The 72,089-nt window shown below is 42.6% G+C and overlaps 2 protein-coding genes across 2 annotated transcripts; both read left to right on the top strand.

The window, feature by feature from the left end:
* The first annotated feature begins 49,077 nt into the window (after positions 1-49,077).
* Positions 49,078-53,144, top strand: kbtbd8 (kelch repeat and BTB (POZ) domain containing 8). Its single transcript, XM_070903451.1, is given in 6 exon segments — positions 49,078-49,161; positions 49,163-49,205; positions 50,833-51,040; positions 51,269-51,575; positions 51,773-52,592; positions 52,681-53,144. Coding segments are annotated over 6 exon segments (1,926 nt in total).
* A 3,894-nt stretch (positions 53,145-57,038) lies between these two features.
* LOC139282772 (monocarboxylate transporter 2-like) lies at positions 57,039-71,790 on the top strand. The gene is made up of 4 exons (XM_070902645.1): positions 57,039-57,255; positions 62,752-62,895; positions 65,244-66,059; positions 71,495-71,790. Exons 1-4 carry the CDS (start codon positions 57,039-57,041, stop codon positions 71,788-71,790), a joined length of 1,473 nt encoding a protein of 490 aa, XP_070758746.1.
* Positions 71,791-72,089: the final 299 nt, after the last annotated feature.

Below are 72,089 nucleotides of genomic sequence, written 5' to 3'. Positions count from 1 at the left end.
TTGCAGCTGGTAAAGGTGGAGCTATTTTTTAATTATGCTGCTCTATCTTAATCTACAAAAATACATCATCATTTATTAGTTGCTTATATTTTGCATTGATAATTTCAATGTGGAAAGTAACTAGAAACAGCAGCTGTCAAATAAAGGCAGAATACTTCTTTCAGTACTGTCTGTGAGTACATAAACATGGATGCTTTTGCGCAGGTGTGTCGGAGCATCTGTGTACATGATTGTGTGCTAACCAGGTGTGTATACTTGTGTGTGCAGGCACACCCATGCATGCATGTGTGTGTGTTTTGTGCATCCAGGCTGATCTTTTCACGATTTGAGTGTGCCCTATAATGGCCACATGATAGCACAAAATTCTTCCCAAATGTTGAAGTCACGTTCGCCCGTTTGTCTCAAAAATGCACATCTGTGATAAATCAGTGGTCCTGTCAGCCTCCTGGCCCCATGGACACTTTTTTTCTCATCATATTTTTTTCCTGGCACTGACAGATCGTATTGATTGACTTTGACAGAGCTATTGTGATCGCTTTGTGTTGGGAGAAGTCCCAGATTTCATTGCTATTAATCACAGTAGTGAGGACTCAGATATTCACACCTGCAGCACTGCAGGCAGTTTAGTGGCACAGTTCCTCATTCCTTTTTCCAGTGAATAGGCGAAGGTTTCACATTGCATCATGCGTGTGTGAGTGAGCACAGTAGCCTACAGGTGAGGCCGCTAGCTCTTAGAAGCAAGGAAAATATCTGAGAAATGAGACCCTGTTAAAACATGACTTCATTGGTGATGGAAAACTGAGTAATCGAGGACAAGCAATTTCTATAGCTTGTCCTGAACTCCTATTACTTTGAGGCTTGAGAATTGTTTGGAGCTGTAAAATGTCTTTAAAATACCATCTTAAAGGTTCTGGGTAAAAAACATTGACAATAGCAAACTATACCTCCTGTAGAAATTTGAATATGTTTGAAAAACATTTAAAAAAATCTTGATTTGATTGGATGTTTAATGGGATATAACGATGAAGTGATTACATTTTTTACCCAAAATGTCAAAGGTCAACTTTACTGTGACCGCAATGTCCTGGAAAACCACTTTTTTGGCCTTTAACTCAGGATCAGAAGGGGAGATTGTGAGCATATCTCACAGTTGATTGGACACTGAATAGGTGACACTTTTGACTCCAAGATCAAAGGTCACAAAATAGGTTTTTAGGAATGAATTTTGGCGATTCCAGATTTCACACACATGTTGACTGGGACGGCACAATGAGTAAACAATAACTAGCACAGCACGGGCTTTCCTACGTCTCGACTATTCTGCCTTTCACTTCCGGCCTCATTCTGAATTTCGAGTGTCATCGGAATCACGTGACTGCAAACAACGTATTGGAGCATGAATCATGATTCTGTGAGTGAGTGAGTTTCACCTACAGCTCATAGAGAGGCTTCACATCTAGAAATGCCAGGAGAAAACAAAAGCACCACATTTTGTGTAGCTATACTCTATGGGAATCCATCTTTGCATAGTAATCAAGTATATGTGTACCTGTTTAGCCAATACATCTATGATAATCCTTCATTAATCAGTTCAACAATGTATATTCACTGGAATCATAGAGATAACCTCCATTTAGCCAAAATAAAAATACACTGTATACCTTTTATTCAATTCCTTCCAAGTATTCATATGCAGAGTCTGGCAGACATGAGTGTAAACTGCAACTTGACTGGTTGGCGGAGGCACACGACCACAGGGCGGTAATTCTAGTTTAAGCGCTGAGATAAATAATTCATGCTTGCTTTGATATAAAGATTTGGCAAGATTTCATACAATATAAATATCTGGTAAGTTAAGCTGCAGTTTATCTAACAAGCATATTTCTCTGCTATATGCGGTATGATGCAGTATTAAATCACTTTTCATATTTTTTTATGTCTCTTTCAGCATACATAGAATTAAGATTACCATCTACCCAATTTACATCTTTAAAGAAATAGAAATTTTCAATTCCCAAGTTGTGTGCGTAGCACTGGATCCCTCTCCTGATGATCAGACTGAATTGCCATTTCATTTTCATTTCATTATTTCAGCTCTGTTATTTCAGGCCTTCTTTGTCCTGTGCATATCATCAGTACAAGTTACAAGTGACAGGAGGTCTGCAATCGCAGCAATCCTGAGTATGTTCAACCCTGCATTTTGAAGTTCCTTCAACAGATATGTAGGTACTTTGGGGGTCTATTTTGAGAGGACTGTTGACACGTCTTTTAATGTGATTTATTTGGTGGATGCCCCGCTCCTGATGACTTGGCACACAAATAACTTTACTAATGCAGCAGGCAAATACCAGGTTCAAATGTTCACCAATACACTAAGCTCTGTTTAAAGGGTCTTTCACAAGAAACGTGTGCGTATTGTGGTGGAAGTTTGTAGATTCACATAAACCAGTTTCCTCTAGGAACATTTGATGAATACAATGTTTTTATATATATATATATATATATATATATATATATATATATATATATATATATATAGTAATATAATCTACATTTTATTTTGTTCCCACTATTAGCAAATGTTGTAGTGCAGTTTATCCGCCAGTGTCGTACAGATGTTATAGAAAATAGCAAAGAGGTTCTTTTTCAAATAACACACAATAATAGCTTTTAGCAATTTCCATGTGTTTTCACAGCAAACAATTTTTTACATAATAAGTGACTTCATTAAAAAAAAGGTATGGCACCGAGCAGCGCAAAGTGTGCAAAGTGTATAGACACTGGTTTCCTTCCTCGAGGGCTAAGACATTTCACATGTCACCATCGTGAGGGATATTTCTCCCTGGGTATGGGTTGATTTATAATCTGAGAAACCGAGAGCCCTACAAAGAATTCACATTGTAAGGAAAGCATTAACAGCTTTTGCTACCATAACTGCTCTGCTCTTCATGCTCACCCCGCACCCACTCTCCTGTGAGCTGCTGTGTGAAGTTGTGACTGATGAGAAGAGTGGACGTGAGTCTGTCATGAGAGTGCATTGTAAAGAGGATAATGACTGCACCAGATGAGCCCGTGTCTTTTTTTTGTGTAGATGTTTTTAACACCGGCCATATTGGTGTTTACACAGCTGGAACAGAATGAAAGTGTCTAAAATGACATGTCTAAAGATTTTTGGGGCTCGTATGAGAAAAGTGAAAGCAGTAGCTTCATAGGTGTACTTGATGAGTCAACTGCATATTGTTCCCATTTCACTTTTTTTTCTCTCAGTGCTGAAGGGGTAACGTGATGGCGGTGGGGATGGATGTGTAAGGCCTGGAGCGATTCATCACGCTCGTCTTACTGGAATCTTCAAAGATAAGAAACCATCTGCTGCAGCGATTCATCAACTATAAAATGGAGAAGCGTGAAACCCGGCCAACTCATCATACTGGGGCTGGATGGCTAACGGGTGTTGCAGGAGCGTGGAGATGCTTTTGCTAATAGGAAGCAGGAACAGTTTGGGCATTTCTGTCAATACCAGGCTGCCTGCTAAGTGGAGTGATGTGTGGCCTACGAGGCGGAGAGCATGAGTGAAGTGGTGTGTGTGTGTGGGGGGGGGGGGGGGGGCATAGCGAGGCAGATGTAGAGAAAGAGAAAATATACGAGGACAACACGCAGCATGACAGTCCTCATGGGCAAGAGGCCACGTTTTACATATATACAAATCCCCCTGTCTAACACACTCTGCTTTAAAGGCTCTGTCCTCCTCTCCCTGTTTGGCTTCATGGTGTATTCATGATTTTCATGGGATCAGAGGACTCTTTTAGGGTTTGATCAGAATAGATATGAAGAACGACACTGGCCACACATGAGTAGTGTTGGGAGTAAATAACGTTTCAGTAATCAGTGGCATAAGGGATTGTAATTACTAATTCCTGTAACCATTTGGGGGTTGGCTTGTTTGCTGTCTTAGGAGTTAGGTGGATGGTTGACATCAGTTCGGTAAATCTGCATCCATTGGACAGAAGCTACATGTTAGCTTATTGCAGGAACTGGAGGTGGGGGGAGCCGACTAGCCTCCACCAAAAGAGAAATAAAGCAACTCCTGGTGTCACTGCACAGGTAGTAGGTCTAGGGGATTTAACTTCCACTAAGCCTTGTGGATGCACCAGCTACTAACAGGCCACAACACAACTTGAATGCCTTTGGTTGCCACCAACAATAAAAGGATGCAGGCAGCCCTTACCTGAACCCTGCAGTCGCTCCGCTCCCTTGGGGCCAAGTCCTCTTCTTGTGTCGCCAACCGTGCACTGAGCTTGCCGCTGGTTTCAATTCATTTAGGTTAGCAAATTGACGCAGCCAGGAACTAAACCAAAATATTTCAGGGAGGGGGTTCAATGAGCAATTGTAATGAGTAGTTGATTACATTTTTATGGTAACTTGGATCAGATGAGGATCAGATATTTCACCCAGGTCATGAACCAAAGAGCTGTTAATGGAGGAGGTGAAAACAAAAATGATGTCTGACTAAAGAAGGCTCAGTGGTGGTCTGGCTGTTTAGTGTCAACACAACCACATGATCTACAGGTGTCCAAACACCACAGCGCTGGCTTTTCTTCTCCCTGTATTATAATTTTTTTAATCTATATTGATAGTGTGTGCTAACATTTACATTTCTCATCAGTGTTTGTCTAATGAGGAGAGTGAATCGGGCTGTGCTTGTGCCAAGATCCTGTCAGTGGGTAAGGCTTGCAGCTTGGCAGCCCAACGGCAAGCGATTAGAGACGAACCGCACCAGCTCCCTAACCTGTTCCATCACGAGGTAGGCGTGGTCAGAGGCACTCACCCTGTCTGTTATGCTTACACCTCAAGTCACGGTGTCAGCCGCAATGAAGGTATGCATTGTTGAAAGAAGGGCTAAAATGGCAGTTAGTTTCCACGTCCTTTCAACAGGTGTTTACTTGTGTCTACATTGCTCACATCCTCACCCTGCGAAGACAAAGTTGAAGCCTTGGCTTGTTGGTTTACAGCTCCTTTGACAGGCAGGGTGGGGAAGGGTGACTCTCTTGTGTATTTGGCCATGGTTGTTTTAATAGGCCTCGTCAATAGAATATTTCATAAAAGGAGCGATGGCCTGGAACAGTTTTTGTTCTGTGCGAGGAGAGGAATGTGCTTGTTTCACTCTTTGAAAGGTGACTTCTGTGTTGCACGGCTGCGGCGGCCAAGCAGCTTTTTGTCTGCCAGCACTCTTTGTTTCTGTGTTTTTAGTGTGAATGCATTTGTACCGAGAAGGCATCTCGTCCTCTCTTTTGTCTTTGTCGCTCTCTCTCTTCAGTGTCTGAAGGTTTAAACACTGCTTTTGTTGCTGTGTAGAATATAAATATGGCTGTTAGAATTATTGAACCCAGTGCCTTTTCTATACTTGTTTTACTCTAAAAGCTTAACTTAAAAAAAAATCAATTTTCTACCAAAGTGTTTTACATTAAACTCTTAAAATGTCTTTATTTAAACCCATGAAATATAAAATCCCTACACCTACGTTTGACCTGTCACATTTCATGGTTGGTTACACATTGGCCCAGCGTTTAGACGTCCACTCAGTGGTTTAATTAGCCGGCTAAATCAGAATGGTCCGCCCGTCTAAATTCAATTAGGTCTTCAAACGCACTCAGTGGCACCATGGGCCAGAGGTGGAAAATTCAATTTATTTGAAGTAACTGGATACCCATTTACTGCATGGTGGCCCATATGGACGCTCCCTTGGTGTGCGTTGTATATGTTTACAAGCAATTCATTCAGCATCATTACATTATCTTTAGTGTGTTATTAACTGTGGAGAAACGGCAGTTAGGTGTGTGTGTGTGTGTCTACCAGTCACTGGGAAAAGAGGAAAGCTTCAGAGAAGCGCAGTTTTTTCGAGAACTGCTTGCACACAAAGGTTTTCCCTCTGAATCACACAAATTGCTGTGATTCAATAAAACAGTTCACTGCATTTGCACTTTACATTTAATAAAAAACTTTAATTGGTGAACTCTCCCTACAAATATTCTAAAGCAGGCAACACACAACGCAAAACGTACTTAAAAAGCAAAACCACACAGTAGGCTAATGAACACAAGACTGACGTTCCATCAGCGGGGAGAATGAACCCGTATTAATCAAACCTTTTCCTCTTTCACAAACCTGCTTCTCTCTCCACTCACGACGCTGCAGAGGCCAACTCATTAGCGGAGGCTTTGGGAGCGCTTGTATAGCTATGTGGAGTACAAAGGAAGAAAAAGGGTGATCCCTCCTTTTTCTCCGTGCTCCCTTGCTCCTGACAAAGTAGGGCCTTGGTGAATAGCGGAGGCAAAAGCAGAGCTGAATGGAGCTGGAGGAGTGGGGCTCGCTCATGCAGAGAGCTCCCAGCCCCTCTATACCTGCCCTGGAGAAAAGAGTGGCCAGCTGCTGCCGCTGAGCCTTTTTCCCCTGGCTTCAATAGAGACCTTGTGAAAGGAGCCCGGACAGGGTAGCTGAATACGGAGAGAGAAAGTGAGGAATGGAAGTTAGGGAGGGAAGGAAGGAAGGAAGAGGGAGGGAGGGGAGGGGGAAGTTATTGCGAGGAGAGAGGGTACAGAGTTTGCATTAAAGCCCATCGTTATGCCCGCACCGTGCACGGAGCTCTGGGGGTTGGCCAGTGACAGAGAAGAAGAGCAGCTTGGTTTAATCAATCATAATGGAAATTAGCATGTTATAATGAAGCTGTGGGAGAAGTCAATTATTTGGGCAGTTCAAAGCGGAGATTGACTTTGGAGCTGGGATCTGCGGACGCTGGCCAAATCAAGCTTGGCAGGGCCTTGGCCAAAGCTCCAACCGAAAATAAGTACTTTAAAGAGCTTTCAGATGCATGCCTGTTACAGTAGTAATGATATTCACACAGCAGGTCTGTCAGCAGGTCTCTCAGTGCTTTTAGTGCAAGTGGCTACTTGGATATTTTTGTGGGCATCTCCTGGTTGTGGTGCTATTTTTGGGTCTCCATCCCTTATTAACCTTGTCTTGGTCCTTCTAGTTTCCACAGTTCTAATGGTATTGTTGCGCTGCTGTAGTCACAGCTGCTAAGCTTATGTCGGCTTGTTTTCCTCCCTTGTTGCTCTTCTCGTTCCTTCCCTCCCTGCCCCCCTCACTAATATCTGCCTCCCTCCTTTTAGCGTTGGACTGTTGCTTCCCCTCCTTCCGTTGACTATACCTCCTGTTTTATGCCAGTTTCTTCACTCCTTTCTTCGCTCCTTCCCCCTCCCTGCCTGCCCCCAGGCCTCTGCTGCTGCTAATAGGATAATGGCTGCCATGTTATGCACACTTAAGACCCACAGAGCAGCGCTGAGGGCTGTGTGCATGTGTGTGTGTGTGTGTGTGTGTGTTAAAAGTATGTGAAATTCTTTGCAGGGATCGCACAGGGAGTGAATTTCTGCATCACCTCCAAAGTAAAAATTAAGAAAATTACACACACTTAGCTTTTACATGCGGGATTCCACGGGGCATTAAACAGTTTAAAGGCAGCAGAGACAAAGCTTTCACCATTTTCTACACAGGCTTTATTAGAAGCCCAGTTAAGGGCGCTTAAGTCCTCATCCACAGACATTGAAGTACCCACCACTCACCATGGCCACTCAGCCCTGGGGCTGGGGCCTATAACTCATACTAATTGGGAAGTTTCTAATCTCTTGGCAACTGTATAAACTGACTGAATAGAGTTTCTTTAAACTTTTTCAAACACGGAAGAAGCAGGATTTTATCAAAGCATATCCAGAATACATCCTGAGTAGTGTTTTCCAGTTGTTTTTCTTTTTCTCATTTATCCCCAATCTAAAAACTTCTAGGAATCTTTAAAGGTAGGTAAGATGTTGGATGACACTTTTACAGACTGGATTCTTGAGATAGAGAATGATTTATAGTGTATTGAAAATGTACTCCATTTATCTGCATTTGTTTATTGGAAAATGAGTGGACAGTAACAAAAGGCCTTTTGAGCTTTCCTGAGTTTTGGCCAGATTTTGAAGGTGCTGTTTAAACCACCTAGCAGATGTTCGCTTTCTGATGTACGTCCAGTTCCTTTACAGCGCAGGGGACTTCTCGCCACACAACTGAGCTTTGAGGCCCGCGAGCCCAGCGTCTTCCTCCCTGAAACGCTGTCAAAGTTATGCAGCCAGGCACAGGTATGAGGGACTCCGGGAAAGAGTGAAAGAGAACGGCAAAGTGAGATTTCCCTCTGCTAATGTTTTCTTCCCTGTAAAAGAGCAAGCACTGGAGATAAAGTGGAGCGAAAGCAGAGCCAGAAACTGTCAGGGTTCTGCATCCAGCTGGAAAAGTTCTCGATAGACACTCATAACATTTTAGCGTGCACCTCAACTGTAGTCTTTTGGAGCTGCATGGCGCTGGAAGAATGCTGGAGTTCAAGAAATCAAACGCAATGTACTGAACTCATCACTTCACATGTGGAGCCAAAATACACACGAACGCTCACATAGACGCATACAATGCATGAGCATGTGCATGGACGAGCATACTCTCTCTCACAATCACACTCACATACAAACATAGATAAGCAGCGTACGCACGTTGTTCACTCATTAGAGTGAATCATAAAACTATCATCCAAAAATAAGAATCAGTCATGCGGTGCAAATTAACATTCCTCAGCACCCTGACAAATTTTAAATGCTACGCAAAACAAGTTTGCAAAATCCAATTTGCCATGCCATCAAATGTGATAATTCAACATCTAGCATTACACAAGATCTTGACAATGTCTTCCATATGCTAGACTCCAAAAAGAGAGTCCTCTACTGGCTGGTAGCATTTGGCATGATGCAAAAAGCCACAAAACACCCACGAATCAGAGGTTTCTTGGTGGTTTCAGGTTGCTCAACATGTACCGTAACTATGAACACACAGCAGATGTCTGGATTTGTGGAGGAGGAGAGGCATTAAAATCCAATTAATAATGAGATATGGACATCTGAGACCCATGTTATAAACATCACTTTATTTCGCGGCTGAAGTCATTCAACAGGTTGCATTTATTCCTCATTAGCTCATTACAGCCGCTGACAGCAACGAATTGTCATTCACAGGCGTCTGGATCTTTTCCATCTTGACTCAACTCCTGCAGATCAATTTAACCTTTTTACACTCCATGACATAACGAGGTGATTAGTTTTGCTGGTAAGGTGCTGCTACGTGTCAAACTTGCCTGACGCTCCCCATTCCTGTTCACACACACACACACACACACCCCCTCCTGTGCTGAATTTGTTGTGCTTATTTAGCGTGGGCACTCCAGGCGGTTTGAGGCCAGGAGCGTGACGAGGCAGATGCACCACAGTTCCGCATGTCTAACTCCAACCAGACACTCATAATTTCCCTGTCAGTCTCTTGCTTTATATCCTGCTCCTTTGTATGTTCAGACTGATAGCAAAGGTAAACTAGGTCTAAAATGCACTATAATGTAACACCAGTCCAGTGAAATGATGTGTCAGCCTCCGCTGGATAGTCCAGCTCATGCTGAGAGAAGTCATACTGTGTCCTCGCAATAATCCATTTCTTGACACCTGCGAGGAGCCTCCAAGTCAAACACACCGAGGTTGATTAAAACATGACCATAACAGGAAATTTGCAGTGGAAATCAAACTTGGGGCTGAGGTGTGATGCAGAGCGCTGAAGTCTGGCAGTCATTGAGAGGAGAGGATTGATTGTCTTGGATTAAACACACTCATCTCAGATTTCATTTTGGGCCTGTTTGGAATAGGGCCTCCCCTACTTGCAATGTCATTAGCTTGAATTACATACAATTAAAGTGAATTAAAATAGACATTTATTTGTGGCTTATATAATATTGTTTAAAAGTATGATTCCAAAGTGAGTGTGCAGTATGTTTACATTTGCTGTCTTTCAGGTTTCTATGGACATGCATGCTTGCCAGATTGTGTTTCTTGCACATGTCCTGGCCGTCACATGTGTATATGTCAACATGCATGAATGCATACATGCAGGCATGTGAATGAACACTTGGCCTGGGGGTTACTGAGCCATTTGCAGGTGTGAATATGCATGTGCGTGCCGGCAGACACGGACAGTCCAGTCCGTTTCCTGTAGGTGTTCTCCACCCTCTCTCCATCTTCCCCTTCTCTCTCGTTCCTCTCTTTATGACAGTAGGTCAGACAGGAAATGCCTGGCTGATTGGAGAGATTAGCGAAGTCTGAAGAAGTGCCAACTGTTGAAGAAACGTGTGAAGATGTAAGAAGGTGAGGAGATACACTCTCCTGCTGCGTGTATTCTTTTAGATGTGCTTTTCATTGCGAGCACTGGGAGTTTTCAGCATGGACTACTTGACAACTGGGGATGATGCATCGCAAAATATACGTATATTTAACTATACATATATACAACTCCAACCCCTGCTTAAATGAAAATAACAAAGTGCTGTGTGGCTGACTGGCCCAGGCGAGTGGGCTGCCAACCCTCTGCGGTTGTGTAGTCAGTCAGCCTTTCTCTCCCAGCCAGTTACTTTTGGTCCAGTCCATTCTAACTTTACCTGGGCCCCGCCCCTTTAAGTGGTGACATTTGTATAGAGGACCAGGTCTGAGTCAAAAAGTCCCAGGCCATTTTTCATTCCCAGTTTGGGAACCATGAATGTCTGTACAAAGGTTTGTGCTAATTCATCCAGTAGCTGAAGAGATCCTGCACTGCATAAGTGAACATTTTGACCTGCTGGTGGCTCTAAAAGCAAGGTCTTTGATGAATCCTAATGAAAAGTCACTAGGATTCATCCTCTGGGAACTATGAATGTCTGAACAATTTCAGAGTAATCCACCCTATACTTGTTAAGATATTTCAGTCTGGACGAACGTGTTGGACTGACAGACAGAGATAGGCCCTTTTCACAGCAGCCATTTTAACATGTAATCATATACAGGTGTAATAAAATAAAAAATAAAAATACAGCCCTGTTCCATTTACAGTAGGTGGGCCAGGGCCCTGGTATTGTGCATGTTGACTCACAGGAATGACTGTGACACGCTAAATAGAATGGTACCATAATTAATTTGATCAATTACACCCTGCTTTGATATGTCAAAATTGCCGCTATGAAAAGGGCCTATTGCTGATAGAGCAACACCGCTAGTGTGGCTGAAAACAAATGTTCTTACATACCTGTAGTGCTATCTAACCATGCAGATAGCTTTGGTTTTGAGATATGCATCTGAGATTTCTGTCACTGACCCTTTAATTCTGAATGCAAAGTGTTTGTGACAGGAAGTGAGTCCATTAAGCCGCAAAAAAGTTTGCTTCATCTGTGATTTTATGAAAAATAATGCCTTTTACTGTTCCTTGTTAAACTATAAGAGAGTTATTCCTCATAGTGCCAGTTTGTCATCGTAACTCCACAGGGTCTAATGAAAACTGTGACAGTTATATGGGCTCATGAGGAAGACGCTGTCAGATGGGAGTCTGTGTGTCTATGCCAAGCTTACCTCTTCGATCTGATTCATCTGTAGAAGATTATCAATCACACTGTGCTCTGCTCCTCTAAAGACAGGTCAGGCTCAGCAGACAGAAAAAAGCTGCCTGTCATGCTCTGTGCAACAGTTTAAGCACATATTTTACCCAATGCTAATTTTGCCTGCTGTCAAATTGCATGCCCAGTGCACTACAAGGTTTTGATTCGATTGTAGCCTCCGCCAAAAAACAGAGGGCGTGAACAGGCTTCACTTGAACTTAACTGACCTGAAAAAAGTAAGTAACTGTTTTTGATTCTTTTTCCAAACAGATTTTACAGCCAGCTTAACCTTGTCAAGAAATCTTTGAAGCCTCTGTATCATATGACATAAACAACAGGCGTATCAAATGTTCAAATCTGCCTTTTCAGTGCCTGACTCTTCCAACTACTCGAATGAAACAGAAGGTTAATAATGCATTGGAATGTGGAAATGCAATGCAGCAGTTTGCCATAGCAGAAACATTTGATCTGCACCTGGTATAAGTTGCTTACACAACCTTCACACCTGCATGCGTGTGTGTGTGTGTTTGTGTGCATGAGAAGAAGAGAGAGAGGGGAAGAGAAAAGGAGCCACAGAAAATGAAAAGGAGAAGGAGGGGAAAGGGTTAGAGGAAACAGGCGGTAAAAGAGATGAAACCAAGACCAACAAAAAGAGAAAAACGCATCCACGCAGGTGGCTGAGGCTCCAGGCAGCCATTTTCTCCCAAGCTCTTTCAGGGAGAAACTGTAAGGTTTCTGTTAAGAGAGCGTGCAGGATGTTTTTCAGGGCCTCCTCTGCACAGTTGCTTTTTCAATCACCCAACAACACTCTCCTGCATGTCAATGGCCTGGTTTCAATCAACCTGCAAAGCATTAAGTCCTCCTTAAACACTCTTCTCTCACTATCTGGTTTACAGGCCCGTGAGTCAGAACCAGCAAGACTGTTGTGGTAACAAAAATCAACAAGTCCATCCTTTCTGTTTTTCATCCATGTTTGTTCCACATTCTTAGCGTGACATAATTATCTTTCTCTTTCCAGGTGAGACTTTTTTTCTGATAGTAGTTGGGGTGGTTTTGTGCCTCTGAACTTCTTGATATTACATGCTGGTAATAAGTGAGATAAATTAAGTAGTTCAGTGCATTCCGAACACTGATGTTCATTCACAACGCTTAGCTGCTGAGCGATCTGTGCACAGACAGATGGGAAATAAGCCATCATTACTTACTCTTGCTCATTTATCTTTAAATGGCTGCATTTAAACATAATTATCTCTATTGCAGAGCCCATCAAGACGGGACGGCATAGGACATCTGTGTGTGCCTGTGTGTGTGTGTGTGTGTTCGCTTGCATTTGTTGAGGGACTGCTAGAAAATTGAGATGATGATGTTCCATGTATTTTTCTTGGTCTGAAATTGCTATATATTTTTCACTCTCTCTCACTCAGACACACACACACACACACACACACGACAGATGTTTTCATGTGTACCGCCTTGTTTTTACAGCTTTGAAATTGTCACGGCCCCCTCTGATAATTCATCTAATGCGCTGTCATGTTCAGCTTCGGCCCATAACTTCATGCTTGTTAGACTGACTCCTCTCCGAAAGAACAGGCCACATTGAGTAAACCATTAGGCATCCTATATGGCCGGTAGTCAGGGGTGGAACAAATATTCAGATTATTGATACTCCATCACAAATAGAAGTCTGGCGTTTACATTTTTACTTAAGTAAAAGTGCAGAAGAGCTTGAAAGTTCATTCTTTACCTTGAAAACAAGGACGGTCCACTTCCTCACTTGTTCTGGAGCTTTCGAAAGTATCACACAATCTTCATCGGCAGATGTTTGCTCAGTTGTCGTGGAACTGTAGATGAACTTTCCATTATTCTGAACACTTTTAGGATTTCCCTTCCATGTTGAAGACCACTTAATACAGTCGAAAGCCCCCGAACAAACCAGTATGTGGACCAACCTTGGTTGCTTTTCATCATTGTTGAATACAAGAAATTATGTGTTGACTGCTGAACCAGTGCCTTCACAATGCACATTTTATATCGTCTATTTGTTAAAGACTTTTTAAAGACACATTTTATATACATTAAATTGGACTGCAACCATTCACACAAAATCATTTGCCCGTAAATGCAGGACATAATTTAGAAATTAGCTTTAAAAGACTTGTGGCCAACAAGCAATCAGGCCTCATTGTGAAGACATGGACGTCACCCAAAAGCTGTATAAATGAGCTGTGCAGCTTCTATAGAAAATGCTTCACTGGCCACACAGTTGGTACAATAGACTGAACGGAGGAGGAATGTGTGCAGCAACATGTTCAATGTGATGATTAGGCTGAATCCTATACAAAACAACCCAGCTAAAGGGTAGCTACCAGTCCGGAGGCACTTGAAGCACAGGTGCAGCTCTGGTGTCTCCCTCAACTAATAAGAAGAAGGGAAAAAAACTCGACCCTGTGACATTCAAACAAAAACAAGCACTGAGCTGTGCACTGATGGTGGCCATGGTTGTTCTTTCCATTTTTTTCTCCTCCTCTCTGCTTCAGCATTTTTTTTTTCCGGGGCAGCCTTCGTTCACAAAGCTACAAAGCAAACAGAGCAGTGTGAACGCGGGGTGGAATACGGGTAAACACGGGTTGTTGTGACGTGTGTGGTGAGTGAGTGACCGTGTGTGGTGGACATTCCTCATATTGAGCCTGTGGTGCTATTTTTTTTTCTTGCTGGGTGAGATGTTTTGAGAAGCCTGGTCCCCCCACCCAGGGCTCACCTGTTGAGCCATGACAACCAAACAAATGGCTTCCATTGCTGCTCATAGTGACCTTTGACCCCTGGGCTTTGAGTTGCCCTGCAGAGAGGGGCTGTTTGAGAAGCCTTCCCGGTTCAATAACATCTTTTCCCCCCGAGCAGCTAAAGCGCTTAGCTGTTTAACACCTGTGGCTCCATCCGTTGAGCTCCAACACAACTGCTCATATCTTCCACATATCCCGACACAATGTGCAGTCGTTTGTCAGGCTTGTTCTCTGGACCCCTGAATGCACTGACAATTTATCAGATTTTTGTGAGGAGCTGCATGAGTGATATCTGTCTTGGAAATGAGGATTTTCAGAAGAAAAAAAGAACAAAAACAGATATTAACCACATTTATTATATTTAAATGTATGTATGAATACAAGCAGACCGCATTATGACAGTACATGATTTACAGTACTGTAAACTGCTTGCCTCGTTGCATGCTTCAAAAATGATTGTGCGTAGTTATGCAGATTACATGTACCAGCGAGACATTTCTATATTTTATAAATTGTTTTCCTTGTTTGTTTTCAAGTGTATTTATCAAGCCAATTAATGTAACTGCGGCATCTCCACCAGGGTGCCAAAATAGCAAACCAATTTAACATTTCTGATTCAACAATCTAACTAATTAATGTGACAAAGTTACAGAGATGTAAATTATATGGCCTAGATACAAAATGACAGCACATTAAATCACACTGTGCCACAAGTATGTTGCAAAGTAACATCAACTTATCACTTCCACGTATAGAACTACAGTAGCTACATCTAACCCCTGCCTGATGGATATTTAAATGAAACGTGAGAACAGAGCTGTGTTGGCTTATGTTAACATGCAGGACGACAATCCTTCACGAAAAAATATACAACTTAAAGAGCTGATCAAAGATATGTTAAAGCTACACAGAGGTTTACTGAGGTAGGTTGCATTTGTCAACACACACATCTGGACTAACTATACTCTCCTCTCTCCTCTCCAATTCTTTCTGCCCCCAAACCCACTTCCACTCTCTGGCACTACACCAACTGTGTCCGTGTGGACTCCAATGTGCACGCCTCCCATCAAACATGCGCAACTCATCGGCCTCTAAGCGGGAGGAAATTACTCCACGCTCACGCATGAGTACACTCAATGTGAGACAGATATTCACTCACCTACTGCATGATAAACAACCCCTGTCTTACCTCGTGAATAAAATAAATAATCAACTTTGTGATTCACAATGGAAACTTCGGACTGTAATTGTGAGAGAGATGCACACACAACCACACACTCTTACTCCAGTCACACACGAAAGTGTATGAATATTCCCTCCATGCCCTGACTCCCTCAGTTTGCTTTGTTAAAGTGTGAAATGCAGATTTACAAGCAGCAGCAGAGCCTCGAAATGTTGCTGCGTGGCTCTTTCTTGGAAACCTTCAGGAAACACACTGTTTTCCTTCCCACCTAGTTGATGTGGTATAACCACACGAACAACCACACACACCGTATGTACACTTGCATAACAGTATGCAGTGCACGCACACAAATATATTGAATGCAGTCAGATAACTATTCTGTTATGTGCAAACAGCCATTCTCATAGGCTCCCCATTCATTCAGATTGAGAAACATTGTACTGGAACAGTTAGGGCCTGTGAGGTTAGGTCTGCAGCATACCACTAGGAACACGTAATTGCTCGTATCAAGCTGATACAGATGCACCAAAACGCTGCAATCCAAGACTGTGCTGCCAAACGCTCCAACAAACAACAGCAGCACCTGCCTGAAATCTGGGAGTGAGTGGAGCGTAATGCTTTGGCTGCAGAGAGGGGATGTGTATTTTGTGTGTGTGTGTGTGTGTGTGTGTGTTTGTATGCTCCTTCAGGAGTGATCATGATGAAGCAGGACTAGCATTAGGTCATCAGTTCTGCTGGCGTCTCTACAGCTGCTGGGCTTGACTGGTGGAGACATGTCCACATATGGAGGTTCTTGCTGCTCACAAAGAATTTAATGTGAACAGCAACTTCTCTGAATTGGAACCAGAAATGTGACTTTCTGGTTGTAATGGGTCTGATCATTGGCTACAGCTTTTCATAGGTTTTTTATACTTTCAATAACAAATATCAAATCGACTAATGGCTGGTACGTGTATGGTGGCCCTGAAAGCTCAATGCACAGCAACATAAGAAAACTCAAATATATGTAACGCAAATAGACAAATAGACAAAACACAAGCAAATGGAGCAATGATCTTCATCAACATGACAGCACCTGTGCAGCATTTAGAAAAGAAAAAAAACGAAACTGTTTCTTTGCATGTGTTTTTGTAAGTTGCAGTGCGTTGACCATTCAGGGCCGCTGTACACTGTATGAATGTATGAAAGATATTTTCATTAAAGGGAGATTCCAGTATTTGTCCAGATATTACTATCTTTTTCCATGATGACTTTGGTCATGGGGAGATTTCTCTCACCACCTCTGTTGCTTTGGGAAACCAGCTTTAGCAAGGACAACATCAGTCGGTACAAGAAAAATCAGCCTCATACAGCTTTCCAAAAAACTCTTGCCATTGAGCCTCACTGAAAGTAAACACAGACAGTAATCCTCTGAAAATCCCTGTAACTGTTGGAGCAAACTGCATAGCAGTTGTGGAGCAATTAGCCGCTTTATAATATAGTGTCAATCAGTTAAAACTGCACAGTGTGTAGTGTTTATTTTTTACTATTCGGAAAGTTGGAGACACTCATCACTTAATCTCATTTGCTACTACTTCTCTAGCATACACACAAGCTAATTTGAAAGCAAGGTACGGCTTCTCGCTAATGAAATCAAACTGGCGAATGTGCGTCAGCTTGGAAGTTAATCAGGGAGTGGATCCTCCATGCTGTGCAGTTCGCTACAACACCTACAGGAACTTTCACGGTACCGAGACGATCTCTATGTTGCACTCAAGTTCTTTGAAAAGCTGGAGGAGGCACATTCTCCTGGCCACGAGTGACGCCATTCGTGCTGGAGTCCACGTTTTCCAAATCTCTACAAAGGAGGCAGAGATTAAACTGTTATGGCAACAAGTGACAACAATATGACAAAAATATGCAGATTGACTGGAATTTCCCTTTTAATATGTGCACTTTCATTCATGGTATTACCCTGTGATTTCAGAAAATACTGCGTTAACAGCATTGTAATGTTGAGTGTTGGTGCATTCAGTGCTGTTTTCCATCTGGCTATACAATTAAAACAGGATAACACACTGGCTCATCAGCAGTTACGTCTGTTTACTGACTCATAATCCATATGTGCACAAAGCAAAACAGCACTCATACAGACGCTCTCATCACCCTGCTCCTTTGTACCCCACTTCCACAACCAGCAGCCCTCACACACAGTCAAACAGTATCAGTGCCGCTGCTATTCCGCTGAAGCTGCTGGGTGCGAATCTGTGCTGTGTTTAGCGAAGGAGATTGTGTATTTTGAGAGTGTATTGGGAGTACAGCAGGTCAATAAATATTTGATGACCGTGCCACCTCTCCTCAGTGCCCGAGCCCAAGCGGATGATCTCCTGACCTTCAGACACCCAGGGCCAGATGAATTATTAAGAACAGGGCTGTCAGTCACGAGTGCCGGGCCAGCTCCAGGTGGAATAGAGAGGGAAGGCTATCTGTGATCGCATCTCGCTCAGATGTCAATCGCCAGACCACCACCTGCTGATTGGACAGTTCGACCCAGAGGGAAAAAGGAGTTTCTCAAGCCTCAGCAGAATTATCTTTGAAATAAATGCACCATATAAGTGCTAAAGCGGATCCAATGTGGATAGATGGATGAAAGAGGGAGATATATATATAAATAGATAAAATAGAAAGTGTCCTTTTCATCTTTTGGCACGATGACGGATGCATATGACCTGACAGTCAAGATTAATGAGATTCTTTTATCCTTCATCATATGGAAAGCCTCTCTTTTGATATGGCAAATGTTTCAATTGTCTTCCAAGAGACTTCTGCTTCATATTATCTTGTTATTCCCTGCTTAAGTATTTGCGATCACATGTGTGTAATGTCTGTTTTGATGGGATTATAAGTGATTGTTTAGGATTTTGCACATGGTGCAGAGTTCCTGTGGTCCCAAGGCCCTGTGAGGGACAGCAGACTATTGAACTGATTGTGACCTGCTAAGCTTTGTTTGGGTGGAGCCCTCCAATTTCACCACTCAGCTGTTAGAAGCTGCTGTGTTTGTGCTAGCCCATATGGATTAATCAATGAGTGTGTGTGCTGGCAAACAGGACTTTTGCTGAGAATGTGGTTCGGTGCCTGCCTTCATCTTTGGATATTTGTGTGTGAATGTGAGCAGAGAGTGTTTATCTGTGTGTGTGTGTGTGTGTGTGTGTGTGTGTGTGTGTGTGTGTGCGCACGCGTATTTGTCTGTGTATCCGTCAGCTTTTCTTGAGGCCTGTGGTCCAGGAGGCTGCCTCAGCCCGGTGTAACCTTCTCGCATGAAGGTGTCGCATATGATACTTCCTCAGGCCTTGGCCAAACATCACCCGATCCCTCGTCCAACACTCCAGCCTGATCCCTTCCATCCCCTGTATTCCCTTTCTGCACTCCCACCGCCGCAGCCACCTTACCGCCGCCCCTTCCCTTCTCCCTGCGCTGGACATTTAGTCGCCACCCCACCCTGCTCTCTGCTCCATGTCTCCCAGCCCCAGCAACAGCTGGGCTCAACTTGCAGCTGATCGGCACTTTTGCTTTGTTTGGCTGTGGCTGGATGCTGTAGCTGGGAGACATGAGACTGAGGCCAGCTTCTCTGGCCAGAGAAAGTTGTGTCTCAGACTGAAAAGTGACACAAACAAAGTGTTCATTTTCAAAGTTATGTTTTAACAGACAGAACTGTTTTCATTGTGCACTTTAAAGATTTGCACAAGTCTCTTTCCACTCTGGGAGTTCAAAGTTCAGGGTCAATTGCAGACCACCCTTGAAGCTGGGGGCACTTCAAAGACTTGCAGGACATATGTGTGCTGAGTTGAAGGACAGACTCTTCAGTCCACCCTGCTGCACTTTTATAAAATTGCTAAACATACGAGAAACAAGAATGATGATCCTCAACAGTCATAAGAGAGCTAATTATTTTACCATCAAGTAAATTACTTTATTGATCCTTTCTAACTGCACAATTTAACAAAACCACATACATTTAAGAATGAATCCATGCATCCATGAACCATTTCTATCAGACCATCTCTACCTGAGACCTCCTATCCATCATCGTGTTTCTGGCCAACTTCTGTGTGCCGTTGACAGCGGGTTTCAACCGCGATAAGCAGGGACAACAGCAGGGCATTTCATTTTCTTAGTGAGTTAAATGCTGGCAGGCCCACCTAATCAGATCTCCTAGGGGCCTGATTGGTTTAATTGCGATCGTGAGTGACAGGTGACATTGTCGTTTCTCAAAGGCAGATGCCTGTGAGAAAAAAAGTGGCTTGGCATGGTTGATACACGGCAGATAGCCCCCAGCTGTCATTGTGCAGTTGGAAATTAAAGGCTAAGGATGTTCCTCTGACAAACAACATTAGCGTGAAGTGTGCTGATCCTTATGGATTGGACTTCAAAAGAAGCAGATTGGCATGACAATCAAAACATGAATGGTGGATTTTCCCTTTTTATGGTTTGGCATTCATGCTACCAGAAGGTTGGAGGAAGGGTATCATGTTAATGCAATGTGTCCTTGAACGAGGAAGCTCTCATGCGTCCTTCTAATGTGCTCTTTGATTTGCATGAAACACACACACACACACACACACACACACACACACACAAACAGCACTCATGCACACACACTTGTTTGCAACATAAAGAAAGTAGAAAGTATTCCCTTGTTGCCATGCAAGTGATTAAGCCAGCATCAGTCTTATTGTGCCCAGTGGACACAGGTTTTGTGTTTATTTAAAACACAGTGGCCCTAGTGCCGTCTTTGCTATCTCAGCTATGGGTGTCAGGGGAGGCATTCTGGTCAGGACTTGGATTCTTATGGGTTTCCTAAGTGAAAGTACAGGCCCTGCCAGGATTACTCCTCCACTTTACTGCAATGGCTTTTCCAGTGACTGGACACTTGCATACAGTAAAGCGCTTTCATGGTGGGGGGGGCTGCTGTTTCTCTGCTGTCAGCGCTTTTTTTGGACAATGCCTCCACAAATAAGCTCAACTGTCTGCCTGCTTTCTAGATCTCTTGCATCAGGGGCAGAGAAAACCAAGACCTATTTCATGTAACTTGCCACCACCTTATACCACAGTATAATTTTTCAGCGGCCGTGTGTCTTCAGCAGCACATTTGCTTTATGTACGATCAGCAAAAAATAATCAGCCTTATCGTTTTACCTCCATCAACACCCAGCCAGTGAAATATTATCAAGTAAAAACACAGGTGCTGAATATGACTGATATTCATAATCCGTGTGTCCAGTTTCATAACCTGCGAAGAAGACATATGGCGGCTATCAGTCTCTTTGGCAAATGATCACCCTTACTCTATTTCTTTCTTGATTTTCAATTTCATATTTCTCACTCTCTTGGTGTCTCTTTAACACGTATCCCTATCCATCACTTTTCTCCCCTTTCACCTTTACCATTTCTCATCTTCTCATGTGACTTGGCTGTTTCCCCCCCCCCTCTTCCCTCCTCTGTGTCAGTACCTCTGCCTCCTCTGTCTGTTGCTGCGTGGCTCATCATCATGTCACAATCTGACTGCGTGTGTGTCTCTTTTTCAGATTCCTGCCTGTGCGCGTGAGGAACACTTGTTTCACAATTAAACCGAGCACAACCCACTAGCACAGAGCTGCTGTGGGCATAGCTAAAGGGAGGCTGTGACAAATTGCTATTTGAATGGATTATGAACATCTTCAGGGTTTGTTTGCCTGTGACTGGTCTTCTCTCAAATATATTACTGAAAGAATTCTCCATACACTGCTTGAAATTATCCTTGAGACAAGAAATTGAATTTTTGAACTTCATAAGGCATGAATAACATGAATTTCACCTCTCAATCATTGATCTCCACTCTGCTCATTTCATCACCCAATCAACAATGTCTAACTCTTGATAAGTCAGCAGGCCCTCTATGGTATATTTCCTATCAGGATAGTGATGAGAATACCAGAGAATTACAGTAGATGAATCAAAGGAACATACTTCATCTTGTATTTCTGTGGGAGGCTCTAAGAGAGAAACAGAGACAGAGATATAGAGTGAAAAAGAGTTTGGCGGCTGTGATGGTGAACTTTTCCCCAGTTCCACCTGGCTGCGGTGGAGGGCTTTTCAGCCACGATGGGCCCCTGGGATCTGGTGCTCAGCGGAGCGGACCGTGCATATGGGCTGTGATCCTGAGTGTGTGTGTGTGTTTATATGTGTGTCTGGAGAGACAGCTGTCCAGCTCATCTTCCCCCCTTGCGGCCTGCAACATTTATAATTAACCCAGATGACCAGGTGGCTATGTCCCTCTGTCCCTGCCAAGGCATGCTTCGTTCTGACCTCTGAACTTCTATCAGACATTCCTTGGCTCATGTTTACCGCTCATGTACTGCTTGGTTGACTAGACATCTCAACCCAGGTTTTGTAACCATGCGCTGTGGATATATTATACAAGAAAGATTAGAAAGATAGAGTAAAGGCACAGTAGGGATTTCTGGCACACCTACTTCCAAGGTGCATGGAGAAGGAAAAAAGTCTGAGGAGGTCAAAACTCAAGCGACACTTGAGTAAAGGTATAGAGTAAAGGCATCAGTATGCTTAAACCGAAGTGCTTGTTGGATAGTTGAACAGTCTCTGAAACCCTGTCCCAACACCTTTACAACTCTGGAATTAGGGGGGCTGTGTCCCACAATAGGCAAGTAGGTAAGTAGGCAAGGTATGAACTTCTCTGTCAAGCTCTCTTTTTTCATTCTTCACACAGTTACTTCAGTCTCTTTGCATATTTACAAACTATTGCAACTCCTGAAAGCCTTCGAGGAAAGATTGTCTCAAAGTGTAGGATTATGGCGTCTCTAGGACAGAAGGCCATCGATGAACACTTCAGCGGTAGTTTGTTTCAAACATGACCCGGCAATTACAATGAGGAGTGGCAAGAGGGCCAGGCTAACATAGAAAATGATTGGTAAAAACAACAGAATTTTTCTTTTACCGGACTAAGGGGGAATCCCTAAGATCCATGGTCAGGTCAAGGCAACAGGAAGTTATCTTTCCACCTGCTGCTCTCATTCCTATGTCCCTCTGTGATGACTGCTCTGGCAATGGTGTTTAACCAGTAGAGAACGCATTGTATTTGCACCATTGTGATCAGGTTATTTTTTCCATCCATTTTCGGTTCAATGTCCAGCTTTGGCCAGACAGGCCCACTTCCAAATCCCAGATCAACACCCAGACAGGCCCCTATATCTGCCCGATCAAAATCCCAGCCTGCAGGCTAACCTTTAGCTTCTGTAGTTCTCTTGCTCCTCTCCCCCCTATCTCAACGCCCTATCCCCCTGCATGTCATTGCCGTGGTAATATTAAAGACTTTTCCAGATGTGTCTAGGACCTTTGGATAGCAATGCAAACTGTCCTCCACAACCTCCATTGCAAGCTTTCATCCACAAATATGTCCTTCCAGTCAATGGGGCTGCCCACCAGTTTTCTGTCCAGAATAGGTTGAAGCTCACACATTCTCTGTGCCCTTCTTTCGTCGCCGTTATAATGGTGCAAGGGGGACTAAGGGCAGGACAGGGATCCAAGGTTAGCGAACAAGGCGTATCCAGTTTCTGTTGTGTAACAGCAATACCTCCAGGCTTCCTGTGCACATGTTCTGTGTAATGCTCATGTCCTGGTGATTGGGTGGGCCATTAGAGGACATGAGGCAAGTGAAACTCTACCTGATTCATACTTCCTCCCATTGCTGCTGCTGCAAGTTGGAGCTGGACTTCAAAGTTGTCTTACAAGTACAAGTGGAGGAAGAGTTGACTGCCATTGAAACACTGCCTCTTTGTTTGGCGTAGAAGTTAAAGCTGACTTGGACATTTCTCATTTTCTGTCTCGCATTATTTCATACTGAACTCTATTCTGAGGTCGTTCATTCGGCACCTTGCTTGAAAACACACAAGTATGATGCAGCAGAATGTGACCCTGTGTCCTGACACCTCTCTTTTTCACTGCCCACACCTCTCCCTCCCCTTCCTCCTCTCTAAAGGGCAGGGCCATGGCACACTAATCTCCCCATACCCGCTTTACCCTTCTGACTGCCCCACCCTGACCCCACCTCGCCTCCCTGTGTTTGCTTTGGCACTCCACAGGACATCCGTCACAGCACCTGCCACTGCGGCCCGCAGCCTGCCTTCACCCATACCCCCTCAAGCGTGCTAAAGGGTGAGCCACGTGTCCCCGGCACCCTCTAAATGGGTGACAATACCACTGTCCTCGCCCGTCTGGATTAAGCACCGGTTCAATCCACTCTCCATGCCCCAGTGGCTGCTCCAAGGGGAGGGGTGGGGAAGGCATTAAAAGGGGGGAAACAGGTGTGTGTTGTTTTTTCTTAGCTGTCCCCTAGGCCCCCACACAAAACTTTTCTCTCTGTCCCAGCAAAGTAGCAGTAGGGTTACTTGGAGGGGAACAAACTAGGGGGCTGGTTATGGTAAATTTTAATGTCGTTTTTGTGACTATTACACAGGCTGAAATGACACAAGATATTAGGAGCTAAATCCAAACAATATCTAAATTCCAACACACCATTAGCCTTACATTTAGGGTGGTCTACTTAAAAATGGTCTTTCTTTTGTCTGGCCAAGGTAAAAGAAGGCCTTTTGGGGCCTCTGTTGCTTTGTCCCTTGGTAGAAAGTAAACTAAAACAGGGGTTGAACTCAGCACACAGACCAGTCAAATTGACTGGCACCTCTTGACACCTGTATCAAGGCTTCTTTGTGTACGTATGCATATGTGAGAGTGCAGTGGCCTTGCATTGGCCACAACTAGGCCAGACTGAAAGGGAGAGAAGCTGCTTTTGTCCTCAGGGGTCTGTAATGGACCGATAGCATCGTGCTGACCTCCCTCCTTCCCCACCTGCTTCTTTTCCTCTCTTTAGTCTGCTGGCTGTTAAAGGCCCCATTTAGGGCTGCTGATACTCTCAACCTTTGGCTATCAGCAAGTGAGGGCCAGGGAGAGGTGCAGATTGTGTGCGGTGATAGATGAGGTAAGGTAATAGGGAGAACACACAGTAAACTCTTGTTCAGAGTGAACATTATCTTTAATAAGTATTACACATTCTGTAACATTACACGGTATATATTCACCCTCACTGATACAAGCTCATAAATAAAGCTTTAAGAGGACACAATTGAAATGACTCTCTGGAGGTGATATCTGAAGGTTTGTCGATGCATATCAGCGCTGATGGCTTCACAATCCTTGAGGACTTCATAACATCACCACCTTAGAAGCTCCAGGATTGCTCCGATGTTAGACCTCCCGTGGGGGTGATTAGGTCCCCCGACCAGTCCGACAGCCAACATCATATTGTGATTCTTTCACTGTGTGAGAAGACCTCTGTCTTAGCAACCCAGAATGAAAGAGACCCTTTTTTTTTTTCGCTCTCGCTGGGCCATCTGACAATCCAATCTACCAGGCCAGCAGTAACATAATATCCCTCTTCTGATAGGGGCTTTCTCCCACTCCATTCACCTCCCTCGCTTTTCTCTCTGCCTCTTTTCTTCTCTATTTTTCCCCTTGTTGTTGTGGCAGGGATCTGCAAGAGAGGGGCGAAGGTTGGCAGGGCAGGTGTCTGATTTTCATTAGAATTGCAAATAAGAGTGAGTGGATGCCTGATCAGATAAGAGGGAGAGGCGAGAACAATAGGGGAGAGGAGAGGAGAGAAGAGGAGACGGGAGGAGAGGAGAGGAGAGGACGGTGTTTGGGTCTGACTGTGCTGCCTTTGATCCCCGTAGGGTACAGCCAAGGCTCATCTAACTCCCCACCACACCCAGGGGACAGGACCCCCTTACCTCTCTCATCCCTCCGTCCATCCACTGGAGTCCCACAGGTCGGAGCTAGGGGAGGAAGGGTTGATGACAAGTAAGAATGGAAATGGAAAGATTCAGTCAATCTTCAAAATCCTACTGAGTAAATCAAATATTCATAATTACTTGTTATCATTATATTCTGCAAAGTACTGCAATGTCCCCACACAGAGGTGTTTAAATTATGATGAATTTCACACAGTGATTTTATATCTTCATCTCACTCATATTTCACACCTCATCACGGCTCTTTCCAGTTTTTCTCAATCTTGCACGTGTCACATCAAAGGCATAATCAATTAGTGAATCATACTTCATTACATCAGCTATTAACAATTAGCTAAATTGAAGTGAATGGACTTAACGAATATGAGCCACCGGATAAGTAACGCATACTTTTACGTGCATATCAGCCACACACACACACACACACACACACACACATCCACCCCCCCCCCCCACCCCCCCGACACACACACATGAACAGACCCGAGACCAGCTGTGCCCTAAAGCTGTCAAACCCAACAGCTGGACTTTACTATTCTCCCCTCTCAGTGAAATATCACACCACATTTCTGGCACCAAAACCCAAATTAACTTTTGCTCAGCATGTCTGAATACCGAGTTTTGGAGGAACAATCATCAGGGTTGTGTGAAAATCACTACATTCATGGAGTATTTTGCCTGATTCAATTCAATAATAACCCAGTTTTTAATCTTGCTTTATGTGTGTAGTAGTCTTTTCTTTGACGTAGACACACCTTGCAGTCCCCATCGTCAGCAATTTACACACTCCCCGGGGGTGAAGTGTTGAAAATCATCAATTCCACTGGGCTTGTTGCCGTGGTGAAGGCTTGCAGCGACAAGGTTGGTTGGCTGCTGCACTTCCAACATGCACCTGGGTGTGTTTGTGAAAGGACAGGACAGGCCGGAACGAAGGAACAGCTATGTCAATACCGCCAAAATGGGAAAAACAAACACTTCTGGATGAAGTGTCGTTTCAGTTATTTTTCCCCCTGAATAGCTCTCCCTCTGTAAATCCCCCCCTAGTATGCAGACTATGTAGGCAGACAAACTCATTTTCCTGCAAATATTTCAGGGTTTTTTTTCCTTCAAAAACTGTAAATTAGACATCTTTTTTGCATCAACTGCGGTTGTTGTGACAGACAGGGATATGAAGGAGTTAGAAGAAGCTTGGTGAGTAACCCGTCTACCATCCGTGCAAGGCCGCATGAGGCAATATTAGCCTGCGTGGGCGAGCTGGCCCTAAACTCTGCTCTGTCCTGGATCAAGTTTACAGTTCTGCTTGGTTTAATAACGCGGATTCCCCCCGCAGATGAACATGGCTCTGGAGCACCTGGCCTTGCCCTGCTCCCAGTGGACTCTGTGTTCTCACGACACTGTGCCGCTCTGCAGCACCTGTTGGTCCGCAGATGTTCCAACTGCATTCCTTCAGAAAAAAGCATGACTATTGATTTGGAGGAAATCCCTGCCAGAATCCATCATGTTATTTTCTTTGAATTGTGAAAATATCCCGCTCCAATTTGTCCTGCTCTTAAATGGCGGGAAGCAGGCGTACTGTAAGCTGTTTCCTATTTGTCATAAGACATAAACGCTTTAAGGAGACCTGCCCTGCTCTATAATCTGTCAACATTTTACTGCTATTTGATATCTGTCTTGTGATATAAATCATATTCTCTTGTATACAATACAGACATGGTAAGGTGGTGTTTTTCATTCCACTGCACGCCGATACAAAATGGGCTCAGCGCGGCTCAGGAGATATGGATCGCTGAGCTTGTTTGCTGACGAATAGGAGTGTCCAAACGAAGCGGATCCGACAGCCTAACAAGTGGCTGACTTATGGAGCAAATCGGCAGCACAGCGCATGGTTATCTCGTCACATGCAAAGGTACCTGACAGAGAGAGAGAGAAAAACAAGGGGAGTGAATGACAGAATGAGTGAAAAGAGTAAAGAGGGCATGTGACAGAGGTTGTGTCAAAGTCAGGGAGGAGGTGGGAAAGTGAGTGAGTGGCAGAAACTAACCGAAGAAATGAGAGAATAGGTGCAGGGGACAGAAAGGAGAGTAGAGCTTGATACTTCTGAAAGGCAGTAAAAGTGGGACAAACACACACACACACACAACCCATCCCCCTTCCCCAAACTCTCCTCGCCATTATCGTCAATGGCCAAAACAGGCCTCTGTTAGAGAAGAGCCTGTGCAGCTGCAAGCTCTAAAGTACTAACAGACAATTACAGGCTCTGGTTGCCTTGGCAATATGTTGCTTTCTTCCAAGCCATGCTACTTACCACACGGCTCAATAATGTGGACAAAGCCAAGGAAGGGCCACACAATAGACCTTTGGCCATTGCCTTTCTCTCTCCCCCTTTTCCCAAAAATGATGCATTCTCCCTGAATGACTTCAAACGTCCCAGTTACAAAAACATTATTAAATGTGCGTTTTCAGACCCACGGATTCAGGGGTGCAAGGCCTTGCAGGGGCTGAGGGCTCCTCAAACTCCTTCTCTTGTTATTGTGCTGCTTTTTTTTAATTTTTATTAATGGGGCATGAGAAGGGTCTGGCATGAGTGTGTGACATGTCCCGTGGACCGACGCACTGTGTGTGTGGATGTTTGTGGGCAGTGTGTGTGTGTGTGTGTGTGTGTGTGTGTCCTCTGCATACAGACCCCATCTGTTTGGTGGCCGGACACAGTCTGGGAAAGTGTGTGCAGGCGAAGAATTCACACACAGCACAAAGGTCCAATTATGAGCCCCCACTCAGAGAAGGAGAGGGGGGTGGTGGATGAGGGGATAATAGGGGCTTGTCCATCTCGGAAGGGGGTATGATGGTTTCCTTGCCTCTCACCTAGCCCTCCTCACTGCTCTGTGCCCCACCACAAACAAATATGTGTCAACAAGAACGGAGCGTGGAGGAAATTCCTTTGGAGGAAAACAGGCCGGCTATTTAAGCATTTTTTATGCTGTAAAATAACAGCTGTTAGAAAAGAGGCACCTTTTGAGTTAAAAACAAGGCTGTATAGGCAATAACATAAAAGTTATTTGTGCAATAAATAAAACACAAATATATCTTCCACAAATAGTTTTAAATTCTCATGTACGTGCAGTGAAAGTGCCGCTTTCCCTCTCTTTATTCCACCCTATAGACTGTCTCCAGTCTCGTCTGCTGTGAGTTTAATCTCTGGAGTGTTGGGCTTCTGGCGTCTATACAGCCTCACCTCCAGTCTGTCTTCACTGTAATACAACTGATTAGATTAGCCTGCGTTGGAAGAAAGCGATTGTCGCTCTGCTAGCGTCACCTTTCAAGCCCCAACGGTGGCTCAACTGGTGCCAGCTCAACTTTGATTCCTTATCTCCAACTTCACCCACACACTTTTGGCAAATTGCTGTTTGATTCAGGATCACGACGTGCCTGTTTTATCTTGACAAAATGTCAGGCGACTCCACGCTTCACTTTGACAGCGCAGCACTGCGGCAGTTATGAGTCTAGACAGCCTTTGATCTTACGTGTCTTGTTTGAAGCGGTCAGGACAATGTGTGAATTCCCTCAACGAGCTATCAGTGGAAAGCTTGTGGCTTGGTTCTTGGCTTGGACAAAGTAAACAGCCAGAGGAACATGACCAAGTTAAGAATTACGAAGGCTGAGCTGTGGATAATTCACAATGTCAAAGATACTGTTAACGTGTACCTACCTCCTGTTTACTGAGTCAGAGAATGAAATAATTCCACAGTGGGCCTATTAATCGTTTGCCAAACACCCTTAATATGTTTTTTCAGTCAAGAGGTACATTCTCTGGGAGGGGATTAGTCCACAAAGCACATTAAACACCAAATGATCACATTGTTTTAGTAGGGCAGATCATTGTGTGTTTGTCTATTTGATTTACAGTATATTACAATTATAATTATAACTCTCAGCAAGAAAGCAAACCAGTGTATTTCCTGAAATGTTGAACTATTAATTTAAAGGTGATTTCAGCATTACATTAAAGCATGGGTGCTATGGTGAGTGAGAGATTCAATATTTATGTATAGGTACATTATAGCCAAGTACTATATGTATATATTTATGCATGTGTTGACAAAATACCCTAATTTTCCAATGAGAGAATTTCTTAATATAACAAATTTAATGAAGAATATATAGATCCCTTTTAAAATGCACTCAATGTGTTTTAGAACGGCCTGTCACAGAGTATGTTCAGGTTCATTGTGTTCCAGGAGGAGCTGCATTCGACATCTCACTGCAGTGCTTGTCGTTCTTTGCATTTGTGAACGCAGAAATATGCGTTCATGCATTATAGGCCATGCGTGACACAAAGGAGCATATGTCAATGCAAGGGCGTATGTATACATGCACACATGTGTAAGGAATGGAATGAACAAATATACAGTTGCGTGCATGTGGCATGAATGTGTGTGTGTGTGTGTGTGTGTGTGTGTGTGTGTGTGTGCATCTGACACTCAAGCATCAGCAGCTGGTGAACTGCTCTCACACACCAGGTGCAACCTGTAGCTCTAGGCTCTGTGTCAGCACATAGTGTGGCAATATGACACTCTAAAGCACAAACACACAAAACATTTACCGTATGTACGCGCACACACACACACACACACACACACACACACACACACACACACTATATGTGCACACAGCTATACACATTCACACATACAGTAGAAAAGGTGCACACAGACTTGCAAACATTTTAATATGGAAAGCATAAATCACTGATTGTATCACAGCAATCATTTTGATCTGATAGGCTGACGGCCCGGGGAGCTTTGTAGATTGAGAGAGAGCGAGAGAGAGAGAGAGAGAGAGAGCTTCTTGTCATGTAGTCCCTGCAGTGTTCATGACTGATGTGATCGGGACACACAAGTGGTAAAGGCAGGCAATAAAAGGCATTTGGTTGCCATCTGTCTCTGTGGCCTCAGTGTCAAACAGTTGGCTGTCAGGCTCATGCCATAGAAACACAACCAGGATAACCATTAGTCCATAAACAGGCGTCCTTCTATAGACAAATGATGAGGGATTTCTATGGTCATGTCTGTGGTGAGACAATGGCCATAAAGCTATGACATACCGCTGTTCACGTGAAATACAGGCTAAATGGAAATGGAATCAAGAAAAAATGCCTTTAAAGAGGGTTTGTTTATGTGTCAAAGAATAACTGGGTGACTTATTGATGATCAAATAGGATAATGTGATGTGGCTTGCTCTTTCAGCATGAGGGCAACTGTTGTGGAGCCTTTTGGATGATCAGAAATCACCCAAATGTTCCTTTTGTCAGACTATTACTTGCTTATTACACTTTGTGGCACGTTCCTAACAATCCTGCAATAGTCCTGGGTGCTGGAATCTTTTTTCCCCTCCTCTTTCTCTGTTTCTTCTCTCTAAAAGGAACTGGATGGCCAACACCATTCAAACTTAGATAGGTTTGAAATTTCACTAACTACGCAGGCAGTAATAGTGGAATTGGCTAGATAGTGGTGCAATAATTTTCTCTTGTATATTTTAGTTTCCTCATTCATTTCATATCTAACGTATTGTTTTCTTATCTCCAGAAATTCTGAAAAGCCAAAATGGAACAAGACTTAAGAAATTATAACTCAAGAAATATACAGGTCTTAATAGTGCCATGACTCCACATGGTGCTACTTGCAGCTAATTGCTGAACTTGACATTTGGATACATTCCTTCTGTGGTCTGATGGTCAATTCAGTTGTTTTATGGATCTATACCTAAAGCCTTCTGCCTTTTTCCCTCCTAATGTTAAGATACTGTATGTTGTTGTGTTTACAGGTGTAGTAAAGTACACTTTCAGATTTCTAAAAGGTGTAATGGCGTCACCTCCGTCTTTTACCTCTGTTTGACCGCCCATCGTGCATATCTGGACAAGGCATCAACTTCTCCCAACTACTGGTTAACAGTAAGTACTTTATTGGATCTTGATAATCTGCAGAATTAATCTTTTTCTTATGAGGAAAACAGAGTGGGCGATAGGAGCAGCGCTGACAGACATGCTGAGGACACAGACACCACCGGCTCCCACATCTATCCTTCTCAACAGCAGACTTCCCAATCGTCTCCGGCTTCACATAAGCCAGTCTTTGGGATTTAGAGGTTATTACTTTGTGTTCCCTTCTTTGTCTGAGGGGTCATCTTTCTGAGTTGAGGTGAGATCTGTGGTGAACACAAGAGAAACGCAGTGTAACTGGGTAATACAGTATTGATGTTAAACACACAATCCTGAACGCTCATCGACTCTGATGGAAATAATCTTTGATGACAAACGTGGGAGTATGGGGTTACCGTATATTTGTCAATGAGAAGGAAAATGATGAGAGGAGAATTGGTGAAGTAGCTCGTGAGGAGACCAGCCCCCACCCCACGGAGCACCCCTGATTGTGAGGCCCGTAGTGTTTGAGCACTGAAGGTCATGGGTGACACCTGTTTCCCGTCTCATCTCCCAACATCAAGTTGAGTTGCTGGGAGGGGTGGGGGGTCTGAACCCCCACCACAGCGTAGCACAAAACCTCCTGTGTTCGTTTCCTGCCTCGAGCAAGAAAGAAAATCACTGAAAAGGGGATGAAACGGCCAAGTTTGTATATCAGGGTGGGAAATTAATTTCCGAGGTGAAAGGAAAGGCATGCATGCCTTTGAAGAAAAAAAAGGAGTTGCTCTGCTTTAAAGCTGTTTGAACAACAGACTCAACTGCAGGCCAGGCTCACACATGAATACTTGAGCCAGACAATTGTGTCACTTTTGTCATACTTACAGACAGATCTGTTGTTTGAGGAACTGCAGCGTACTGTATTCATGACTCCAGTTACAGCAACTCCACATGGACCTACATGCAAACACTGGATAGAGTTTGCCCCCTTGTGGAGGAAGACGGCACTTTATTCAATGAGTGAACCAAGCCAGGATGTCTGCAAACTCAGACAGAATAATAATCACCTGCGCAATGTAAAATCTATTTAATATGACACGAATTTCCTCAGATAATCTCAAAACAGCGCCAACAGGCAGTTTTTGCCAAAGGCTGTCTGGTTTTATTGGACCTCTCAGGTTGGAAGAGTCGTACGTGTTTGAGAGCCATCAGTTTTCTGTTGTCATGGTCAGGATCAGGTCTTTTACCATATGGTGTTGTAAAAAAAATAATGAAAGCAGGCACACACACATATAGAATACACTCAGATGTATCTGTACTGCATTTATACAGTACATACTGATACAGTTCAACACCTGTACAGCAGACTTGTGTTGAGGAAAATCTCTGCAAAAGCAGAAAATCATCTGCTCCCAGTCTCTTTATTAGCCCCCTGTTTCCCAGTTGAGTTCATTGCAGCTGAGGCGTGAAACTGCTCCATGTTTAGGCCTGGCTCAGCCTAAGCCTCCATACACGCCACTGTGTGCTTGCAGCTGCATCCTGACTCAAGGTACAACCCCAGCTGGTTCTCCTCTCCTAACCCTCCTCCTCTTCCTCCTCTACTATTTCTCTTCTCTCCATTCCTTCTTTGCCCCTACCTCCATCCACATGCCAAACCACTTATATTTCAGGAGTTTAATAGCCTCTCTCGCACTTGCCTTCTCCGTCGCCAAACGATTATATGGTTTTCAGAATGCACCCACTTGTATGCCATGTGCCATCTTTGTGTTGCTTGTGTTGCTTATTTCCAGCGAAAACAAGACTTACTTTAACACTTATTCCATGATTTAATTTCTGAATCATGTGTAACTGAAACTAATGAAAAGCAGTTTTGAGACCTGAAAACATCCTACAGATATAATTGCCCATACTGTGTGTGGATGCTTTTGTACTAATACACACTATTAATCAATATGTGTAAGAATATCCAACGATGATTTGAAACGAAAGAGTACTTTCTGGTCATAATTCATTAAAATCCATTTTTTGGTGAACAGACAGCAGATGGCACCAGTATGCCAGACCTCTCAGTGTGTTTTCAGCTGAGCTCTGACCAGTTCATGCTTTGCTCAGGTTGTTCCAGAGGAGGACATTAGGTGCTGAATGTATAACTATACTGACCTTTGTCTGCCCTCTGGTGGATTCTAACCTAAACTCCAACCATAATAATATGATCATCAGCATGAAACAAGTGAGTCAGAGCGGTGTCAGCGAAATAATAATATTTTGGGGCTGACTCTGCATTCCTACCTCTGAGCAGTATGGGACATGTAGTCCCATAGTGGTACTCTAAAGCGCCAAACAGCGTCATCAAGGGAAGGGAGTAACACACAGTTAATATTCTAGCTCACACAATAACAACACTAACACACTAACACAAAAGTTATCACTACACAAGCACTGTAACCTGATTTTTCTAATGTTGTGATGCTTCTTCACTTCTCCACCCAGTGTATCCATGTGTTGTCATGGGAACATGCTGTAGACGGGAGCTGACAGCTGTTTGGGTCTAGAAATTATTCAGCCAATCTGGCAACCCCGCCTCTTGGGCAGATGGAGAGGTTGGCAAGGTAGTGATCACATTTAGCAACGTCACACATCACTCTGGATTTGCTATCAGCCAAGCTCATTCCATCACCCCCGCCCCCCGCCCCCCACGCCCACCCTTCTATATTTCTAGAGAACAGGAAAGTAGAAAAATGTGCAGCCAGAGGATGGGAATCAGTTGAAGGCCAAAAAAAGAACACAGGTGGACAGACTAACTTTCTTTGCTTCCCTTCCCTTCCCTAGCCATCATAGATGCAGCTTAACATAGCTAAATGTCAAAATTGTCAAAAATTCATTGATGAAATGTATTCATGTGTTATTATACTGTAACAGTCTTGCTATGCTTAGGCACAGCGGAGCTCTCAGCTAAATGCTAATACCAGCATGCTAGCATGGTCACAATAAACTATGTCTTCATGCTTTTGTTAAACAGGTATAATGTTTACCATGTTCACCATTTTATCTTTGTTTGATATCATGCTGACATTCGCTGTTTTGCACTAAACACAAAGTACAGCTGTCATTAGTTCGGCAGAGATTTGGTCATAAACCAAAGCATTGGACAAATAAACGTTTTAACGGCATGGTGGCGGTAGAGGAAAAGTCAGGGTCATGAGGATACTTTGTCATGAATGCAACCAATGCATCCAACATGGTGGACTGACAAACATTGCTTTAGTGGCACTAAAGCAGCTAAACTACCTATCTATCTAATCTACCTGGCCAGCAAAGGTTCAGCAACTGGTGTGTTGATCCAGCTGCAATGTATCTGACTCCTACTGTCTGTCAAATGTTTCACTGAATACTGGTGCATCTGTACAATAGGCGCTAATCTACGTCAGCGTTCTCTCAATATCTCGATCCATGCATTATGTATCCCTCAGTCAGAAAAGCCTACACAGGAAGTTCTCTGGAAAAGTCTTACACTGGGGTATTAGTGGATTACTTCAAAGCAGAAGCAGCACTATCTAAATTTGGCTCATCAGAGGAACTTATCGATTTGGCCGCCAAAGACCTCGTTTGTCTCCCACTTGGTGAAGTCTCAGATGACAGAGCGCTTGCATTTTACCCCCCTGCGAGTGGCAGCCAACCTCAGACAGAGAGACAGAGTATTAATTAGGCCCCACTCTCTCCTATGCCACCCCTCGTTCACCCTCACCTCTCTGGATGCTCCCACAGAATGGGCATCTGTGGCCAACACTGGAAATGAGCCTTGAAAGTGTAATTAATGAGTGCAATGGTGAGATAATTACAGAGAACAAAATTATTGATCAGGCCAGCAAACTCCTGAGTCTTAAAAACGTCTGACCTGAAAAGTCTTACTTCATACTGGTGTCAGGAAATATGGTGAGTGAGGTAATGCAGTACAGTGGACCACATTTGGGCTTTTTTTTCAACACTCTTGGGAGATTATTGGGAAGCATTAAGAATATCTCTAAGTGATAAAGGTTCTTGAACTCTTACCGGATCTGATTAGTCAGGAGTGAATATCTGTCCGATTTTTCACTTAGGGAAAAAGTTTAATTATTACAACAAGAAAATGCCAAAGGTTATCTAGGAAGTATTTGTGATGCCAGTCTCGCTCAGTAATAAGTCATAATAGGAGGGATTGCTACATTTTACCAATCATTAAGCAGTTTGTCCAAAATACGTGCTGGGTATAATCGATGAGTACAGTATCCTCGGGAAAATGCAAGCGGAATGTTGAACTGTGAATATAAGAAGAATATAACATCTGTATAACATCTATAATAGTGTAACTTCTGAGGGCCTCAGCTTAGATATAGTTATAGTTGGTATTTAACAAAGGACTGTATGTACACTGCAATTTCATTGGCATCCGACCTTTTGTGTTGGGCCAGTTTAGAGAGGAGTGTTGTGGTTCTGGTACTGGTTCTAAACTCTACACTAATCTGACGTTGGTGTTGTAACATCAGTTACGAGTTTCTGGCCGTGTTAGCAGCATAGCTCAAGGGACAATTTATCGTATTGACTTTGCTGATCCCCTGACTTTTCCTTGAAAGCCAATGGGGTTGACATTTATGGTTTTGAGTGAAAGGTCTCAACAACAATTGGATGGATTGCCATGAAATTTGGTGTAGACATTCATGCCCCGCTCAGGATGAATTGTAATCACATTATTGATCCCTCAACTTTTCATCTAGCGCCATAATTTTAATTTGTCCATTACTTTGGCTTTGTAACCAACCTAGTTTTGTAACCTTTTTGAAGAAGTTTTAATCCATTTGGGTCTAGTACATATTTATTTTTTATAATGTGTTTTCTTCAAAGTATCTGACACAGCTGTGTCCCGGGTTTTCGTCTCCAATGTAGTGTATGTAATATGTAGTGTAGGCTACTAGCTCACGTTTGTTAAAGATATGTGATCCAACAGATATAACTTAAGTGTTACAATGCACCTCTTCTTCTAAATGATTTAGCTAATTTGATATGTATTAGCACATCAATGAAACAAATCAAAGCATGGCTGGATTTTAGCCTATTAAGTTACAATAATGTAAACTGTGCAATGTCAGATATATAATTGGTAGAAGACAACACAATGGAATATTCATGTAACAGTAAAGTACGCATACTAAGTAGTTTGGCTCACTGCCTGTACTTTTACAGACTTTAAATGCAGGTTAAACTGTCTCAGTCTCACGGCACGTTTACTGAGCAGACCTATTTGAGCTTTTTCTTTGACATTACAAAGTGGGCTATCTCAGTGGTTTATGATCACACAAATATACATAAATAACTACCAGCGTTTTACAGGACTGCGAGAACCTGTAACTCTGATGATACACACTTCAAGAATGTACATCCAATTTGTCAAAGTTGATAAGAGTAGCTATCATAAATTAACCAAACAAACCACTGTCTTCCCAGTATAACAAAACTCTTTGCAACATATTATGACTGCACTTTGAAAGTGGGAGCAAAAATGTAACTGAAATATTGATTACAGGACAGAGGAAAGATGATGATATTGCCTGAAATGAGATCAAATGATTGTCTGACATATTGCTGCAGACCTGTTAAATAGTGGGTGTGTGTGAAAGAGAGCGAGATAGAAAGTATGTATATGTAAATGTGTGTGAGCCTCTCGCCTCTCCTTTCCTTCCCTCCCTCCCTCCCCTCACCTGTGCTGTGTCGGTAATGAGGCTGCAAGCTGATGGCCAGATGAAAGATGGACAGTGGGAGTGACAGGTTTATTTTTGGTCTTATGAAACAGCACCGAGCATGAAAAATGACATGCCAGCTTGAATAATTAAACAGCTTCAGAGCTCCACTGATCCACCTGTCCACAGATCAATAGATAACATTCAGATGGAGCGTGCCATATGTTCTAAAGTGGCCCGCACCAACCACAAACCTGAGAGAGGATGTCCATTTTATTTCTGGCAAGGAGCTGCTCAGTAATTTTGAAATGCTTTACGGACAATTTCACAAATTGGGGTGTCGAATGGCCAGATTTCTCTTTCAGCAAGAGGCCTGTTATAGTATCATCTTGTTTGACCAGCAGAGGCTATGAATGTCTTGCTCTAAACACAATGTCATATCTAATAATAATTCCATAATGCCCTTCCATCCCTGTTCACTCACGGGCTAATACCTAATGAATACTCTTACTGTCGTTGCTCTGTTCTCAGGGCTCAATTTTCTATTCTATTTCTGTGTATTGGACATCAAATGCTGTGCAGGGCCCTTGTGTGGGATTAGAGGGCTTGTTCCTTCCTAATAGGCCCTTGACCTTCGTAGCTCCCTGACAGGGGCTCTGGCATTAGCCCTTTGCGGTAGAGTCCACTGCCCGGGCTCCCATGATGCAAATTTCATGTCACAACATCAAACAGTGTGCTGATCAAAGGTCAGCCCCCCTTTGTGTAGGTGTTTGATATCAAAATTTCTATTTCATCTCCAGCTGTCAAGGGCTGTTAGAGCTGAAGAGCAAAGGACGGTGGGAGGGAAAGGAGAGCAGGAGAGATAGTCAAAGTTGATAAAAAATAAAATAAAAAGAAAAAATGTAGGGGACTAAGCTTGGAAAAAAGGCGACAGAGCCCACTGGAGCTTGTGTTCCAGCATACATTTACACACACCTGTTTGCCTTGAATAGTTTTACCTTTTCTGATTAAGATATATATTCTGCAGATTTATAGAATAGTGTAATCAAATGCTACATCTGAAATAGCCAAAGTCTGCACTGTGTTTCTATTTCCTTGTGCATTCCTTGTAAGCCCTTGAAAATTGCAGAGGAAAAGAAAGAAGGAAGTTGGAATCGATGCATCATTCCGATTAATTAGGGGCATGATTTGCTGAGGTGTCTCAGAAATAAACCAATCTGAATGTGGAATTAGGATTCAGGGGAGACCAGCCAGGGCCGCGCGGCATCCAGATCTGTGACATTATGCATGAAATTATGGTTAAGAAAGAAGCCATCTCTCTCAATCACAATGACACACTCCTGTGGCATTCAGTGAGCGTGCGTCTCTGTGTGTGGATTGATGCACTTTATATGTTTGCATGTGTGCTAATAAAAAAGAAAGGTCATGCATCACACACTCTGATGTCGACGCCGCTACCCCAGCAACAGGGCAAACATCAGCCACATGTTTAATCAGCCTGTGCCACCTTCACTGGTACATACAGACAAGACAGGCCACTCAATAAACTACACTCTTCACTAATGTAGCCAGGAGAAATTAAATCCCATCCACACGAGGCACCGGTGGGACTTTTGGGACCGGCAGCAAAGCGGGATTATTATTCGACAATGTGGCAGCATCGCCGCATCCCATGCAAATACACCACCTGAGCGCAAACCAGAGGAATAAATCTCAGGCTGACGGTGGAGTGTTCCAACCAAGAGCCACGCTGGCAGCATTATATGCATGAAGCATGTCAGTCAGGACAGAGGGACAGGAGGGAGGGATCACGTTTGGCTTGCTTCGGATCAACTTGTTATCACTTCAGAAACATAATTTTTTGGGGATTATCTATCACTTTTAGCCTGCTTGGTCTTCTCTACGATTTACTCATGTACTCCCATTGGCTAAATTTGAAATCAAAACGCCGCAGGTATGGTTTGAGCAGAATCAGCCGTCAAATTTTTCTTTTGTTTTTCATGATTATCTGTAAAACATCTGATTTTGTCAACTCAGTGTCAGCTTTTTGTGGTGTCTCTGCATTTCTGTCTGTCAGTGATAGATGGCAATGTTGCTCTTCCATAGAAAACCACTCAGCTTCACTTGGTGATTTAGTGTTTTCAAATAGCTGCAAACATTTTTACTCCATAATTGTTCAATTTAAGCCCATCAGAATGCACTTCTGGCAAATATTATTTATTATTATTGTTATTTGGAAACACAAATGAAGGAAACACTTGAAGTAATGAAGGCAGGGAACATGTATCATGAGGATGTAGGACTTCCAGATTAGAAAAGAAAGGGTCCAATAACTCTCAGCTGTCACGATGACTCAAAATATGTTTCAATTTTTTACTTGAGCAGTCACATATAAAAACAAAAACAAAAACAAAACCTCAGTTCCTATATGTGTATGGTACATAATGTTATCATTCTCTTTAGGGTTCTTTCAATTAAAATGTGCTTTTTTCTTGAACGCTTGGTTTAAAAAGTTCGATTTTTGTGACTTTTCTCATATTTCTTCATACAAACCACTTTCATGCATAATCTGCTGTCATGTTAAATTCTGCTTCAGTGAAATAGGAAACATTCATGCCACATCTAACTACATCTATGCATGAATCCCTGCACATAGGGTTCACTATACGCAGTGGTTGTGATACAGCTACTTTTAGAGAGTGACACACATTTGCACTCATGGAATTGCAGATTTCCTCTCTGTAATGTATAATGCTCCTTTGAAAATATGAATTAAAGAATGACAAAATGGGGGGATGCCTCCTTATACAGCTTGCTACATAGAGGATGAATCAGTGGCTGCAGAGATAGATTAGTTGCATGGGGGGTAATTACTCTCCGCCTGATACAAATGAAGGCACGGGGGTTATCTCCCAGCTCATGAATAGGCTTTGTTTATAGAGGCTCCTCATAGCCACGAGGAGCTACATTAATTGTGTGACAAGCCTAACCCTCACCATGTTCATGGAAAGGCATGAGGGGCAGAAAAGGAGGATCATTCCCTTTCTTTTCTTTCTTTCTGTTGTTTTTTTTTCTTTCTGGCCTCACCACCTGTGGAGAGAGAGGGGAGAGAGGGAGAGAGAAGGAGGTGGAACAGAATTTAAATGAAGTTGGAAAAGTTGGGAGATGTAGAGACGATAGGCAGAGAGAATGGGAGACGTGGGCTGACAGAAACATAATCAGCGGCAAAATGAAAAAAAAAAACAAGACAAGACAGAAGAGGGCAGGTGAAGGGAGAGACGAGCGAAGACGGAGAGGAGTGGAGAGAGACATCGCTTCCAGAGGCTGTTCAAATCCTCCTTCTCCACCAACGCTCATCCCTGATGTAGACGGGGGGCTTCTTCTGGGGTTGAACACCTAATTATAGAGCACTCACACACACACACTGGTGTACACACTGAGTTGACAAGTAATATGTCCCTTAGAAACTACAGTATGTCTTTCAAGGAGTTCAAAAAATGACACGACATGACATGTAGGTGAGATATGATAGAAAACATCTCACTCCTGCTGCAGTGATTGTAGTGTAACAAAATCTTTGTGCTTTCCTTCATCATCCCCATAAAAAAATTCCCATAATAGGACAAATGAGGCACGAGTGTAGTTTGCTATCAGCCCCGACCAACTGAGGGCAAGCCAGGCCAGAGGTAATAAACTCTGACATTTCCAGACTTATTGTGGCAGACGGTGTCTGGCTGCACTCAACCCCACCACTCCTTGGTCTGCGCTCCATCCTGACACCTCAGGTCAGTAACTTTGACTCGCTAACCACCCTCATTAGTATTCTAGAAAGCTCCGTGGCAGACATCCAGTTTCTGTGTGGGGAAAACAAAGGCTGGTGGTGTAGTTGCACTGTAGGATTCTGCTTCTTCCAAATTGCTGTGATATGAGGGAGAGGGCTGAGGAGAATGGGGAATCGTCTCTGCAATACAAGTTGTAGCCTCCAAAAGAAACTCCTGTGGAAAAGTACATCAAAATCTAACAACGTTTGTGTTTCAATTGAAGGGTTGTGGATTAAGTTTATGCCTCCGAGGGTGTTCAAATGGAATGCAACTAATCACATTTACTATACATATATATATTTTTATATACTTCCACTTCACTACATATCAGATACCAACATTGTACTTTTTACATCTCCACATTTATTTAGTTACAAGTTACTTTGCAGATTAAGATTTATATATGAAATACTGATGTACTTTCAATGCAGAATGGAGTATTTTCACATTGTGGTATTGTCAATTTTGCCATGAGATATTGCCATGAAAAGACAAAAAGCAATGAATTCATCCTGCTAACAAGTATTATCTGTGTAGCCAAAGCGTGATAAATCTTATTCCTTTGTGCCATAGAGCTCTATTGTTGTCCACTATTAAAACTATTTAAACTATTAAAAACAGAGCATTGAGCCACACTGTTGCACTTGGTGACATGAGCTCTGTAGTTTGAGTCAATCCCACATTCCCTGTCCTGGTGCCATAAATACTCACTAGAGCATCAAATGTGTATTAATCCGCAGCTACAAATAGTCCCCAACAAATACTGTTTGCCTTTTTCAACAGTAAAACTATATATTTGTGAGACGTTTTTAAAGATTTATATCTTCAATGTAACAAATGGACAGCCACAGACAGGATAGGAAAGAAGGCAAGAAACCACAGAAAGCTGTGCAAATCTGAACTAATGTTTACACAGTATAGTGCATGAGGCATCCACATTTATCCAAACAGACACATACACACCCAATAAGGCAGTAAGCCAACTAAGTGGCATTTCGCAAAATTAATTATTCAAATAAAAGACAGCACAGACACAGTCAGAAAATGATCTGTTTTTAGAGACGTCATGACAGATCCAAAAAAAGTCCTGCTTTATTGCTTTACTTGACAGCGTGGAGTTTAGCTTTTTATAGACCTGAATAAAATAAATTTAATAAAAATAAATCAATGAGAGAACTGTGACTTGATGTGATTTATTCACTAACATATTGCCATAACATTTCTTTTGATGGCTTGGTTTAAAAATACTACCATCCACATGCAAATGCTCTAATGTTTGGCTTTCATGTTATACATCAAATGCAGCCGGGAGGAGAAATAATTTAAAGTGCAGATGTTTAAAAAAATCTGTTTCCAGAAAATATACAGTGTACGGTCATCAGTGCAATTCATTGTTAGCATAAATCCTACATGTGTTCCTTTTAAATATGTCCTAAAAACACTGTCGGCTAACATTGCCAAGCTTATTTATCAAACAAATAGCTTTTGGATAAATCTCCTGGTTAAACAACCTTGCCCCTGCAGTTTAAACAGCACTGTTTTGCCTTGCCCACTAATTCTGTGACTTGGCCTGCGGTCATGGGATTAAAAGAGATAAGCACTGGTGAATATTCCACTGCTTCTGGAATGGAGGTCTCCCATTTATCACCCAGTGAGACCAGTGAATAATACATGGGCTTGTCCAGCCCATGCACAGTAAAGCAAGGGCACTTGTGGTAAAAAAGTATCGCCCTTGTCTAACCAGTTAGGCCTCCCCGAGGCTGACTCCGACAGGTCTATTTGGAACAGTCTTGTTTGACCTCTCCCTATGTCTTCCCTTGAAGCCATGTGTGCAGCCGATCAATCACTTGATAATACACACATCTCCCTGTTCATTTCTATGCATACACTCACACGCACATACTGCTTTTCTCTCTCTCTCTCTCTCTCTCTTGCTTTCCAACACAGGGGCTGTTTTGTATCTGTTTCCTATCAAATGTGAACTTTGCGGCCTTGAAACATGAAACAGTAATGTCTGGTATGTATGTAAGCTAATATCAATAGAGCCCCACATCACTCTGCTCTGGCATGCATGGTCTTCCACCAGAATGACTCCGACTGCCGCGCACTCCTGAGCGAGGAGATGGGATTCATGAATCCAAATGTTTCAGCGGGTGTCGGCAGGTAACATCGCGCCCAACTGAGGTCTTTTTCCGCGTGGGCTGAATTGACATATAAGCACAGGTCTGAGGCGGCGTATTCGCTGATCTTCAAATGGGAGGGGGTGAAATGGAGGAGTGAAAGCCCCCAACTGTGGGGGATACACAACAGCATGCCCACCGTGAGGGATCTGGTTTCATATTGTGTGGAAAATCTTCCCATAGACTGGTACGGCAGCTATGGGTGAGATGATTAAGTGCTAAAGTTGCATTTTCTCCTCTGAGCAGGCAGCCCTGAGGCCAGAGAGGCTGCATGATTGCCTCTGTGTGCTACATTACATTGACATGATGGAGAATACTCTCCTGGGGCCTGAAATAATGTAAAAGGAAAGTGGGAGAGAGGGGAAAAAAGCCCATCCCAGCCTTTTCTGCTGGGACCTCAGAATTCTCTGTGTGCAATCGGATTTGCTGATAGATCTCCCTGCGCCACCGCCTCAATATTGATGACAGGCAGAGCATTCGCACAAGGGTGCATGGCAGCACACACCAGGGGAGTCCTCTAATCCGATTCTGCTATTAGAGCCCCAGACCTCCCCGCTGGGTGTCTTGAGCCTCCCGGTCGCCCTGACACAGAGAGAGCTCAACCATGCTGTGGACGCACAAGTCTGTGAAGAAGACCACAGGAGGACGATTTAGAAGGAGAAAAAAAGAGACTTGTCAAATTGGACAAAATGTGTGGAGTGCATTTTTTTTTCCTCCCTTAACTAATTAGCGGGAGGCTAAAAAAAGCCAAATTTTATAAAACCAAATCCATCAGCCGGACAAGTGGAACAAATGAGGCGACCTCACAGTGGGAGGCAGCACAGCCTTATTTGTTTGCTTTTACAACTTGAAGGGCAGACGATGCACGGTCACCCGGCAGCAGCCTACTGAAACCGTCCCCAAAGTTTCAGCCAATGTGAACCTCGGCTTCCCACCAGTCACTGTCGCTTTTTGGCAGACAGATCAAAACACTCGAGCTTTGATCCAGTGTTATCAGCGCTGTTACATTTTCAACACAGTTTCCAACACAAGAAAAATAGGACATTTCCTTTTTTGGGCTCATCTCTGCTAACCCGAGAGTTTGCCTTCCATCTCACAGCTACGAAAGCATGAATGGTTATTATCATCACATAATAGGACCACCCACTGTGAGTGCAACAGACCGGATAATACTCAGGCAGCTTCCAACACACTGATATTTGTACAATATTATCTCTCCTAAAATGAACTCAGTCTTGAGGCATTCTTGGCAGTGTCTAGGTTGGAGTATTAAATTGTAAATATACATGTTTATCTCATGCCTTTCAACTCCTTGCTGCAAATAAATCTGATGCAAACTAGACAATATTTAGCCAAACCATTTAAAGGAATAGTTCAACAGGCTCGTTCGCTTTCTCACCGTGAGTTAGATGAAAAGATTGATACCAGCACTTCTAAAGCTCACTAACATTGCAAAATGACATTTGTCGTTTGGGTTATGTGCGGGACTCCAGAAATACTGTTGGCCAGGAGTAGTCCGGCGCTTAACCCCAGTAAAACAGGGGTTTTGTATGGATTACACAAAGAGGATATAAGGAATTAATTACTGGGTCCTAGAGTTGATGGGAGGAAGGATTTTTATACCTTTTGACAGAGCCAGGCTAGCTGTTTCCTATTTCAAGCCCTTATGCTAAGCTAAGCCAACTGGCTGCTGGCTTAAGCTCAATATTTAACAAACCATGAGAGTGGTAGAAAGCAAATACGTGTATTTCACAAAAGTATTCCTTTAAAGGTAAGTCTTTTTTTTTTTTATCCTAACTTCATGATTTATTGATGATGATAATGGCCCTCAACTTCCAAATCTGGAGTGATGCAGCTAAACAACAACCATTAGCAAACAACTTTGTCAGCAGTTGCTAGGGTGGGGTTGTGTGTTAAGGTGCTTTTGGGGAGACTCAGACCATCTGCTCACCAGCTCCTCAGGTGTGGTTGGTGAGAAGGAAAGTCAGAGGAAAACAGCAAGAAAGGGACTTCTTCAACATGGAGAAGGACCTCCAGGTCTGTATTTACAGCTGCCTCCCATAGTGCTCCTATTTGTCTCCCCCTGAGTGGCAGGTTGGGGGAGCCCATGGCTCTTCACAACATCTGCAGGCATTTTTCCACAGGCCCCCGGAAGCATATAATAACCCATTACCTCCATCTCCCTTCAAAAACACACATTTAAACTACAATCACACCCCCCGCCTCCTCTTCCTCATGCATCCCATCTTGTCTCCTCTTCTTCTGTTCTGCAATTCAATCGTGGCCATCCTGGGACTCCGCCATTTAACCCCCCCGCACTGTCTTTCTCTCATCTTCCCAAGAGATTACAGGAGACGGGCTCTCAACTAAAGAGGGGCTTTATAGAGAAGATGAGAGCACTTATTGCAAATGTAAACCCTTTCTTTGTGTATATATACATATTATACAGAAAACAAAGACTCATAAATACAATAAATTATTTAGATATATCACATATATTTTGCACAGTAAAAGATGAATATACACATTTACTTCCCTTTGGACCCAAGAATAAGATATATTTGGAATAAAAACACCAAACAGCAGTTGTGTTTCTGAATCTGAGGGTAAGCAGCAAACTATGATGCCATCCATTCCTTTATATTCTCAGGAGAAACCTCTTCCAATTCAATTGGTTGCAGCCGTTCTTGCAGTTTTTCGGGCTGAACCAGTATCATATTGTGAATGCACACTATAATAATAAATCTCTCATTCATAGTGCTGTGACCAGAAAATCCTGTGCGGAATGGGGATAGAGAAGAAAGTGCAGATATCAGGTGATCAGTTTCAATGTATCAAAGAGGGACATCTATGGAGGGGTAAACAGAAACCAGAGCTATCATCAAATAACAGCGACCCCAGGTAGCCGTTTTCTCTCATTCAACAGTAGCTAGGCCCAATTTCACAGGCCGCACTGTGGCTGAATGGGAAGAAATTGGAAAAAAAAAAGTGAAATCGATTGCTTAGATTGCAGCTGTACTTTTATTTGTCTCTCCTTCTGTCATTTTACAGTGTTATGCAGTGTTAGAACGTTTCCAGCCGGCACAACACTGATAATGGCATTGCAGTAAAGGCTAAAATATTATTGGCCTAACGTCAGCTGCTAGCTTCTGATTACATGCTTATACACTTTTGTCAAATTAATTGTACAGAAAAATCGTCACAGAAGACATTAATAACACTTAATAAACAAAAACCTCATCCAAGTCATAAGATCCTGACAGACAATGCTTATGATAATGAATGATGAAGTTACCAGGACCTCTAGCGCAGTCTATCAATAAGTACTTGTTTTTGTTCAAAGGGGAAGACCTTTGACCTGAAAGGGTTTGCATGTTTGAAAGGAGTTGACGTATCAGTGAAAGCAGATGAACTCTCAGATTATAATGAGAGTTGAAAGCAGAAGAACTATGAGTTGACAAACAGGTAAAGAAGAGGAAAATAAATCATATAAGTCATATCTTTTAAACTTCATATCTGATGTTACCTGACTGTTACCCAAAAACTCACACACACACACACACACACACACACATACAAGAAACACAAATATCACATTATCAAGACAAAATGTGGAAACCTCTGAAGCAGGTTAATGCTTCTGATATTTACAGACACATTTTGTGATGCTAAACAATAGCATCATCAGACCGACTTGTGTAATCATTCTTACAAATCCATTAATAAATGAATTCCAAATGTAAAGCAATAGATATTAAATGACTGCACATTAATACATGGGAATTACATGGAAATCATAATGATCAATAAACAGCAGTTAGTCTATTTCTCTTGACAGCGTGAGGTTGCAGGTGCTGCCACATGTTGTGAATGTCAAAAGACCCACCGCGGTAAACTCCCACCTCAAGTCTGATAGAGAGCTCAAATTGCAATGAATTATCAACCGCCATTGCCACAAAGGGCATTGCCTCATTATTGTTGACAGTTTGTGTGAAGAGCCTGAAATATGCAATCAACATAATAATAGAGAATTTCGAATGAAACATTCAAGTTTGACTTAATTGGTAGATGAAAAATGCATGTTTCCTGTAGCAACTATTAATATTTAATCTTAAATGTTCCCTTTCGATAGAGAGATTTAATAACGCTTGCTTATTTGTTTCAAACATCATTCCTGTACAGTTATGGTATATGGCTGACCACAAATTATAATGAAATTGACTCACATTATGATTAAATGTTGGCCGAAAACTTACTTCTTGTCTGGATATGTCATTACCATGCTGGGTGGTAGAGTCGCTGTAACTACGACGGGAGGTCGTTGGGGGTCATACAGTACAGTTCCACTAGACAAGAGAATGGCATTTAAACAGAAATCCTGCATGTTTTGTAGGGGAAACGTAGTAATCATTTTCAGACATCCAGTAAAGAATCTCATTACCATTTTTAGAATCACTGTGTTAAAATATAAATGTAACCTGTGACACATGTGTAACAGTCATTTATGAAAAAGAATGGATGCAAAATGAATAATTAAGAAAAAGTCAGTCGGATTGGTGTGACCAGAGGGCCTTTTCCATCCACTGTCACTGCCACTCATAATTTCACCTTCTTCTCCAAGGTAAAGGTAATGTTGCCAGGTTGAATAAACCCACCTAAACACAATTTATTCAACTTTGAAAACATGAAATACAGTGGAGTTTACTGGCCCTTTCAATCCAACATAATCCCGTGTGATCTAAAATTCATGGCCTGTAATAAGAGCTGTTTTATAAATTGAACAAACATGAAAACATGCTGGGGATATAACAAGTCTGCCAACATTTAAATTTCTAGTTGTATTGCCCTGGGGTATGCTGTGAAAGGCTGTTTAATCAGACATTTACCATTTTCATATTGATACACAAAATTAACAAGTTAAGCAAATGTATAAACAAGGCTAAGAAAATGTATGTGTGAAATTTTACACTCTTTTAGATCTGTTTGAACACAGCATCATTTGTTTATGTGAGAAATGTAATTCACTGACCTGTAGTGGATATTGAACTCTAAACCAGAATGGTGATAATGCCAACTGTGCCAAACAAACACAGCTGTGGTTGGCAATACCTGAGCAAGGCCAAAAAGCAGCACATAAGCCACCCCCCCAAAAAAAAAAAAAAACACAACCTATTTTTCAGTAGAAAAGAAATAGATCCTAATTGTTTCTGGTTTCACATGCCAGCACACAACTACCATGTGCAAGATAAAATAAGATGGTGAGATAACTAGATACTAATTGTCTTCTCTTAGTTTAAAAATATTTCAGGCATACTTGCACTGAATTACTTTCTATGTAAAAACAACAATTTTATGAAATTAATTTGAAAAATCACTGGTAGCAGCTTACAACAGCATGCAAACAAGTATGTATCTCGAATCCTCAAACCAGCGAGAGTGCTGTAGCATAATCTCAGGCCCTAATGGCCACAACTGCACAAGTGGATTTGCATGGAAGCAGAATAATATAACCAGATGAACGAGCTAGGTGTCTATCAGGGTGCATGGTGACAGCTTTTTCCTGCTTATGGAGAAGAGTTTCTAACTGTCTTTCACCTTGTAATTCACCATGTTGACATGGCGGCCATTTTCCTCCGACGTCATGCTCAGGGTGGGAAGCTCAATGCTTTTATGTTGTACTGCTGTATTCCACTAGTACTAGTCGTACTGTACAACAAAAGCACCCTTTCAACATATAATAAACGTCTTAAAGAAACACGATTGTAGGTTTTATGTGGTTGCTCACTGTATTGGTTTTTAACTCATACCCAAGTTTATTCATCTCCGTTTTTATTCACCATGTCGTCCCTATATAGTGTAATAGGGACAAATTTAGAGATACTGGATTCCTCCCGGAGAGTACTGTCTACTGCTTGTGCTCCACCATGCTTATAATACTACACAGCTCAGGTCACTGCTTCACTCAGAGTGCTTCCTCTCTGCTTTGGACTACTCTGTAACGTATCCACCTGTTTAGATGGGCTGCTGTGACCTTTTTTGGTTGATTATATTGAGTGTCGTCTGTAATTCCGTTACTGTCTATCATTTGCCCATACAGCTATCAACTTTTTTTTCCTATTTCAGATGAAAGGAATATGATTGGCTGGGAGATCCGTGCTCCTCTTGTGATTGGCTGTTCCTTGTTTCCGGGGCTCCGCTGTGCACTCACTGACGTTTCTCGGTCTGCCCCGAGATAGACTGGAGAGAATGGCTGCCAGTGGAGGTTAGCAAAATCTTCATTGTTTTGTGTAGTAATCAGACTTAAATAACGCCTTTTAAAGTTATAATTTGTGTGTTTATATGTTCGTGGAGCATAGTGTTACAGACTAATGGAAAGACCCATGACATGTTACATTCTCGTTAAAAGAGGTCAGGTTCTAAACGACTCCTCAAAAAGTGTTGGTTATCGTTAGCCTCGCTATGTGGCTAATGTTAGCTGTCTGGCTAACTTTCGGCCGGTTAGCTCGCTACCCACAGCTGATTGTGTAAACAGTTGCTTATGACAAGAGACGAAGGTTAGATAAGTGGTACTTATAGTTACAGTTATCAATAGTAATGCACTAGACATCGCACTAAGTACTGTGATATTTCTCTAAAATAGGGACCCTAGGACAGGAAGCATTTGCGTTTTTATCGTCCCTTACATCTCGCAATGTTGTGTCAAAGAAAGCTTGCTAACATTAGCTTGTTGCCTAGCTGTCTGCTAAAAGTTAAGCTTGCATGTCACTAAGCTAACGTAACCGCGAGCACTGCTGTTTTTCGTGATAATGAAACATTCCGACGAACCATTATACAGCCTGGCTATTAAATGGTTGTATTCTTCAAGTTGGTTTTCAGTATAATTAGCCACCCACACAGTTACTGCAGTCACCGGGCAATGATGTGAGATGTTAGCAAGCTAGCTACCACCTGGCGAGACAGTAGTTTTTTCTATTCACTCATCGCGAGCCTTTGTCCTGTCAAGGAGTTAGCGTTGCCCAACACGAGGTATTTGTTGGAAAAGTTTTTGTTCCTTAGAAGCTGAATGTAAGACTATAATGTAAGATTACAGGCATGAAGTCGGGGTGCCAGTTGAATAACTTGGCAAAGCACGTGCATTAAGAAACATGTTTACTTTGCAAACACTACTATCGGGGAACACAACTGAATCCACGACTTTATAGGCCCATATGTTATCCGTATGTCTAGAGTCGGTCTGTGAGAACATGAACAACTTCTGCCCAAAGTTTGAAACAAGCATATGTGGAAGGAGATGAGATTTTATTTTTGTAGTTGCCTCAGTCATTACTATAACGTAGCCAAATATACTCTTGGCCCATACACACTGTAAATCATAATATCATTATGAACATTGATTTTGTGACATCTATTTTGTGACCAGCAAATATACTGTTTCTATCCCACTTAAACACACACTACCATTGCAGTATTAATCTACAGTAAACCTTTCTGACAAACATATATATCGCACGTCAGTTTTATTAACATGGTGTAGATTTCACTATTATACCACTATTGCGTCTAATCACCTTTGTGTCATCTCAAACTCTGCCATCCATCTCATCCTGTGTGTTAAAATGTATCACACAGTACAGGTCAATCTCAATCAATATGTTTATTTTTCTGTTTTCATTAGATTGCATTAAAGGTGATTGGATCAAGGGTCTCAAAATGCTAACCAGAATTACTGTTTACCAGTTATAATTCTATGACCCTCAGTCAAATTTTCTTTCTTTTTTTTTCTTTTTTTAAAGGAGTCTGATCAAGTCTTTCAGTGTTTTGTGCACCATTCCTAAAGGTGCTATGGTGATCTTATGTTTTTCTGTCTCTCTGTGTACTGTGTTGTTCAGAGGTAGGGAAGCAGTTACAAGTACAAAATGGGACACCTCCAAGCACCAACTACAACGGGGTAGATGCTGTTCATGCCTGTAACATCCTTCAGCAGCTCAAAGCTTTGTATGATGAAGCACAGCTCACAGACATTGTTGTAGAAGTGGATCATGGCAAGACTTTCTCATGTCACCGAAATGTCCTTGCAGCCATCAGCCCGTATTTTAGGTAAGAAATGTTGGATTTGTACAAATGTTTGTATTTTCATAATTTAGTAGCTGAAAAACCTTACTTGGTTGTAGAGTCAGCTTGGCTATGGGTTAACTGATAAATGTTATAATGTTGAGATCAAACTTCCTTCTCAAGTTTTCGCACGTTTGAATCATAATGCAGTTATTGTGTGAGAATTGATTAATATAGTTATAGCATTTGTGTTTTTTCCACCATTACCACCAGGTCCATGTTCACCAGTGGCCTTACAGAGAGCAGCCAGCGAGAGGTCAGAATTGTCGGGGTGGAATCCGAATCCATGCACCTCGTCCTAGACTATGCCTACACATCCAGGGTCACGCTCTCTGAGTCCAATGTCCAGGCCTTGTTCACTGCAGCCAGCATTTTCCAGATTCCTGCCCTGCAGGACCAGTGTGCCCAGTTCATGATCAGCAGACTTGACCCCCAGAACTGTATTGGGGTCTACATGTTTGCTGATGCCTATGGACACCAGGAGCTGAGGGAACGCTCGCAGGACTACATCCGCAAGAAGGTCAGTTTAACATGAGCACAGGATTGTTTCCTTAACAGTTATTTGCTGTGTGATTAAATGATTGTGCGTGCTATTATTTTACTCCACTTTTTCATTGCATTTTTTTTCAAAGACGATATCGTTATTCTGGTCTTGTAACAGTGCTTTCTTTGTGTGTCTGGCTGCTAAAACTGAAACGTTTTATGTTTTTGTGGTAGTTCTTGTGTGTGTCATGGGAGCAAGAGTTCCTTCAGATGACCAAGGAGCAGCTGGTCAGCATTTTGAACAATGATGACCTCAACGTGGAGAAGGAAGAGCATGTCTATGAGAGCATTGTCCGCTGGCTGGAGCATGATCTGCCTGGCCGTGAGGCCCACCTACCTGAGGTTTTTTCCCAGTGCATCCGTCTGCCCTTGCTGGATGAGGCCTTCCTCAGTCGGATACCTGCCCCCTTTGCTTGTGCCCTGTCCCTGTCTAAGGACCCTGCTGAGGCCAAAGCCCGCCTCACTGGAACCAATGGTTGCCCGCAGCGCCTAGGTATGACTGCTTCCGAGATGGTCATCTGCTTTGACGCCGCTCACAAACACTCAGGGAAGAAGCAGACGGTGCCTTGCCTGGACATAGCCACAGGAAGGGTGTTCAAGCTCTGCAAACCACCCAATGATCTCCGGGAGGTCGGTATCTTGGTGTCCTCAGAGAATGACATCTACATTGCTGGAGGTTACAGACCGAGCAACAGTGAGGTGTCCATAGACCATCGGGCGGAGGGCGACTTCTGGCAGTATGAACACGCAGGCAACAGATGGCTTCCACGTGCACCTTTGCTGAGAGCGAGGATAGGCTGCCGGCTTGTGCACTGCTGCGGGAAGCTGTATGCCCTGGGAGGCCGAGTATATGAAGGTGATGGGCGAAATGCATTAAAGTCAGTGGAGTGCTATGATGCCAGGGACAACTGTTGGACAGCAGTCAGTCCTATGCCAGTTGCCATGGAGTTTCACAGTGCGGTGGAGTATAGGGACCGCATCTATGTCCTCCAAGGTGGGTTTATGCTGCTTAAGTGAAACTATGCAATCTCTACAGTGGACTGAAGATGACTCTAAATTACATTTCTCTTTGTTTTCTGCAGGTGAATATTTCTTCTGCTTCGACCCCCGTAAGGACTATTGGAGTCATCTTGCCCCGATGAGTGTCCCTCGGAGTCAGGGTCTTGCTGCCTTGTATAAGAACTGCACCTACTACATTGCTGGTATCTGCAGGAACCACCAGCGTACCTTCACTGTGGAGGTCTACGACATTGAGAAGAACACATGGAGCCGCAAGAGAGATCTGCCCTTTGACCAAGCCACAAGCCCGTACATAAAGGCCATGCTGCTGCAAGGCAAGCTACACCTGTTCGTACGAGCCACACAGGTCATGGTGGAGGAGCACGTGTTTCGCACCAGCCGCAAGAACTCCCTTTACCAGTACGACGACGAGGCAGACGTATGGACCAAAATCTACGAGACACCCGACCGCCTCTGGGATTTGGGTCGCCATTTTGAATGTGTGGTGGCCAAACTTTACCCACAATGTCTACAGAAAGTGCTTTGAGGTAGCTGGTTTTGTGAACCCATCTATGAGGCAGAGAGGGGAGTAGTGTGGTCCTGCCTGCCTTGTGCCTGGTGTTACCTTGGGTTTGCACCACAAGGACCATTTTTGGTTAAGTCTTAAGTCGTTCAAACTTTGGTTTAACATGATCAAAATGGGAGTGCTTTTAAAGATTGCAGTATTTTTTTTTCCAGAAGGCACCAGCTACCCACACTGATGCTTGTTTAACAAAACCGTACAATGAATCATAAGTGCAATTATCCTATTTTTTGCTTGTTGTTGAGCCATGTTGTTTTATTTTTGTTTTAGATACATATATAGGTAAGGATTTTTACAAATGATAAGCATGCGAATGAGGGTATTGGCAAGATAAAAAGTGCCCTCTGGAGATATGGATGCTACGTGTCAGCATAAAGTGAAAATCTATATATATAAATAACTATATAAACGATATATTCATACGGGTAAGATGAGTACCATAGCTCATTAGTAGGTTGCTGGCTCTGAGGTTTGTGTGTTGTTGTTTTTTCTTTTTCTATTTTGTGCTCAAGTCTCTCTTCAGCTTATTTTATAGACGAGTTTTAATTTGAAGTGTGCTTGTGATTTACATTACCTTAGAGTTTTTTGAAGCTTGAAGCTTGTATTATATTTTTACGGCCCTCTCTCTTCCTTCACATGCGTCAGTGTGTCAAACAATACACTATGTGTGGCTTCCGAGCTATTTTTAAGTTTTGTTTGAGATTCCAGTTGCATGGGGGCTCATACCTCCCCACTCTTTGAGTTGTATCCATCTTGTGTCACACGCGAAGACAACTTAAGTGAAATGTTCGAGTACTCACTCTCCACATTGGAGAAATAAGGACAGAGTCAAATTTGTGGCAACACTAAGTGGAAAGTTCAGACCAACTAAACAGGCTTACCTCAGAAACTTCAGATATACTTGATTAGGAGAAAAGGGACATTTCAGGCCATAGTGTTGATTAAGCAACTGTGTGAAAAGCTCAGTTCAGCATTGAGCTCTGTTGAGGTTGTATTTTTCAACATTGGATTAAAATCATTTGAAAAAGGTTGAAAGAGCCTTCCTCTTAAATGCCAAAAAAAAAGCATTTGAGGTCTTGTTAAAGTTGATCTGGATTGAATTTTTGTGGTAGCAATAAGTCATGGAACTGTGATTAGGCTATATTACGTCATATTACCTTAGTAAAAGTGCATTAATTGTGTTGTGTGCTTGTCTCTGCTAGTGAAAATCACGGTAGTTCCAATAATGATTGTGTGGCTGTCGCATGGGTGCAGGCTTGAAGTGACGTGTAATTTAGTGCAGATCATTTGGGACGCCAATGTGCCTGTGGCTTGAAAAACGGGGGCATCAGAATCAAAAACTGTTCCTCCTGATGAAGAATATCTGAAAAGTCTTACTCAGCGTTGCACTGAATCACTCTCCACTTCAGCAGTCCTTAGCTGCAAACTTTACGAAGCACCCTCCCGAACAAGCGGACTTGCATAACCAAGCGAGGGTGGTGCGTGTCGTGCGCTAATTCATCCAACAGCCATGAATCCGTCTTTACACGCCATCACACAGAGGACACAAATTGTTGGTGCTGCTTTTTTTTGTTTGTTTTTTTGACAATCTTGTATAGAAGAATTAAGTGTGACATTTTCAGTGCCGTCAATTTCCTCATGCAGGTTCCTGTGTCATCTTTGCACTACACATTTCCTTTGTATTGTATCTTAACGAAGAGTGCCCCTCTATCACGACAAAAGGTTTTAGTAACCCCACAGCAATCATCTGAAGAGATTTACATGGAAATGAACACCAGAGGAGTCACATTCAGTATGGACTTGAGGATATAATATAACTTCTCCAAGAGAAGATCCACTGTTGACTGAGCTGATTTTTAATTGACCCGGCTTTGAACAATGCCCTCAAAACAGCCCTCATCAAGTGTGAGAGGAGGTGTTGAGCTTCACCCACACGTCTACAGACGGCCATTCGAGAACCAGGAACGGAGAACTCTCAGGATTTCTACTGATACACAGTACTGTATTTAAATGTTTTTGTTATGTGTAATATACTGTACTATAGGTTTGCTGTACTTGCACAGTTTTTTAAACTTCAGTTTCTTTTTATAACTTGAAAAAATAGATGTGATTTTTCTTTTTTGTTGTCTCCAGTGGCTGTTTATTTTTTCTTTTTCTTTATGTAATTACCTATTTAGTTATGGTAGAGTAATCCTGCTCTGTTGAGGGAAAAAAAATGATTACCCGCACGAGTGATACATTTTGATTTTTCTTTCCCCTCTGTAGTACAGTAGTGTTTCTTTTGTAACATCTCACCGAAACTAAGCATTACAGATCAAGTAACTGCATTGTTACGCCACGATTTCAAACACCAGTCATGTGATACAACAAGCTAAAAACTGCTTTCTATGTTCAAGAGTTGGTGGCCTCAGGCTGCAGTACACAGCTCACTCTGGTCATCTCCGCGCATCATTTATGGGTGCTATTCCATTGTGTTCTTCATGCATTTTCCTCACTTTTACTTAGCTGGTTTGTCTGTTTTTGGGGTTTTGGGTTATAGTGGTGGTTGAGCTCAACTGTGAAATTCACATTGCACATAATTTGAAAATAAAACTATTAAAGGTGAAATGTGTTCGTTTTATTCTCTATTATTAACATGCGTGCTGTTGCATGTTTGAGTCAGCGCAGTCACTAGTTGCATTATGTAGTCAGCCCACTGTAAACTCACCCACAGCTGTAGGGTGCTGTAACAGTGTCAGACCGCAGTGTGACCTATAGGCTGAACTACATGCAGAGGAGACAAAGTTCTTCTACTATAATGAGCCTGAAAGTAGTTGAAACTGCGAGGAAACCCCCCCCAAGCCATCGCTGTGCCACGTGACCAGACGTCAAATAAAGCAGCAGGCTGAAACTTTGTCGAGACAAACGGGCTGAGAAGGCGCTCACTGAAAGGTAAGGGCCACTTAGACTGTGTAAAGTACATTTAGGAGCTTAACGTAACCGTCTTTAATGCTTTGAAAGTTACCGGTTTAACTCCGGCAGTGAAGTTACATGTAACACTGGTATCGATCGTTGTCCACGTGCGAATTGTGTCTCCTCCCATCCGACTTCGCGAGGAAGAGAAAGGACATCCACGAGCTTTTCCGTCATCGAAAACGTTCATCTGGAATTTGACACCATTAGACTCGTCCAGTGTAACTGTTGTAGACTTTTGGGGAACAAGAGCTGCGGTTAGGGTTGAGTGGGAAGTATCTGGTGGAGTTGTGAGTGGAGTCAAACATGTAATATAACGAGCGTCACAGATGCTATCTGCCCGACTGACTACTCAACAAGGACAAGCGAAACTTCACTTGTTGAAACAATGCATTAATAAGACAGATGTTACACTTCTCCCACCGTCGACAGCCTCATTAGTTAGGCATACTGTCACGTGCTATCTCTGTGTTCATTGTTGGAGGCAAAAACAATACTAAACTTTATTATTTAAAGGCCCAATAAGTAATGTATGACCATATAAATTACAGGCATATTCACATTTAGTAGTATATAACTGAAGAGCTTGATTTCATGGAAATCAGCATTTTGTGTTTCCCATCTCATCATTTTGAAATTATTGCTAGGTCAGCACTTTTGAGTTTACAAACATGACTTATGTAAACAAAGCTTTCACAGTCAGAAAACAGTGGACACTTTGACATAGTTGTCTTCCAATATTAATACACGTATTAAAATACCTGCCAATTAATGCGGGGACTACTCATTTGCTGACATTAAGTTAAAGTTTTACTATCAATTCTGCATTCAAATACTACAACATATGTTACCATTATGTTTTGATAATACCATGCCATGTATGTTTTCCACTCTTTGAACAGGAACATGTCCCCTGCTCCAGCACATGAGTTGGGCTACAAACCCCTGGATGGCGGTTGGGGGTGGATGGTGGTGGTTGGGGCCCACATTTCCATTGGTTTTGCTTACTCCACGCCCAAAGCCCTCTCCATCTTCTTCAAAGAGATCCAGGAGGACTTGAGGGCCAGCTACAGTGAGATAGCATGGATTTCCTCTATCATGCTAGCCGTCATGTATGCAGGGGGTGAGTCGATTCAGTCAATATTTGTTGCATTGGTATGCCCATGTGGAAAAAGAATCACTACTATCAGTGGCATTTCACTGTGAACAAATTAGCACTGTTGTTTTGCACATCAGCTACTTGATACTGTTGGAAAAAGGTAGGCTTAACATTCCTTTGCCTCTGTTCTCATATGTGCATACTACTTGGCAATATTCTCTTCTAGAAATGTGTCTTTTAATAGCCTACTTGTTAAATGTGTTGTGGAAAGGGGGTGGTCTCAGTCCATTTCAGTGTACATATTGCTTTGTGCATCCTTTTGTTTATCAGGTCTTTGATGCTTTTCTGCAGGAAAAACTTTTTGTCTTCCATTTTCAGTGTCAGTACTGTAAGTTGTACTGTAAGTAATTGTTTACATTTGAAATAGTAATTTGGCAAAAAAAAAAATGTAATCTTGGGTCATGAGATATTCAGTATTTGCATTTAAAAGCCCTGTTTATCTCATGCACACAATTTACACGCGAGGGACACGGTACACAGTCCTGCCACTGCATTCACACTACTCTACTGACCAACAGGTGATGGTAAAACCCCACGAAATGCAGCAATGCGCCAGCAAAGGCAGGGAAGAAGAGCACTGCTTGCTAGGAAACATGGATGTAAACAATGCTGGATTTAAAATTTAGCTTTTCAAATGTTTTATGAGGAAGAAAATGCACTTGACATGCTTGTTAGACGTTGCGTTTCGGTGAGTAACACTGACTGTAAACAGAACTTTTGTTTGTTTCCAAGAAAACTCCACAGTGCCTCTTTAAGATTCCACCTGTCTTTTACCAAAAGAAAAGTCAAAATGAGGAAGAGAGTTGGAAATAATAGTGAGAGAGACATAGCAGGATAGATCAACAGAGAAAGAGGGAGGCTCTACTGTATTTGAAAGGTCTGGTTTGTTAGCAATGGCTAGCTTGTCATTCCGTGCAGTCAGGGCCACATTGTCATTAGCGCAGCAGCATTTGTACTGATCACTGTTTTTTATTATTATTTTACAGATTGTGCCCCCTAAATACAATTTTTCAGTTTAGCCGATATTCAGCCACATTTTATGTCCCCATACATCCAAAACTTGTTGCGTTTCCTCATACAACAGTCAGTACAATTCATGGTAAATGTGGTCCTCTTGTGGTGAGCACAGTTCAAAATAGGTTTCACCTAATAGAAAAAAAGAGAAAGCCCAAATAAGCTGTTGATAGTGGATGTGTCCCTTAAAGTAATTCAAAAAGTGTTTTCAGTGCAATTTTCAAGAAAACATTTTTTCGTATTGCTCAGACTCTTGATTAGGTTAAAGGTTGATAAAACACATCTATCAGGAGAAAAGTTGAGTATATGTAATTGGTAAAAATGTCATGACATGGGAAGGAAACAAGAAAAAAATCACCAAAAAAGTTGAAAACAGTCCTCTCTGTTTCTAAGCTACCTCAAACATATCTTTGGTATTGCTGCGCTGCAATTTCTCAGCAGCTGCCATCTATGTTGATATATCTGTGATAAGCTAATATCAGCAGATATATGCTATATCAATAAACCACCTAGTAACGATAAATACAATAACTTTAAATCCAGAGTTGCAGCAGAGCTGGAATTCAGTGTAGTGTGAGGTCACATACTCTGAGGCCATCACAGGTTCTGTAGTCAACGCCTCTAAATCAATACTCTTTACACGGCTAGAGAATGCATTTATATTGGCCTGCAAATAACAGCCGGCCTGCAGGTTAACCAGGCTGAGCTGGGGTTTTTTTTTCTCTAGCTCTTTTTGTATTGTATTGTGTTGTGTTCCCTTAGGGCTCCTACACACCAAGTTCACCTCAAAGAACTAGCACTAATAATGGTCTGCTGATCAAACACTCTTTAAATCGCCTTTTCAGGCACATCTTGTGTTAAAAGTTGCACTTGAACACACCACAAAGAGTATAGCTAACGGCCAGCTGACTGCAGGCACGCATGCTGTGTCTCATCAATTGGTATCATGGCCAAAAGTAAATCCCAGTTTTACAGCAAAAACAAAAAATCTGTCTTGGCATCTGTCTTCTCTACAAAGAAAACAACTGTATACTCATTTGGCCCAGATAGATAATTGACTAATTGACTTCACATGAGTTACTGCACCCACTGAAACAGTGTGCCTAATAAGAGGAATGTTGTCAGCATATATTAATCACCTGACTTAAATTTAACTATCCACACTGAGCTGTTTACTTTGAGTCATTCAGGTTCAACATGCAGGTTCATACAGAATGTATCTAAGTCATTTTTACTGTTTTTTAAAAGTGAAAATAAAAAGGTCTGGAAAAATACGCAAAATAATACAAAAAACATAATTTTGCACAGTAGACATCCTGTTAAGGATCTTGTGACCAGATGAATCTTGTGACCCTTAAAGGCCTTGTTCAGACAGACAACAGCACTGCTGGAAGAAACATGGCCTCCTCATTCCTTTGAATGGGACTTCTATGTTTACGCAGCATGGGGGTGCCAACACAGAGGGCTCCAGCAAAAAAAAGGCACGGTTGTCTGGCCAAAAAACTGTACCTGGCTCAACATTTGCTGCACCTCAATGCAAGGTCCTGCTGGCCAATCAAATACATGGAAGCTCACATCCCTGGTATATTACTATGTAACGAGAACAGTGCCTCACATGTTTTATAGTTGGCACTAAACAACCTCCGCTTTATTAGTTCCTGCCAGTGTCTCCTCTGCTTTTGTGTTTCCTCCAGCTTGTTAGTTAACAGTTGGAAGCTCCGAGTTGCTGGATCCACATTACATCTTGCCACTCGTGTCTGAACCCATTTCTTTGTTTCAGACTGTTTTTTATTAGTGTTTTATTAGTGACATTATTTTCATTGGCCACAAAGGAGGCCTGGGTTTGATTTCCAATGAGTGCAGTAGTTGAATCTACCAAAACAAAATGCAAAGTACTACTCGTCCCTTTTTTAAATACAACATACTATTGATAGGTCACAGGATACGCATGCCACATCACTGCTTCCACAAAACCATCTGAGGAAGCTGACATGACTTTTACACAATGTGTTTGGTCTCGTTCCACTCTATAGGTGTTTGGAGTACTTTGGAAAACTCATTAGATGACACAAATTATGACGAATTAATAGTCTCATGGAGGCTTTACGTGAATTTATCAGTAGCCGTTTTCAAGGTTACAGGGTGTGTGACTCACCTGCACTCGACTCAGAGAGGCCTAACTGGTGAAATATTCCCCTCCATCGTGGCTCAGGCACAGGGCTTTATCATATTGTCCTTGGCAAGGCTTCAGCAATGTCACCCAGTGGAGGAGAGAGACAGGGGGAATATATCAGAGGGAGGTTCAGCACACTGGGGTCTGACACCCCGTCCCCTTGGGAGGGACATGACAGCCTTTTCCGAGAACCTCTGACTCAAGAAGTCCGAATGATGAAGTTATAATGGAAGTAGAAATGGTGGAAGTGCGGGAGATGCCCTATTGTGACACAGCTACAGAGAGAAAGATGATGTATCTTTGACCCCCGCAGTCACCTGGTTAACTGTATAAACATCAGGATGGATATTTTTATTTCATGTACTGTAGTTACAGTGGTTCAGCAGGTACAGTTGCTGAGGACAATTCTGTACATCTCAGCATAAAGCCAGAAAGAAAGAAAAAAATGAAAGAAAAACTGTTCATTGTGACTCAGGTGTGATTTTTTTTTTATGTGAATATGCATATAATAATTGATGTATTTCTAGTGCACAGTTAATTACATAAGCACACATGAGAACATCTTTAAGGGAATTTTATTTCAGATCTCCCAGCAAGTTGGCAGCTTGTCAGACAGAAGTAAGCTGCAGAAAAGGTGTAGCTGCTTTATTCTCCTCTCAAACATGTCTATACTGTAGAGCTGAAACAATTAGTCGATTCATTGATTAGGTGATTGACAGGAAATATATCATCAACTCTTCTGATAATCAAGTAATTGTTTGAAGTTGTTTTTCAGGCAAGAATGGCAAACATTCTGGTTTCAGCGTCTAAATTGTAAAGATTTACTGTGTTTTGACGTAAACAGTAATTCTTTGACGTTTTATAGACCAAATGATTCATTGATTGATTTGTAAACAACGTGCAGATTCATTGATAATGATAGTTAATGATAATAAATAATCATAATATGCAGTCCTGTATCTTGGAATTACAGTGTATTTGTTAGTGGAGGAACACCGCTTGGTTACTGTTCACATGAACCTCATGACTTATAGAATTACAGGCAGTGTGACATGCTAACAGACCCCAGTGTAAAGTAATGCACTGCAGAGGCAAAAGCAAAGCGTGGGAAATACATTGATTTGCGTTGAGTTGTGTTCTGTTGTTGATGGTCAAAAGTGTGTTTTAATGTGGTCCAAACTGTTTTTGTTAGTTTGGCCTATGTGCTCCTGCTTTTGTTTGACATCCAGTTTAGTTAGCTGGTGCTAGACAGCCATAATATGTCAAATGTGTGTGATGGTTAGCTTGTTGTAGAATTCTGCCTACAAGCCACCAAAAACTGACGGATGCTGTATTTAATGGTTTTCAACAAGAAAGAAGGTTTTGTAGAAAAACATTTTTCAATCCCATAATCGGTACAGTACAATCCACATATGAAGGTGGTGAATAAACGTTTAATTAAGAAAACGATATTAGGAATGCATCATACAAATCCTTCACAGCTGGTGTAACGATCATAAATATACAAATATATGCACTTTTGAAGAAATTCAGAATGTGCTTTTGTTCACACATTCAGTTTAAGGCATACTTTCCCTCTTAGCGTTATTCTTTTTTTCCTCATGCGCTGAGAAATTAATCATCAGCCATGGTAAACATGCTCTTGAAGACAGTAGGTGTTTGCCAAACATATAATCCTCTTATTGCTATCTGGGCTGTTTTCAATTATCACCAGCCACACAGAGGCCCCTCACACCACTGCCTTGAAAAGCTGCAGCATGTTTCAATAATCATGGCGGCCCGCATATTAGTTTGATTGATGCACTCCCCATTCTTCTATATGAATTGAGTAAAATAAATATATATTCAAATGAGTGGTTTCTATAGCGAGGAGAAGAAAGAAGTTGTCATTATGGCATGTGGCAGAAGGACTTGTGGTGCAATGTCACTCTTTCAGGTAAGGTTATGAATGAAGGGAAGACTGACAGCATATAAAACACTGTTTAATTGCTGATTGATCACTGAGTGTAGCATTTGACATCATCAGTGGAGAGTATAATGAGTTGCCAAGTTGCTTCGCAGTGGACGCAAAAGTGTGGTGGTGTTTCATCACACGCTGGGATGTTCTTTTGCCCTTGGTTTAGACGTAGAGTGAGACCTGGTGCTGTTGTGTGAACCCTTGGCCATTAGCAGTAGGTTAGTTAATGAAGTTACTAACTTGACTAATAACTGTTAATATTGATCATTCTGAACCACTTTCTCTGTCTTTCTGTTTGTCTTCCTCCTCTTCGCAGGACCAGTGAGCAGTGCGTTGGTCAGTCGCTTTGGAAGCAGGCCAGTAGTCATTCTGGGTGGACTGATGTGTGGTGTCTCTATGGTAACCGCTTCTTTTGGGGCCTCCATTGTTTACCTCTACTTTTGCATCGGTGTCATTGGAGGTACAGTACTTGGATATTTTTTTTAATATAGTCCTGTCTTGTGACACTGCTGCCATCACAGCTTCAGCCAGGTTGATAGATTTTGCTGCTTGCAAACCGGCCTCGGGAATCCGTAATTATTGATAATTGACAATTAGTTGATCAAAGCCAAAGCTAAGACAGTGTGTCCAACTAATTTCACGATATGGATCCCAGACTTGTTTATCTCTTTTCTTACCATTCCCATCAGCCCTGGTTAAGACCCTCTGAGGTAGGGAATGTCTGCAACTTTTCACTTCCTTTCAGAATCTCTGGGTTGCCAGATCTGCTTTCCTTGACTAGGCTGCCATGCTGTTCCTCGGGGCCCAGGGCATCTACCCTAGCTCCTGGGGTGCAGTTAGAGCACCAAGGGGACCAGGACCAGGACGGTAATTAAGACAGAACCGTCCCTGATCCCAGAGAGCATGGTCTTTCGTGGCCTTCTGTACTCTCCCGTAGGCTCCCATCATGGTCGTCACATGGGGGCTCCCTGCCACCCTGCGAGGCTCATTACCCTGCCAAGGACTGCTGTGAAGGATTAATAGGCCCAGCGAGTAGCCGGGCCATGTGTGGTGCCCGGGGGCATGTGTGTGCCCTGCTCTGCTCCCCTGTGCCCTGGCGCACCTAGCAGACCTAGCAGACATGCAGACATATGCTTACACACATGCATACACAAATACACACACATAAGATAACCATTTAGTTGAAAATCACCCCAGACTCAGTGAGCAGCTTTTAGTAAGTACTTATCCTTGTACATACAGCCCAGATTCCAAATTTAATTTACTGGTCCTTCTTTGTTGTCCCTCTGCACCTTTTTTTAGGAGGAGAGTCATTTTGAGGTAGGCATGAACAATCCAGGTCATGGCATTATACAGGGATACAGTTGTGGATTCATATGAGGCATCGAGGTCAGCATATTGGATGTTCAAGATCTGAAAGGTTCACATTTCTGATTATGTGGGACAGGGAATGACGTTCAAGTGATAAATTGTTCAAGATATAGGCTGTTTAGAGCAGTGACAGTGTGCAGGGGGGTAGGGCATTCCTCTAAAACCCTTACATATGGTTTATCTGAGAGGCAGTGAAGTATTAGGCAGTTTCATCATTTTTTGTTACCCAGGGTTCAAATCCCCGGTGGTGGTAGGTACCCCTATCTTGGTGGTGTTATCCGACAAACACAATGGGCAGAGTTTGGTGGTGGGATGGATCATGTCCTTGTCACTGCAGTTGCGAGTCCTACTGGTTGGTTAGGGTACCCGTCTGGAAGGGAGTGGATCGTATGTCTTGTCGTGCCTCGCCAGGGCAATAGTGGAGTCAGCAGTGACAAGGATTGTGAGAAAACAGGCACAAAAAAGAAAAAAACAAAACAGTCGAGAGTTGAATTAAATTTTTTGCTCAAAGCTGAGCAAAACTGTGAGGTGTGTGTTGTAGTGCCATACATCAGTTTATCCAAGACTTAAATGGTTGTGTCAGACGCCACTCGGACATTTAAATGTAAATAGGGCACCAGAAATTAATTTAATCCCTTTGTCGAAAACGGGCCTGTGGCCATTGCTTGTGGGAGCAGAGGGGGAAAGTTGCTGTGGTTTTTGATGTCGACATACCTACAACAACTATTCTGAGGTGCCCTGGTTGGCTGCCTTGGCAGAACAGACACAGTCCAACACACACTCTGTATCTTCCCCATTGCTTGGAGTAACTTGTTATGTAACCCTTACTTACAGTAGCAATTCTATGACTAATTAATGCTGCATTCTTTGTGAATTATTGTTATTTTAAGCTGTAATGCAAAACAATGTTTCATGTCTGTGTTAAATGTGTATATATAGGGATACTGTCAAATCAAGGTTGCTGTTCCCTTTTTATTGAAGAAAACTGTGTGGTAATCCTCTGTTTGGATTCACAAAAAAACAAATATCTTTTTCCTTGCGCTTTATCCTGGGACTAGAGACAAGACAATTAAATTGTCTTTGGAAAGGGAGAATATAGCGCCCCAACTATCTACCTGTAGCTCTCCATCTTCATGGAAAATGAGGTGCTGTTAAATTGAATTTTTGGGTAAAAAGGCAAGCGAGTGAATATATTACCCAGACTCTCTAATTTATTTCTACTTAAATGGAGAAATTATTTCTGAAATAATTCCAGCATTCTGTAATGAGATTTTAGCCAGCAAAAGTGAAATGAGATGGAACCTTAATGAGTGCCAAACAGAATCAGTCTTAATTTCATTTAGTGAGTACCTGTTGAAGTTGAGGTTCAGGAAGGTTTTCTTGCTTAGCATTTTTGAAATGTGACTGTGTTTTTTTCTCCAATCTGTCTACACACAGGTTGTGGACTCTGCTTAAACCTCAATGCATCTCTCACCATCATCAGCAAGTATTTCCTGGTCAAGCGTCCTCTAGCCAACGGACTAGCCATGGCCGGGAGTCCAGTGTTTCTGTGTTTCCTCGCCCCCGTCAACCAATATTTACTGGTAAAGTTTGGCTGGAGAGGAAGTCTCCTCATCCTCGGGGGTCTGATGCTCAATTGTTGTGTTGCTGGGGCCCTGATGAGGCCTGTTATTTTACCTCGTGAGACTTCCCCTTGTGCACCACAGAAGAAAGTGGAGGAACAGCCAAACAAGTGCTACACTAAGCTAAAAGAAAGCTGCATGACGAATGCTAAGACGTTCTTGGATTTGTCCTTCTTCAAGGATAGAGGCTTCGTCATTTACCTCATTGGGAACGTGATGTTCATCTTCGGTGCCTATGCACCCATCGTGTTCCTGTCGGCCTATGCTATTAACCAAGGCGTAGAGGAGTACTCCGCAGCCTATCTGCTCTCTATTATGGGCTTCGTGGACATGTTTGTTCGGCCTGGCACTGGCCTGGTTGCCAACAGTGAGTGGATCAGGCCCAGGATCCAGTACTTCTTCAGCTTTGCAATGGTTTTCAACGGCATGTGTCACTTAATGTGCCCACTGATCAAGAGCTACACCTTCCTAGTGGTCTATGCAGTGTTTTTCGGCGTGGGTTTCGGCATGGTTTTCGCCCTGATATTTGAATGCCTGATGGACCTGATGGGACCTCAACGCTTCCCCAGTGCTGTTGGACTGGTCACCATCATTGAGTGCATCCCCATGCTACTTGGACCCCCTGCTGCAGGTAACTGTGCACATTGGACACCATCAGCTATCCATTTACAGACCTGACAGAATCAGTCTTAGTCACAGCAAAATACTTTTCCATATCTGGGTTGTTGAAATAAATGGCCAGTTTGAAGCAAGCAATTTTGCAAACAATATAGTAAACCGAATTACAAAAGAGAAATTCTGTCTTTCTCCCTTTGTGTGTGTATCTCTGTCTTAGTCATGGGCTGAGCATTATGTTGCAGTAGAGCTCAGTTACCTGTTGGGGTGTCATTACAGAATGAGTAGGATTATCATTGGTGAGTAGGGGTGTTTTGGGGTGCATGAGTGGTCCACAAAAAAGCAGTAATTGGTCATGGCTATTTACTGCTGTAAAGAAGCTGGCTGTACTCATTGCTCAGGCTTGTATGACATGTCTACTGTAGGATTTTGCCTCCATACACATTAAGGAACATTTGGAACACAGGAACAGCTAAGAAGCTGAGCTTGAGTGCATCCTTGGCATTTGTTGCATCAGTGTACTACACTATCAAAAGGGCAACAGAGTCACAGTTCCGCTATCTGCTATACCATACTATAAAAAGTTGTTTCCAAAGAGTTGTTAGTAAGTACCATACTGCTTTTGACTTTTTTAGCCTATTAAGTATAAAGTAAGTATGGCCCTATATGTAAGGCAAAGGTGTTAAATTGTGAAGAGCTTACTGTTTACTACTGGTGTTGTGATTTAGATCAGGCAGTGGCTGCAAAAATGAGAAGTTCTGCAAACATAAGCGTGGGTGGCCTGGTCGCCGCCCACAACCTTGATTTTGCTCAGCATTCATACATATATGAAAGATTGAAGTGAAAGGCACGGGCAGTTCAGTCTGATTATCAGGCGAAGACAAGGACGAGCTTGAGGTTTAATGCCTTGAGGGCAGCAAGAAGTCAATAACAATAACAAGTACCTACTATATAGTGTGGGTATATGTCCTGGTGTTGGGTGGTTGGGGACTGAAGAGATGTTTTTTCTGCCTGTGACACAAAATGTTGAGCGATATTGCAGATGTGATATTGAAAACAACAGACACACAGATAAAACATAGTCTCACAGAAGTCCCCTGAGTTACTCTCCTGCCTGTGTGTCATGTGCAGTCATTGGATCTAGTAAATCAATTTAGTAGTGGAGTCGCTCTGCCTTGCCTGAATTAAATAGCTCCCAACTTCACGTCAGAATTGGCAAGGGAAGGGAAAAAAGTAGACCCCAGATTAGATCAGAGTAGATTATCAAGGTGGGTTGATAATGTACCCATGGATTTACAGACAACTTAAAGAAAACTTGAAGTCCAACTGAAATGAAATAGTTTTTTTTATACAGCATACATATCTTCTCTATAAATCAGAAACCTAAAGGGAGGAATGTATAATTGATCTATTTCAACGGAATACTGTGGAGCCCTTATTTCGATACAGCCAATCAAATCTTTGCAGAGCAGACGGTCACACTGAGCCAAACAGCAGCCTGCTACACGACACAAGAGCCACAGACTTTGAACAACAACAACAACCAGATCAGCTTTCCCTTCTTAACTCTCTTTCTTATCTAACTTACAAACATGAACACACGTCTTGTCCTGCACCTCAACGTCTGCTTGTTGAACGAGTGACCAAACAAACATTCACCGGGGAAAAGTGCACTGTGGGCAAGATAGCTAATCGATAGCTAGATAGCTGCTCAGCTGCAGCACATTAAACAGCATGTAAACGTACCTGCACATGTCAGTCCGTTTAGATGTTGCTGTACTTTTTTAGTACCACTAACCACACGCTTTCTGCCCATGACATACGTATAGGCTACAGCGCAAGTTTGTTTGCGTTGTCTCTCTCTGACGGTAACACCTGCCAGCTGCTGTCAATCAAACACAGACACTGACACGCCCCTCCAGCCGGCTGAGGCGAAGAGGAGCGTTGGCTGTCGCAGACCTCTCTGGTCAAGTCTTTAGTCTTCAATGGATCATATGAATAATTAAGACAATATTAATTCAGAAATGAATATATTGTCAGTGGGGATTCATGTCATGGGTCAGGCTCACTTTAGTTATTGTTATTTCTCAGCATCAACCTACACACTGGATTATTGTCCTCTTTTTGTTTATCAAATACAAGAAAAAGCCCTTTTTCATCTGATGACTTATATCTCCAGCATGCTTAAGTCTCTGAAGTGTTGGACAGCTACCTTCATGGTCTAAATAACTGTAATCAGAAGGATATTGTTTTCCCTCTCTGCTTCCTTGCCATTTTCAAGATAAGTCCTCTTGTGAAAAAGCCCACGATAAAACATTCTTCTCTTGATTCAGTAAAAACAGAAGCGTGGAAGCTTATGACAGTCACAGGCTCTGAGCCACTGGGGAAAATAGTTTTCGAGTGACAGTTTGTCATCGATAGGACAAAAGCACTTTGAATTGACGCCTTGCTGTTGGCGTCAGAGCCTGTAACAGCTGGCAAGTGGCAGGTCGGAAATAAGTTCTTCTAGCATGTAAATGTATCAATGCTTTCTGCTGAGGTAGCTACTTTGTTGTGAAATGATCCTAAAGAAAAAGTTCCACTGTGCTGCACGCATGCTGTGTAACAAACTGCACAAGAAGTAAAAGTTACACACCCGCAGTTTCACTGCATTCTTAAAAGTCAGGAGCCGTCTTGAGTATGGCATTGCAGTGAAATGATGATTTTTCACGTCATTGATCAATGGCACTTGGATTTGTCAATGATGGCGTGGCACAATAAGTTGGGAAAGTTTGTTACTCGCTAGTCAACACAGGTGTAGTTTAGAGCTAAAGAGATTAGTTGATTAATTGACTAGTCGGTCAATATGAAAATAATCAACTATTTTGATAATCATTTCATTCTTTTTCAAGTAAAAAATTCTCTCATTCCAGCTTCTCAATTGTAAGGCTTTGCTGCTTTTCTCTGTTTTCTATCATTGTAAACTGAATGTCTTTGGTTTTTGGATCCGTTGGTCAGAAAGAAAGACGGTGGGCGGTGGGCGCCAATATGCACAGCCCACCGTCTTAGAGAGGCCTGTTTAATGTGTCCTAGATAAAAACACTGAGGACGTACAGTGCTGTAGCTGCACATGACTTAATCAGCTGTGCATAAGTTGAAAGACATCAACTTGGGCTCTGGAAAACTGTGCCAGACATTTTTCACAGTTTCAGACCTTTTATAGACTAACAAAAAAAATCTATGAAGAAAATAATTGTTAGTTGCAGCCCTAGTCATTATTTATAAAATACAAACTCACAAACTGGTCTCAGAGGGCTTCTGTACAGCATACGCTTTTAAGACTCTTTATCTTTAGATCTTCTGTTTGGAAATCACCACAAACAAAACACAAAGTTACAAAATAAAAAATGCAATAAAAAATGCATTATGGTTGGTTGCACTCAGGATGGTCTCACTGATCCTTGAAATTTGACTGTGTAGTGTATCCTGCAGTAAGATGTGAAGTTTGCTGCAGTCACTAATTAAAAAACAACTTAGACCTCCCCTCTAAGTTATACTCCAACATGCTAGAAAACTTGTTTGTTGTCTGATAATTCACCTGTTGCAGAGGCCATTGACAATACAGCTTTTTATGTGGAACGACTGAGCTAGATGGCTTAAAACTAAAAAAGTTCATGCTCTACTTAACTCTGCTTAGCCCATGTGATGAACTATCGGACTATCAAAATGGCCAAGGCTCCTATATGGTGCTCGGCTTGTGCCCCAATCACGTAGTCAACTTTCAAGTTCACTTAGAGAGGCCTGTTTAATGTGTCCTAGATAAAAACATTGAGGACGTACAGTGCTGTGGCTGCACATGACTTAATCAGCTGTGCATATCGGCGCCCACCGACAAACTTCTCCTTTGCCTCCAACCCGAGTTTTAATGAGGTGAAAATGTATAGGCCCCCCAGTTTGTCTGGTGCGACCCTGTTCTGAGGCGCTCATTTAATAGGGTAAATAAGTGCCTCCCTGCACGTCTAACATTCTCCTCCAGAGGGCACAGTCGTTGTCTCCCCTAACTAGTCTGCTTGTTACTGCTCCCCCAAACCTCCGGGTCAATCCAATTAGGAGGAAGTGAGGTAAGTGGGTGTAATTAGCCTTTTGCTTTGGGTGTTTAATGACGCTCAGTTCAAACTCTCGTCATTGAAGTCCTGTACCTGGGCCATAATTAAGCTGTGAATACTTAAAAAAAAAAAAAGAGGTGACTATGCCAGATGGGCTTAATTACCGTTCAGCCAATCAAGAGTTGTCTTAATGAGGGTGATGGTCATGTGCATACACGCAGCAGATGAGTGCTATCAATCAGATGATACAGGCTGCATTGAGATGGCTGAAACTGATCCAAATGCAAAGTGACCCCTGCTAGTGAAGTACAGTACAGTAAATGCACACACACACACACACACACACAATCACAATCATCATTGTTAGTCTTTAAGATGGTAATTGGTGTACTGAAGGACCTATAAAGGAAACTGCCCTTTGATTTATAAGATTTTGATAAGATACTATAACGTGCTGTGCAATAAAGGTGGCTTCCAATCTGTTTAGTAATGGAGTCAGCCTTTGCCAAAGATTTGTTGGCGTTTGGAGGGGGAAAAAATGACCCAGATTGTCAGAAACACCCCTGAGTTTGGCGATAATGTGATAATAAACAAGCGGTTAAATCAATTTTACAAAGTATATATCTCCCCTTTTGTTCCCTTTTCTGAATTTGTTGAAAGTTTTGTTTGATAATTTAGGTAACTTTAAGGACCATAAAGTGAACACATTCCTTCTGAAAAAGATTCAGATATTAAATCACTCTTCCATTGATTCATCGAGGCTCTAAAATTGTGTAAAGGAGGGATTGTAATACAGTGAGATGGACAGGCAGACAGGCCGCCATACATGCTGAGACTGAGAGATAGCGACACTTGCCCATCGATCCATGTCTGGGTGGGGGGTCGAGGTGCGGTTGAGACTCTGAAAACCTGGAGGCTTAAATCTGATCTAAACTACATTTGTCACTTTTTCTGCAGAATTGGGCTCGATATTTATGGCTCTGAGAATGGGCCTCTCTTCTGATTCGTTTTGGTAGCAGCCGTCCAAATTGCCTTCCCAGAGATGCAGCGAGAGCCAGGAAGGGTGTAATGGCCCTCTGTCATTTCCGACATGGCTCTTCTCAAATTGGCCCGCGCTCACTCTCACTCTCTTGCAAACACACACACACACACACACACAAGCCAAATCTGAGTCTTGCTCTTCACCTTCAAACTTGTAAAGTGGTCAAATGAAGATACTACTCAGTGACACATTGTGCTTTGCTTGTCATGGTGTGCAACATTTCCAAGTGTGTTCTGGTTTATACAGACAGTAAAATGGGTAGAACCGACGCTGGCTTGGTTTGAAATATAATATCTTTGCACCCTTCTGCCCTTCTCCTCACAGGGTTACTGGTGGACATCTTTGGTGACTACAAGCACCTTTTCTTCATGTGTGGCTCAGTGATCGTGACCGGCGGGCTCTTCCTCTTCGTCATGAACATCTACAACTACCACATGCTGGAAAAAGAGAAGACGGCAAAGAACACAGAGCAAAACCAACAAAACCCAGAGACCCAGGACCAGGTGAGCGTCTCAGAGGCAGGGATGAAACAGACCCCTGAGGCAGCGATGGAACTAACTGAGCCTGAGGCTAAAGAGAAGAATGGAGCCCAGAGACATCTGTGGCCGGAGAACGCATAAACTCCAGATTAAATGTGAATGAAATGTAATTCTCCAGTCTGGTGCCGTTAACTCATCGCAGAAGAAGAGGGTGCAACGAGATGATGAAAGAGTGCCAGTACATGTAAACCACGTATGTATTTGAGGAAGGTCACAGTCTCCTCATCGTTCTGATGTTTTCCTCTGACACTATGTTTAGTATCGTCAGTGGAGCATTACATGCTTCATGTACATCAGGATTTATTCCGTCATTAAGTCTGCTTCCCTTGCACTTCGTCGCAGTGTGCTTTTATCGATAGTTTTCCACCTCAAACATGAGT

This window comes from Enoplosus armatus, chromosome 3 (assembly GCF_043641665.1).
Source record: "Enoplosus armatus isolate fEnoArm2 chromosome 3, fEnoArm2.hap1, whole genome shotgun sequence".
NCBI lineage: Eukaryota > Metazoa > Chordata > Actinopteri > Centrarchiformes > Enoplosidae > Enoplosus > Enoplosus armatus.
Note: the sequence above shows the minus strand (reverse complement) of the source record. Positions and strands in the feature narration are given on the sequence as shown.

What these genes read in the sequence shown, in the direction of transcription:
- LOC139282772 (XM_070902645.1), top strand. Translation starts at nt 57,039, where the DNA reads ATGTCCCCTGCTCCAGCACATGAGTTGGGCTACAAACCCCTGGATGGC. An exon ending in AGCCGTCATGTATGCAGGGG is followed by an intron (nt 57,256 to 62,751) that starts GTGAGTCGATTC and finishes TCCTCTTCGCAG; the next exon opens with GACCAGTGAGCAGTGCGTTG. An exon ending in ACTTGGACCCCCTGCTGCAG is followed by an intron (nt 66,060 to 71,494) that starts GTAACTGTGCAC and finishes TTCTCCTCACAG; the next exon opens with GGTTACTGGTGGACATCTTT.